Here is a 66,544-nt window from a genome sequence, read left to right on the forward strand (position 1 = left end):
GTGCTTGATTTTTTTAGCCAATTGTGGATGTTGCTAGGGCGTCGTATATGTAAAGGAATTTATTTTTTGTCAACAAATCAAAGATTATGTTAATAAAAGGGTACTAGGAGTACTCACAAAGATTATATTAATAAAAGGGTACTACCTCAATGGATTGTTTGATGTTGAACCAATGAATTTAAATCATTCATTGGTGAATCTTTACTATTACCTCACTATTTGCACACCAAATCCACCATTTAAACTCTTAAAGCATGTATGATTAAATGCAAGTCATAAGATGTACGTGTTTTTTTATTATCTTGTAAGCATAAAACCATACTTCAAACTAGACTCATACACATGTTAACGCAAATGAGCGAATTGAAATATGAATTTCAACATTAAAATATCCTCACCACCACCCACGTGTTTTCGTCTTGTAAATATTGTTGAACATGGTGTTGAAGGTCTTAAAACATGATGTTGTCAGGATCAAATATGTGAAAGTTATTATCAGTTTATCGCAACAATAAATATCTTATTATGACACTTTATGGGAGAAAAAGGCACAATGTTCATAACGAAGTTAAAGAAGACTTATATTAAATCCATGCCTTAAGGGTTCAATGTCGAAGTTGAGCTGCTCTTGTTCATTGTCATTATTTTGGTTCCTTTAACACACACACGCGCAAACGTATTCGTAATAACTCGGAGGACCAATAATAACGTGAAACTCGAGCCTAAGGTGGAATGGTTTCAAACTCTTTGGTCTTGGAAAGGAAGTTAAAACTTTCAATAGTCAATCTAGTCTTAATTAAGGACTAATATAATAACGTTATACAATTTTAAGGATCAAAATGCTAGTTCACCCATACTATACTATCTTATAAAAACTCGTGCCAATCTCATCCTTTGACTGTAAAAGCCTAAAAGGACACATGAACCAATTATGCTTATCACAAGAATATGATCAACATTATATGTTTGGAATATCGTCTAGCAACTCATGAATTATTTGATGTAAGATCATCTAAATCGTTTTAGTTTCTTTATTTAGTACTTATACATTAGTTCTTTTTTCTTTTCTGAAACCTTATGTAATGTATATGTTATTGAGATGAATTTTATTTTTCTAAAAATATTTTCACGTATAAATAATAATTAAATCCTAATCACGAGTTTAGAAAGAATTTAATCATTTACTAACTGTGTTGGAATTTACTTGAAAGAAGAAGCATAATTAAACCAAAATCAATGAAACATGACAATTAATAAATTACTTTTATCTATTAATAGTTTTAATTTTTATTATTGAATAATTAACATATTAATTAATGATGTGACATTTAAGTTGACAAACTTATTTATAATGCCATTAATTAAGTAGCTTGAGGGAACATATACACGAAATATTTTCTAATGAATTGTTTTTAACCTCTTATTAATTTATCCAGCATCATTAACTAATATGAATATATAAAATATTAAAAACATATGTTGACAGTGCCATGACATTCCTTTTAATAATCTCTGCCAACAATGTCTACTTTTAAGGACTAAAAACATTTTTTTTAAATTACAAGAATTAAAATTATTTTAAATTTTAGGAATTAAAAACATAACTAAATCAAATTCAAAACATACATAAGGACAGAGCTAATAATTATTTTTAAATTCTCTGAAAAATAGTTAAAAAAATACAGTAATGGTTATTAATGAGTATACAAAAGTCAATCAAACACTGTAAAAAAAATAAAATGAAGTGCAGTGGCAGGCACCTCTCGCTTTCCGACAGGGAGAGCACTCCATGTCTAATGTCTCATGCAATTGCAGCTGCAGCTTTCATCTTTCACACCACATTCACCTTCCTTTATCTTTACACGTGTCCCTGTGTCCCAACTTTTTTTAATATTAATATTGTAATTATAATTAAAACAGAAAATATGACAAAAAAATATTTCTTTAAATTATTCGACGATTATTTTAAGAGGAATTTATTAAAAACCAAATTGCATTTCAAAATGATATGAAAGGTGGCACATCATCCAGAGGTTCTTCTTGTTTGTTCTGATCAAACGATTCACAATAAAAAATAAAAAAGAAAAGATAATGAACCAGGCCACACCGTATCTCTGCTGCCAGCGAGAAATTCCTGGCACAAAAAGGACAGGGAAAGGACACGCCATATATTAGGATATTATTAATCATAAATATTCAAAGGCTTTAGCCTTGACTAAGGTACGGCTGTATATGCTCAAATAATATATTAAATTAACTAACATTATATTATTTTTTTTCTACTTCAAGTTATCTCGTAACTAAAACTCATAGAAATCATCAGAATAAATTTTATTTTTCTCAATAATTTTTTTTATATGTATGACTAATAAATTAAACTTCTATTCTATTAACATGCTTAAGAAATTAATTATATATCAACTGTGTTCAACTTTGTTGATTACTAACATTGTATTTAGTTGTGAGGAAAGAAAAAGAAGTATTAGGAAATAAAATAAATGAAAAGAGGTGAAATAGCATAGAAAGAAAAAGTTATTTGATTTAAGTGAAAGAGAGTAAAAAAATAAAAGATATTTGAATTAAAATGGTTTGATAGGTAAGATAAAAAAGAAGAATTAATATTAAATAAAATATATTATTATTTATGCAAATAAAATATGAGTGATTGGATTATAACTATACGTATATTTAATTAATGCTATTTTTGGATTCTATCTAAAATTGAATACTTTATTATATATATATATTATAGTGAAAATTCTTAATGAAATAAAATAATAATTTATATAGATATTTGGAGAATCCCTAGTGAGAATATGATGTCGGTGATTGTGGTCCCACGTCACTGTGTAAGTGCACACTATGAGTGATTGAGACCTGCGAGCTGATTCAGATACTGGTTGTTTGTTGCGTACCCAACTCCACGCGTTCTTAATTTCTATATACACCGTGTTATCACTTATGTTTCTTATCTCTATTCTCCTTACCATCCAAAAGGATTGGAAAAGGAGAATTGCTTTCTACCCTAAGTACAAATTACATTACCTTTCACGGTTCAAATATGATTATTTATAAATCTATAATAACAATTTCTATAAATATTATTGTGTTTTCAGAATATTTTAAAAGGTTTATGTTCCGTATTATTTTTGCTTTTACTTACCTAACTATTTATATATATATATATATATATATATATATATATATATATATATATATCAATGTGTTAGGAGTTTTCAAATAAGCAAGAAATATAAGCTCTCATTTATTTCAAGTAGGCCCTGTTTTTCTCTTCCTCTTTTCACTTTTTTTTAAAGATATATAACTATGACTCCTTCACTCGTGTTAATATGATATATATGTCCGTATAGATAGTTTTTTTCTTTTTTCTTTTAAAAAAAGAGTAAAATATTTGTAATGATAGTTTTTTTTAAAAGGTGAGATAATTTTTTTAAAAAAGGTAAAATATAATATACATCACACGTGCTAATATGATATATATGTCATTTCATTAATTTATAAAGTACGGGATTTTGTAATGATTTATATATAATATACAAAACATGCATGCCTTTTTAAGTAATTGAAAGAGAGTTTTCTTTGATTTATCATGTTAACATTAGTATGAAATATTCATCAATAAAATAAAATTGATGATTAATTTATATTAAAAAATTTGACTGATGATTTGATGATTTTTTTAATTATATATTTTTCATCTATTAACAAACCCAACAATTGAAGGAAATCAAGTCAAATTTTATTTAAACCAAAAACTTACTGATAACTGAGAGAGAGTGTGTGGTTGGCTTCTCTGTACACAACTTCTACACATATATAGTTGAGCGGAACAATCGAATCCCTTAGTTTTAAAAAAAAAATATAAAACATCATAAATGTCTAAAAGGATGGCACTTGGCTGTATTGTGCTAAGAAGAGTGATGAAGTGAAACATATATAATGTCAGTATCACACTCAAGATTACGAAGGCCCTCCATGCATGAATGATTAATTCCTAGCTACACACATGATTCACAACTCACAAGACATAAACAATGACAAGCCAATTTTGAATCGGTTAGTCAACCATGACAAATTGCAACCATATGTCCATATCATATATGCATAAAAATTACTCTTTTTTTCTTCTTTCTGAAGTAGAGTTATAAATATATATATGGGAAGCTACTGGATGATTTTACATTTTAAAATAAAAAGGTTCATATATCTATATACGTTGATGTGATGCAAGGACTGTCCATCCATGTAAGTTTAAGACTTGAAATTCTAAGGATTCATTTGATAGAGTACAAAAATGAAAAAAAAAATTAAGGTGAAAATTTTAAATTAAAGTAGAATGTAAAAATATGGCTTTACATTAATTTATTATTTATTTTTTCCCGTTTTCATCCTCTTTCTCTTCAAAAGGACGAGGCGTAGGAGAAACAGAAAAATAAGGTAAAATAGTGAATTAAAGTTAAAAAAACGTGAGAAAAAAAAACCCTGAATAAGGCGGAAAAAATCAGATACACAAAATCTAACGTAAAGGGGGCATAAGAATAGACAAAATATTTGATAAAAATGATCCGTGCTAGGCCAACCTGACATAATGTGATCCCATGACAGAATCATATATAAGGTTCTTTTATATATTCTAAAAACGTAGACTCATAATTTTATTAAATAATATTTTATTATACCAAGAAGATAACACACTTTTAATAAATTTTAAAAAGTTGTATCACATTTTTTTTATTTAATTTACATCAATATCATCCTCCATCGACAAAAAATTTATTCCAGTAATTTTTTTTATACTGAAAAAGTTTACTCGTGAAATTATCACTTATCACATGCAAAACAAAATATATAAATAATAAATGATTAAAAAATTAAATCAATTTGTTCAAATATGTTGAGATGAAAAATCACTAATTATAACATTAGTATTAGAAGATAAAAAATGCTATACTTTTTGTTAATAAGTGCATAAATTATCTTAATATAATTTCTTCCATTAAAATATAGAGTATGATAGGATGACTAATGAGTTCTTATAATAACAAATGAATAAAAACAAGAGTTTACAACATTCCCCCGATCAATCAATTAAGCTAGACTCCGGTAAAATAAAGAATTGAAAAACATCAAGTTTTGAAAACTTATACTTCAGATTATTTTCGTTGAAAAGTTAAGAAAATGAATATGTGGCCAAAGAAATAAAAAAAATTAAAATACGCCCTTAACCCCTTACACATTATTTTAACCTTTGGTTTTTTTAGTATCTACCATAATTAGAATCTTTAACTTCTCAATAAAACTTGATGGATAAGTTATGATTGTTAGGTCAATTATGAGATTAATTTTTAATTTGAGGCTTAATAATTATAATTCTTTATTTCTTTTTAAGAATGCATTTTACTAAAATAAAATTTATTTAATTTTCACAAAATCAAGTTTCTTGGCAGCTGAGTTACATTGGAATATCCTTTAGAGACTATGAAATATGAAGTGAAATTCTTATGATTGTAAAGATGATGGGTATGTATAGGTTAGGTGCATGGGAGATGAATTAAATAGAAAATGGTGGTGGTTGCATGTGGGTGGGCCTAGTGGGGTGTGACGCGAGCATTAAAGGGAACACGTCAGAGACAAACTTTGACCGTTGATTAGCTGGCTAGGAAGCCATTTTCGCCTATGACGTGGTCCCCAATGCCTTCGCTTCCATCTACCGACACAATGACGTGTCCCCGCATTCACTACGCTACACACTCTGGGGCCCACCACTCTTTTTTACTGGACTGTTTTACCCCTCTCTCTCATTTGCCAATGTCGTAGCATTATTGTTAAGACCATGTCATCTTAACTAATAATCACAATCGTTACTTTTTCGTTGAAAAAGTTAATTTTAATATATATATATATATATCAATTATGCATAATTATTTGCAAATAATTTTAAGAAAATTAATTCTACCTAATTTTAAAATAAACAAATTCATACGTGATGCAACATGTGTTATATGAATGTAATTGAGAACTTTTATCTTTTACATATGAAATTAGTGGACTTTTTTTTTTTACTTAGGAAGATAAGAGTGAGAAGATAATAAATAAAATGAATAATATAAATAACGAAAACATAAAAAATGTCTAAATTTGAGTGCCTTTTGGTACAAGATCATATGTATTTTCTATGAAAAATAATATAGAAAATAATCTTTCAGTGAGTTGAGTAGAAATACTATGAACCGGAAAAATTCTTTATGATTATTCAACATAATTAGAAAGTTAAAATAGTTTAATAACAATTGGTCTATGCATTTAAATAGTTGTAAAAACTTGAGTGTCACTGGAGTTCTATACATTGGGCCGTCTATTCATGGTACCGGATAAAACTAGTTTTGTCATGTTCTAGTTCTACCAACAAGCGTATCATCTCTCCAAATAAAAAATGAATTATATGCTAAAATGATGTAGATATTTTCACGAAGCTAAAATAGAAGTACTTCAGCCAGGCTTATACATGTGCATGGGTTAAAATGTTAATTGTTAAACGTACTTGTTTCATCTCTCGTTAAATCAATTTACCGGATTAGGGGCTGTGGGCGAAAATTGAAGATCACACAACCAAAAAATATAACTGGAAAATTTTAAGCTAGGAAATTAATTGAACGCTACAATATAGCCTCTAATTTGTATATGCTATAACAACTAGTCTCATGCTGTCATTATATTGGGCATTGATCACTTCCCCATAAGAGAAGTAGGTTGAAGTGTTGAACAATCCATATATATGCAGTAATATACCCACAACTCACACAATCTAAATTCTAAACCATGTAGTTGTAGTCTGTTAGTTAATCAGTCAACATTGGTATACTTAACTGAACGATTTAGCTTCCAATATATAAATAGGAAATGACCCTATATTTGTATATAATGTTATTCTCCTTGAGCTCCTTTCAACAGAATTAGATTTTGCAAGAACTTTAGAGTTCTGAGTAAAAAAATAAATAATTTCTTGAATCATATGAATTTATATGTTGTAAGCTTTTAGCTCTTTATATGCATAGTAGGTAACTATCAGCAATCCGTTTGTTAATTAGTCAACTTTAGAACAACTGATTCAATGGTTGGCCTTATCTTCAAATGCATGCAGTTGATCATATAATACGGGTCTCTCATTGCTACCTTTAACAGCATTAGCCTCCGGAAGCACTTGATCAAGACTCGAGTGAACAAAAAAAAAATGATGGGTACCCTTAAGGTGTCCAACAGTAGTTTATACATATTTTCGAAGTTCCTAGTAATTTGTATGGTGATGATGATATCTTTGGTTGATTCAAGTTATTCCTTGTGTGATTTTGAGGCAATCTTCAATTTTGGTGATTCGAATTCAGATACGGGTGGGTTTCATACAAGCTTTCCTGCACAGCCTGCTCCCTATGGAATGACTTACTTCAAAAAACCAGTGGGGCGTGCTTCTGATGGAAGGCTTATTGTTGATTTTCTCGGTAATTAATGGACCAATTGTTATAAACTTAAAACATTTTGAGTTGCATGTTTTTAATTTTTAACTTGTCTGTTGAGCTTGATATGTTATTAATCAGAGCTTAATAGGCATTGGTTCTTAATGTAAAAGTTTGAGTTTAATTCTGCTATGTTAATGTACAAAGTAGTATTACTCTCCAAACTATCATAAAAATGAATAAATTTATCATATGTGATCATTTATAATTGAATGATGATATAAAAACTTTTTACACTATTTGTGTATAAACTATTTAGTTGAAATTTATATTATCAATTAACTAAAAATCATTCTTGTTACCAATTTTAAGATGATTATTTTAAAAACCAATAAAGTTAATTACCCTACATAATAACAATTGAATAAAAATGTAAAGATCCTTTAAGCTGTCATAGCATATATTATTGATTCTATTAAATATTTGATATGGTATTTTGGTGTTGAACATGCAGCTCAGGGTCTTGGATTGCCATATTTGAGCCCATATCTGCAATCAATTGGATCAGACTATACTCATGGGGCTAACTTTGCGTCTTCAGCCTCCACTGTGATTCCGCCCACAACTTCCTTCTCTGTCAGTGGGCTAAGTCCATTTTCCCTCTCTGTTCAACTCAGGCAAATGGAGCAATTCAAAGCCAAAGTTGATGAATTTCATCAAACAGGTACACAGAAAATGTTACTAGAAACTTGCATTTGTTTATATAAATAATAATAATGTACTCATCACATACATGTTCTTTCCATGCATGACACAGGAACAAGGATATCATCTGGAACGAAAATCCCTTCTCCAGATATATTTGGAAAGGCCCTTTACACGTTCTATATTGGGCAAAATGACTTCACTTCCAAAATAGCAGCCACTGGTAGTATTGATGGAGTGAGGGGCAGCCTTCCTCACATCGTTTCACAAATCAATGCTGCTATCAAGGTTTGAGTATATCAAGCATATTATGCAATCATATTTTAGACGATTTTTGTATTATATATATATATATATATATATATATATATATATATATATATATATATATATATATATATATATATATATATATATATATATATATATATATATATATATATATATATATATATATTCATTCAACCAGGTTGGCACATTAGTAACATAGGAGAGGTCAAAATTATATATGACATGCCAGACTATTTTAATGATACATTTTTAATACTAGTACAAGAAAGTTTCACACCATTAGAATAGTAATTTACCAACAACGATTAACATAATTGGTATTGACTTGTGTTTCTTAACTAAGTGGTTCAGGATTCGAATCTTAACTTTGGATATAGAATAAACCATGATAGGAGGGAAATATCTATCTTTTATGCGCCCACGGTTCCCAATAAACATAGTCAGGACTTCCAATGAGAACTACTTGATACTAATATCATGTCAGAAAAAAAAAAGAATAGTAATTCAAAAAATTAAGCATTATTTATTTGTTTCCAATTTTTGTAGTGATGCAATTTCTCTTTTTAGGAGCTATATGCACAAGGGGGGCGTGCATTTATGGTATTCAATCTTGGTCCTGTGGGATGCTATCCTGGATACTTGGTGGAGCTTCCTCATGCTACTTCCGACTATGATGAGTTTGGATGCATTGTTTCTCACAACAATGCTGTAAATGATTATAACAAACTGTTGAGGGATACATTGACTCAAACCGGAGAAAGTTTAGTAGATGCTTCCCTTATTTATGCGGACACACACTCTGCTCTCTTGGAGCTCTTTCACCACCCCACATTCTATGGTACAAGCACCTTCTCTTGTCTTGTTTAGTTTAACAATGATCTTATGAATGCTCCTTATGAATTATGACACATACACATTAAACATACACCCTTTTTAGTCATTATTCACCAACAAATATTAGCACTCTTACAGGATTGTCTATAGTAATCTTAATCGCTGATGAGAAAATTAACAATTGATATTTCAATACAATTATGATTTGTCATACATGTACACGTGACGGTTGATGTTCTCATAAATGATTGAAATTACTTATACATGATTATGATTATGCATGAAATCAATTTTATTACCAAGTGCCACATACTGATTCCACATGGGTAGTGCTGATTTCTGGTTTCAATTTGTTTTGTTGGAGCAGGACTAAAGTATAATACCAGAACATGTTGTGGGTATGGAGGCGGTGTCTACAACTTTAACCCTAAAATTTTGTGCGGCCATATGCTAGCAAGTGCTTGTGATGAACCCCAGAACTATGTGAGCTGGGATGGCATCCATTTCACAGAAGCAGCAAACAAGATTGTTGCACATGCCATTCTAAATGGTTCTCTTTTTTATCCTCCTTTCCCTCTTCATAAACACTGTGATCTCCAACCTATTGGTTGATCCAGTGCTTGCAGCTAGGGGTCTTTCGTATTTACCGATTAAGCTATTTTGAAATGCTCAGCTATCATATTGTTAAATAATGTTTTGGTTTGTGGGTGTCCGGTGTCACTTTCATGCTTGTGTGTAATAGTTTGAACAAAAACATGTTACTTCTTGGTATCATTACTATTTGATGAAAAAGAAAAAAAAAATCAAATACAAGTTAAGCTTTGATAAATTTCTGACACTGCTGAACTAATTGGCATTCAGAGTTGTCCTATCTTCCTAGAAAGATTGCTAAAAGTATGTTGTAATGTTTTGTCCTATCCAATGATTGTCACATTTATCAATTTATGAACACTTAAGGGTGTGAAAGACAAACCAAGCTGCAACAACTTTGGCACTTCGTGCGAAAAGATGTGGCAATCTTGGTCGAAGAAATCTCTTTTAAAATTCATAATTCCTAGGAAATTCATGTCTAAGTAAACATTAAGCTTAATGGTTAGAAGCAGTACAGCGCAGCCAAGCAGGGACTTCTAATTACTAGTTTAATAAAAAATTAAACAAATGTAAATGCTCAGAAGAGCCAAGTTTGCCGTCCAACATATAATGCAACAACTAGTGCACATATATAGACAAGAGAGAAGAATACAAAGGGGGTGGTAGGGTGTGACCTGTGTAATTTTTTATTTTTTTTGTTTATCTGTGCATAAATTCCTAATAAAGAAATTTAAGTGAAAACAAAACGTGACATGAAAGAGCTATTGACACCTATTTATGATGATGACTATATAAGTTTATATATATATATATATATATGCTAAATTTGTTTTTAGCTGTACTGAACAATTGTTTTGTTGATAAGGACCAAATTCAAAACCAACAACATCTGTGTACTCATAATCATTTGCATGAAGTAAATCAAATACTACAAGAGAGAAAGGGGGAAAAATTGGATCACCAACGACTAATGAATGGAATTTTAATTCTCAAGGGTTGGTTGGGTTCTAAGCATTGAAGCTGATGGCAATTTAGATTCTCCTATCCAAAATGTATCAAAAAGCTCACCTCCTTCTGAATTCTTCTCCATTTTTCTTATTCTTCTCTTCTTGGCCTCCTTAACTAAAGCTAGCAAGATTAAAACCAATATGACCAACCCAGCAAAACCTATTACAAATCCCAACACCCACCATTTGGTAAATCTCTTGCTATGACTCCGGGTATTAGGTTCTTTTGGAGAAGGAAAAGATGGAACTACAAGAGTGTAGTGCCCTTGGCTATATACTTCACATACATATGGCTTAGTCATGTTTTTGAATTTCACCAACCCGCCAGCTCTAAACTTGGCACAAATTGGTGTGTCATTTTCCCCATGTTGATCAACATGAGGAAACCGAATTCTGATAGGGTCACCATGGGTGGTAAAGTTAATCTTCTCATCTACAAATGCTGTTTCTGAAGAACTATAAGCCATAACACCAAAAACTGAAGCCACCATTGTGTGGTTAGGCACATTGTAATAATTAGAAGACCAATTGCCCAAGTTTTCAAACAAAATAGCTATCCTCTTCGCATTAGGCTGCAGTACAATCCGCGGTGGAAGATTGAAGGAACTATAATTCATTCCTCTTGACCATAAAGAGAAACTGCGCAATCTAACAACTGAAACTTCCATTCCTGTGAAGTTAGAAGGAAGGTAAACATTGGATAGCACACCTTTTCTAAGCCTTTCTGTCTCTTTGTTCGCTTGCTTGCGAAGAAAGTCATCTAACGATTCACGGTCGTAAAAATAAGACTGTGAGCCACCTACCAAACATGACAAAAACAAAGACAATGTTACCAATTTAACTTGCCACCATCTATGGAGCCCCATGAATGTCACCCCAGAAGCCTTCTTCTGTCTCTATTAACGCTGAATCCTTCAATGGCGGCTTTCATGGAAATCCATGGATGAACCAAACCCATTGAAGCTTTTATCATGCACTAATCATCAGTGGAAGGACAAGTTTTCTCACCACAGGCACAAACTACGCTTTCTTTTCTTCTGATTTGATTAATGAAATGAAACTCAATCAGAATCCTTAATTCCCTAACCAAGTATTATGGCAGACTTTGTTTCTCTTCCCTCTTCCTACAAGAGAGTTTCTTATAACACAGATGAAGACTACTATGAAGATTCCTTAATAATTAATGATGTAATGAAGTGGTTGAGAAGTTAAAACCTGTACCACCTTATACAAAATGATTAGATTCCCAACAAAGGGAAGAGAACAAGGGTCTGAATTCTTCAACTCTTGTTATGTATGTGGACATTCTATTGGAGTTTCTTGTGCCTAGAAATCTGGTGAGTGTGTGTGTGGCTGTGGGGAAATTAATGAGGCGATGAAATATGAGTTGAGTTAAGATGTTGTATTGTAATGACATTGGTCAACAAATGAAAAGGGGCATGGAACCTTTCAGTTGGTGATGCCTAAGGGGATGGTGGTGTTAATTAATTTGTTATTGACTACTTTGTCATTATTAATTATTGGATTCTTCAACGACAAGGATATTTATTTAGGTGCATATTTTTGGTCCCTTTCTTGCATTCTATTTTAGAGTTTTTGGTCAAGGGAAAAAAAAAGGAGCTGGTCAAGTGGTCATCAACTGTGCCAACGAGGACTTAGGTGGAGCAATCACATACAATACAAAGGGCGGAAGCCATGCATCTCCAATGCCTATTTTAGGTAAATGATTCGTTGGGGCGGCAATTTAGTTGGTGAGTTTTTAAATGATCAGTTAATTTTAGTTAATTTTTGTTGTCATTTGTCAAGGAGTAATTAGTGTGGTGAAGTTATAGCTGTACTAAACTATTTTTTTAAAAATGTTTTTTCAAAAATTCTAATATTAAACTCTCTAATTTTATCTTAAAAAAATACAATTTCTAGAATGACATGTGAGGAATTAGTGTTAGAATTATGGTATAATGTTGCCACTTAAGTCAATTTTTTCATGTCAAATTATGTAATGTGTTTAATTTCACATTCAAGAATTGATTCTAAGTTTAAAATTGATTTTAGATAAAATTTCATATCATGTTAGAAAATAGTTTAAAATTGATTCTGATCTATAATTATTTTGAGTAGAAGAAACTTTAGGAAACTTTTATGATGGATTATAAATTTTATATTGAATTTTATTCTTAATTTAATTTTAGGATAAAAATATTCAAACATAAATTAGGTCACTTTAAGATGTCAAAATCCAAACATGCTACTATTTAGACAAGAGATTTTTTGACAAAAATAAAATTTTGGTCAAAGGGTTCAGTTTTAAATTTGAAATTTTAACAAAAGAAGCCCATTTGCAGATTATGCTCTTTAAAATAAAAGGCCACAACAACCAATCTTGTCAATCCAAAGAGGAAGTCTAAATTTTAATGATGACATAGGCCGTTCGAACTCCAAATCATATCTACCAGCTCACGCATAAAAAGCTTTGTTAATGTGATCTAAGAATGGTTTCAATTGTGTACAGCCACTAAATACTACTAGTAATTGATAAGTTATTTAATGGAGTAAGCTGCACTTTTTTCTCTTTATAAATACTTAAATTTTTTGTTAGAGGTATAAATACTTAAAGTATTACACAGCCTTCCTTTTATTTTAAGACATTGCACATTTACACTCACCTTTACTGGAGAGGAAGGTAAATAAGATAATTTTTCTACGTTACATTCAACATTATTGGTAAGTTATTGTTAAACCCCTGCCATCAAATTCGAGAAGTTTTTTTTTAAACAAAATTCGAGAAGTTAGAAGATGAAACTAAAATTTTGGATGAAATTTCAAAAGTAATGACGTGATTTTTTTTTTAGCAAAATAATAACGTGTTTAAGACTTAATATTTTTAAGTCCTAAAATTAATGATAGTGTACAAAATTTATTGTTGATGCCTTTCAAAGTTGTTATATTAAAATAGCCTAAAGTATAACATATTTCATCCGTAAGACGAAGCGAAAATTTTGAAGTTAAAGGGGAGGAACCTGTAATTTAGTCATCTATCAAGGAGAAAAGTATACTTTAGCTTAAATTTTATTAAAAACAATTTAATGATTGGTTTATATCAGAGAAAACAGGTCAGAACCACTCCGAATATTTTGATCTATTACCTTATTACAAATGATCTTTCAGTCTATCATGGTCAAGACACAGAAGAAATTGATCCCATATATGATATATTTCCGTGTTCTATACTCATATATGACTTAAATTTCTTACAGTGAGGAAGTGAAAGGATAATGGTTTCCATTCAGAGCCATATACGTAAAATTTGCTACATTATTTTTAACAATGAAATGGGTTCATTACAGGTTGAGAGGAATTCTATTCTACTTCAAGGGATACATATGACTCTTATACATGAGATAAACAGCACAACAAAAACAAATGATGCTCACAGAAGATAAACTTGACTTGGTACCTGCTAACACCACTCTATTCAGTTCCAGTAATTTTCTTCTTCAGTGACTCAATGTCTGTAGCTAGCTCCTTCCTGCTAGACTGTATACAAATACACATAAATTACTTGTAAGATGAACACCGGATAAGGCATGCGTTCCAGAAGTAGAAAACGGTAAGTGGATTCCATGGAAAAAAGAAGTGATCATTCAATACAAAAATATTGACACCAATGCAAGGCTTGATATACACAAAACCACCACTTATGTCCACACAACAAAACGTGTTAGATTCTAAAATCTAAAATAGTAAAGTATTTGTGCCTTCGTGGTGTATTTTACTTACCTTAAACAGAAGGTATCGGTAGACAAACCATCCAGTGTACCCTAGCCCCACCAACTCCATAATCTTTGGAAGCTGAAACATAAACAAAATAATTTCAGATTGGTTAGCCAAGCTTTATATAGCATAAAAACTCAAGCATATAATATAACATGGTAAAAGTGAAGAGTGATGGCTTACCAAGGGAACAGAGTTGATGGCGCTCACAAGAATCGACGATAGCCAAACAGCAACTAAAGCCCCACCACCATAAAAAAGTACTGTGGACTTGTTTTCAAGAGCATCCCACTGACAATGATAAATGGAGGATATTATTTACACTTAGTTAAAACTTAACATAATGTTTGGTTGGAGGGGAGGGAAATGGATAGAAAATAGGGGAAGAAAATCCCTACCCTCCTTTGAACCAAACAGTATGTAAAAGAAGGGTTGGCAAAGAAGAAATTAGAATCGCAAGATCGAGGATTTGCTAAGAGGAAGTTCAGGATAAAACCAAATTGTTGAAATCAGACTAGTAGTAAATTTCTTGCCTTTTCCTTCAAATCTGTGAACACCTCATTGGCATCTACTGAGGATGATTCCTCTGAAGAAGCTCTGGTCTGAAGCAGAGAAGATTTTCGGGACACTGAAAAAGGGGAAATAGAAGAAAACATCTTAGAATTATTAAAAGATGAATAAATAAATCAATATATAAATACATAAAAACAAAGATATAAAAAAGCAATATAGCCAAGCTCAATAAAGACAACATTGAAAATGCAACAAACGGCGAATATTACTACTCAGGGACACACTAAAACTACAGATACAGAAAGCTTGACCAAGTGTGCAAGACTCTTAGACAAGTATTAATTTGTGGTGAGCATTAATAGCTCCATTCATATAGCAGAAACTAGCTTAATTTTCTGGATCAAACTTTGGTCTTAGCCAAGTGCATCCACTCCATAAGATGTTTAGTACCCTCAATTTCAAAATGCAGAAGTGTTTCAGTTGCCCCACAAGACAATGAGCATCACCTTGGACATAAATCCTGATTGGATAAACTTCTCAATAAGCACTTATAGGAGAAGAAAATAAGAAAGTAAATTGAGATAAGTTACCACTCCTCGATTGATATCTCTGTAATTTGTTTTTGAGGGGGGCTCAAGCCCCTTTGTTTACAAAAATATACATTAAGTTTCTCACATAAGTTAAAAATTAGCCTATACATCAATTAAAATCAGCTTTAGAATAAGCTATATGAAAGAGCTTCTGTATATAGTTAATTTTAAATTTAGCTTATGGGAGAAAATAAGTTTTACTTTCTTATTTTCTTTTGTAAAAGCTTTATTGAGAAGTTTATCGAAACAAAGGCCACAGTCGAGATTATCAAAACATGGAATAAGTTCAAATTTCAAACAAGGTACATGACAATCCTACCTCTCACTTAATCCTCTCATCCACTTTAGAAATCTAAGAGTAAGAACTTTAAATAATAAGAATAAAGGAGAAAAATACATAAGAAGAAATGAGGGGGGAGAGACATACATTATTCCATGAGTGAAACAAGATATAAGAGTTGGACAGCAGCTTATTAATGCTGACATGCCTCAAATTTAAAATATAACAATGTTAATAATAACCATACTATCTATGTCAAAATAATAAAGCAATATACTTTATCAGTTTGGGCCCATGTGGATAAGCTTATCCAGAAGCACTTTTAGAAAAAGAAATTAAGAAAAAAAAAAGTTTCTCCATAAGTTAAAAATGATCTTATAGAGAAGTTATATGAGAGAGTTCCTATAAATTAGCTTATTCATAAGCTAATTTTAGCTTATACAGAAGCTTATTTCATTCTTTTCTTCTTATTTTTTCCTCTCCTCCTAAAAGTGCTTATGGGGAAGTTTATCCAAATAGGCCCTTTATATTTTATTTTTCTTTCTCATTTCCCTGAGTCATTTCTGCTGAAAGCAACTTTGACATCTCTCCCAACAAGAATTTGAACGACTAACCTCTAGACTCAACCCCGTTAGTAAATCAAAGCAAATCTAATCGAGAATTTTACACCCCATTGATTAGAGTCACCAAAACTTACACCTTTTAGTGTCTTAATTTAAGAGGAAAAAAAGTTAGAAGATTAAAACCACAAGGAAAATGAGATATAATAAAATAAAAATGTAAAAAAAGAACAAATGCATAAGAAAAAGAGAATACCTGAGAAGTGGTTGAGGGAAGATAAGAGCAAAGTGGTTTTAGTGTTGGTGCCGCGAGGAGGCAGAGAAGGCAAAGCAGAGCAGCGGGTAACGTTGGTGGCGGTCGGAATCCTAGGTGGGAGTAGCACCGTCACTGCCGCCGCCGCCGCCATTTATTTATTAATTAATAAATTACTTTGAGAAAATGTGATGTGTATCACTCTATCTATCCCCAAACCAAAAAATTGGAACTTTGGTTCTCTACTCCCTTCAATATTTATTTAATTAAAAAAAAGAAAAGAAGGACATGCTGTTATCCACTGCCATGAGACAATCTGGGACACGTGGTCCAACCTCGCTCCCTCATTGGCCACTTCCCTATCTTCAAAATCCACATCCCATTAGCGTATCTGCGTCGCAGGGTGTTCACGGGTTTGGACATTTTTTGAATCCGACCCGATTGAATCTAACATTTGATCTTCTTTAATTTTAGGTAATTTATGTCGAAGAATTTAATTGATATTTTTATTAATTTTTTTAATCATATTTTTTTGATAAAATTCAAACCTGAAACATTACTTAAAAAATCAAATTTAATATTACTTGAATTAACGTATTTTTTTATATTTAAGATCATAAATTTGATGACTTAACATGTTAAGTGCATTTTACTTTTTAAATGTTATTCATATATACACATAGAGAGAAATGATTATAGGATGATGACATAAAAATTTTTATTAAAAAATTAGCTTGACCACAATGTGAAATTGTTTTCCCAAAAATATTTTACAACGTAAAAATGAAAAAAATAAATAAATAAAAGAGAGGTGAGAAATTTACCTATAAACAATAATTTGTATTATAAATGTAAATAATAATTGAGTTATACCATTTGGATAAATATATATTTTATTTGTATTATTGGAGTAAAAGATTCTCCCTGTACACCCCAAAAGAACACGGTGAAATAGCTAAACATATTTAGTTAGATTATAACAATACACTCGTTTAATTTTATTTTCAAATATTACTTTTATTTTTTAAAATCCAACTAAATAGGATTTATCAGACAATTACTGGAGGGTAATACAAGACACAAAGCACAATGTAGAATTGAAAGAGAACTTGAACAAGAAGAAAATAAAAAAACTGCTTTTGTCTTTTTGGTTTTAAAGTATATTCTTTGTAAGGAATTTTCAAAACTTAATAAATTTTGGATGAAAATTTGATTGTTAAATAGTGCAAAAGTATCTTAGAAAACAATCATCCAAAAAGAAAAAAACGAGAAGGGAATCAAACCTTCTCTTAATCTACATCCATGACTTGATTTTTCGGTTTTTAAAGTATTGTTTTCAAAACAATTTTCAGAGTTTAATAAATTTTGGATGAGAAATTAGTATAATAATTATTTTAAAAAACAGCTTTACAAAAACAAAATTGAGAAGGGAATTATACATGCGCTCAATCCACCGCGATGACTTGAAAAAATGAGTGCTGTTTCCTGTATTTTTTCTGGAATGAATTTTTTTTTAATCTTTTACATTGATAATTTCAGAAGCCAAAAAAGAGAGCATATTCTGAAATTTAATTTTACGTCTTGGATTAATCATTAAAAAAAGACAAAAACGAATGCAGAAAGCAATAGTCACTTGAAATTTTCCAATCTTTCCTGGGCCAGCCCAGTGAGTTGTTCTTCTTTTGGACCGGCCCATATTCCACTATCAACACCCTCCTCTTCTCCTCTCTTGCCCTACCCTCCAAAACCCACACTAAAACCCTGACTCCAAAACCACCATCTCCCTCTCCCTACATCACAAATCCGCCATCGACCCATCACTGGAACCATGCTCCGCCTCCTAAAGCCGCAACCTTTCCCCTCCGGGCACCAACTCCGCACCGTGAGCGGCACCGCAAAGGGAAAAGCCAAAATCAAAGCAGGCCAAGCCCTAAAACGCTCCCGCATCACCACCAAGAAACCCGGCTCCGCCATCGCAGCAGGCTTACCCATGTCTCGCGAGCGCCAAGAGCGCGAGCGCCTCTACGAAAAGTGCCTCCAAGCCCCAACCCCTCTCCGCCACCTCACCCCAAAGCAGCGCGAACGAGAATCTGAGCGCGAGAAATTGGGTCTCGTAAGCAAGGACCGCCAGCGAGAAATCGACATGATGAGGCGAAAAGACGACAAATTTAGGGTTTCGGAGAAACCCACGATAATTGGGACACCTGGGTTGGATTATGTAACCTTAGGGCTTGTGGATGCGGAGAAGTTGCCGAAGTATGGTTTGACGGTGGAAGATGGGAGGAGGTTGGCGAAGGAGTATAGTAGGGTTTTGATGAGGAAGCATAGGGCGAGACAAGCTGCAGAATCGAATCTTTTGAGGATGAAAAAAGAGGCTATTGAGGCTTTGCCTGAAGGGTTGAGAGAGGCTGCTTTGGTTCCTGATTTGGCTCCTTTTCCGGTGAATCGGTTTATGGCGACGCTTACGCCGCCTATCGAGGGTTACATTGAGCAGGTTCGGGAGGCCGCAAATAGGATCAGTGGAAAGGAGAAGATTAGGTGATTTTGTGTTTTATGAATTCTGTCCACTGTTGAGTGGAATGGATTGGGATAGAATGGAATAACAAATGTCATTGTTGGACTGATTGGAATAGGATGTATAATGTGATGAAAATGAAATATATTTCAGTTTGATGCTTTTTGTTATTGGTGTTGTTAGTTTGAGATTTTTTGGAATGGAACTAACTTACTATTGTTTAGAGGCGCGATGAAATGGTGTAAGGTGCTTTACATTGTTTGAAGTTGGATCAGATATGATGTAAGCTGCTTTACATTGTTTGAGATTTTGGATGAAATAAATTGTGATGTGATGATGATTTTGTTTTTCCTTTCTCATTTTGAGGTGTTCAGTGGAAGAGTGATCCTATATAAAATGATCTAAAAACACCGTATTTTTTATTTTTATCAGCAAAAATACTATTATATTAGATATAACCAGCAGTACAAGAGGTACTGTTCAAAATACAAATCAGCGCCACGATATGCAGAAATATGGTATCCCAATACAAGCTAATAAACAAGAATAAGGCTATCATACATCTGACTGTAAGCTTGGTATATAACTACCCAGTATCTATAGAATACCCCCACCCCCCCCCCCCCCCCCTATTACAAAAACCATCCCTGACTTAAAACACCATATACTGGCAGGAAAAACTTCACAAAAGGCTTGGAGTTTGTGTTTGCTTTATACAGTTCTAGAATTTCATGTTGGCAAGCTTGACTCATTTTTGGTTTGATTCATACCATAATCACCTGTTCTTACTGTTCTATTCCTTTATCCAAAGATTCTCATGGACAAGAGGTATTGAATTGAAAAGGTGAGCAAAAATTACTTACTACTAGTCTTGGATCTATCTTTGAGAAAGGAATCACTCATTGTAAAGGAGTTTTCCTCATGTTCATTTGTTCTCTCGTAGTAACTGATACTCATTCTTTCCTCAATTCTGTATTCTTCTTAAAACTCTACTTCTATCACATTCTGCTGTTTACTTGAGTCTCTAAACTTTGGGAACAATAACAGAATGGATCAGCCGCCATGTGCTTATTCTCTCCAATTAATTTTATTCTTTTCTCTAGCATTCCCTTTGCTCCTATTATTCTTCATCGCCAACTTGGGATCATATACACTGTTTCCATTGTGAGTTTTGATGCTACTGCAACTTCGTATTTTTTAAAGAAAATTAAGTCATTGACAATTTCTTTTTTTGATAAGATGGAATAGTATTCTTCTTTTATCTCATCGTAGTAGCTATAATAGTCAGTTGGCTCTTTCAAAAGAAATCTTAACCTTAGCTTTACCCACAAATTATTTTGAACCGAAGATTCTTTGGAGTTTCAAATGGTAGAAGCACTCTTTATTGTGAGCATATATGGACTCTAAAATTTTTGCTGCAGAATCATAGTTTAGAGGAATAATTCCTGACGCCAAGTCTTTTTGTATTTTCCTTTTGATAATAATGATGTGATTCATGCGAATGACTAAATCACGCTTTTGCTTTTTATTATATAAACTCGAATATTGGGCCATTTATATAATTATGAAGTGCTTGATCAATTTTAGTACTTATATCTTAAGCCTTGATATCTTAACCTTGGCAGCACAAATCACTGATTCTTCAACTCTAACGTGCATTTTTATAATTTTGTTTTTGAATTAATGGAAGTGGCCTCAGTATTGTCTAATGTTTCAGAATGAGGCATAATCGTAATGTGCACGTGACATGTGTTCAGTGATCTGAGGCATTTTACTGTTGAGGTTATATGACAGTTTGGACCAGCGATCACCGAGGAAGAAACTTGCATACTCTCCTCTGACGTGGTTTCAAAACATACCGTAACATAGACACATTTTTCAAACACGTTCAAAGGAAGCCAAAACAACGTTTGAAATTATTTGGCCAAGTAAATTTAGAACCTGCCTCTTAACACTTAACCATGCTCTACATCTTCATCATCCTGTAGTTGCTAGTGATAAGCTGTAACAGTATGATGCATTCCTGCTTAAAATCCTTGCTTATTATGAATGGCGTTCCTATATAGTTAGTGCAGTCTGATCTGAATTAAGCATGATATAATTTATAATTCTATATCTATATTCACTTACATTTATGAATTTTTTTTTTGCTGAATACTTACATTTATGATTTATCATCATCGTATGTCCAAAACAACCAGGAGTAAGCTATAATTCAGATGGCATCTCCACCATTAACCACCATAGATATACGTTTCATAATTTACCCCCACACCATAACTACAAACCGAGCAGAAAATGCAGACACTGACAAAAATCAACTGAATAAACAATCAATTTCATCTTCAAGCTAATTGTCCTCTCTAGTCCATAAAATAATCAAACATTAGTCAATTTAGTCCATAAATTGATGTATTTTTAGTAAAGTTTTAAGAACTTATTTAAAAAGATTTTTAAATATTTAAGGAATTACTTAGTTGATTTCTAATACTTATAGGACTAGCTAAATAGTTTGTTTTACTTTAAGAACCATTTAAGAGAGAATAATACTTCAAAGATCTAGTGGTTTACTCAAAATCAACCACTCCAACAAACAACTAACTACCTAGGAAATAAAATTCCATCATATATCTAACAGGTGGAAATTAGCCTACTCCAATGATTTCCCATCACTAATTTCCCACACAAATGATTTCACAAATAAAGTTATAGCCATCAACACAAACATAACTACTCCAAAACCGTCACAAGAATTACATTCAAACCACACTTCCTGATGACCCTATATGCTTGGAAACAAAGACAATGTCCAGGACAGTTTCAAACACAGTTTCCAATTCAATAATAATAATAATGAAAAAAAAACAGAAGATGAGTAGATCAAAATCAGATATCTTCACCCTCATTTCAACACCCCAAAAGCAAAGACCAAGGTCTTAAAACATGAGATTTGGTTCCTCTAAATTAAATAAAGATACAATAGTTGATGAGAAAACCAATTATTGACATTCTAACACGTGCATGGCTTGTTATGTATGTAATATCAACCATTGATTTTCTCATCACCTATTGAGATTACTTTAGTGAATTGGTCACTTTAGAGGACCTGGATCCTAAAAAATTGTGGCCGCAACATCAAAGGTTTTCAAGTCTTTGCAATTGCTACTGTGACCACATCAGCTGCATTTGTTTGCAATTCTGTATGAAAGTCCAACCACGACTGCAATTTAAAACCTTGGCCAAAACTATTGCCAACTACTATGAGGCTTGTTCGGATAATCTTCTCCATAAACACTTCTAGGAGAAGAAAATATGAGAAGGAAAACTGAGAGTAGCTTCTCTGTAAGCTAAAATCAGCTTATGCATAAGTAAAAGTTCAAAACTACTTCTACTTCCAAAGCAACATACTCTTCCTTATTTATCTAGTACATTAGAATTTGCAATTGTACATTGAAATTCACAAAAGTAGTTTCTCTTAACTTTAATCACATAAACAACCAGAACAAAAGAATCATCAAACAAGCTCCAAACAGAACAGTGTAGTAACTATAACACCATATAACCGGCTCTTAATTCATTGAAATCCATTCACCATATCCATGTGCCACAGCACAGAGAGACAACAGCATCAAAAAGAACATACAGTTAATTCATCACCACATGATAACAATTTTTTATATAATCTCAAGCAAAAACAAAAAAGCAAAAAAAAAGGAAAGAGCAAGGTCAACAGCAACCAAAACCAAAACCCTAATTATTTGTATTTGTTTCAAATCTTATCAATATCCTCATCCTCGAACTCAATATAATCATTCCCGGAACCGTCCTCCTCCTCATCAAGGCCGGCATCGATGCCCTCGTTGAGCCTGGTGGTGTCGGGAAGCTCGCCGTAGGCCTTGAGGAGGCGGGCCTCATCGGGCATGTACTTGAGGATGACGTCAGCCTTGTCGTCCTGGTAGTCACGGAGGCCGACGAGGATGATGTCGCCGGCGGCGATCCAGACCTTCTTGTGCATCTTGCCGCGGATATGGCAGAGGCGCTTGGTGCCGTCGATGCACATCGCTTCGCAGCGACCGTTTCCGAGCATTCGGAGAACCTGCGCGTATTCCTGTCCGTCCTCCTTGAATACCAGCTCCCGCTTCTCGTCGTCCGCCTCGTTCTTACCGCGCTTCCGGTTCTTTCCTCCCTTTCCCTTGTTCTTCGGCATCCCAAACCCTAGCTTTCAGATTCTCTGCCTCTACTTTGGAAGAGTTTTTTTTTTTTTTTTGTTTCTCTGTTTCAAAAATGGACAACAATTTGCTTTGCGTTGCGACGTTACAGGGGAATACCAATTAGGGGTGGGTTTCAATGGACCTTATTGCCCCTCCTAAACGTTACTTTCGTCCCTCTGGGATACGGTGCCTGCCTTGTATAAAATAAAGTTTTTATAGGAGTTAAATGAAATAAACATGTAATTATATTTTAAGTTATATGTTTTATTACATTATAAACATGTAATTATGTATATCAACATTGTGTCTATATCTCTCATGTAAAAACCTTTGTCTTCCTTCTTTTTGCCAGCACGGTTTATGTTGCCTAATGCCTTCCTTTTACTAATGTTATGTTGGTGATGTATTTCCAACAGTTCTTACAGATTTGGAAAATTTGTTGGTGATCAAAAGTTTTGGATTTTTATTTTATATTTGCAACATGCCACTAATTGGTGATGGTATTTAGAGTTTTAGATTCATGTTATACAATTAATAGAGTTTTAACTTCATGTGTGGGTGAATGGAATAGAGTGAAAATGGAATAAAATAACATCACAATACCATTATTTTTTTTAGAAGATCACTATACCATTGTTGATGAAATGGTGTAATGTTTTCATTGTATTAGGGAGATTAATGGATAATAAGTTGATTTCATCCCATTCCATCCTATATCTCTCAAGTTTTATATTTTTTATGGTGTTGGGATGGAGTTTAGATGAAATGGAATGAAAGCATCATGTCACGTCACATCACTTTATTTCATTTCATTATTTTTCATTAATCCAATCATAATGTATCTTCCTATAATTATCATGACTTAAGCGGTAAAACCATATTAATCATTCCGTGAAATAATTTGCCAGTCTAATTTCCTTTGAGTACTTGATTTGCATAGTACATACTGACAACCAAATAATTCATTGCAAAAATATTATGTTGCACCATGCTGAATTTTCTTTCATTGATTTGAATTGAGGTCAGAAGGAATAACGCCACACACGCAGTAGTTTACAATGTTAGCATACTAAGAGCAAGTTTGTGTCACAACAGTGAATAGTTTTAGAATGTATGACCCACACATATTAGGAATACTATTTTGAATAAAGTCAAATGACTGTTAAAATTTGAAATTTAAGTTTGCTCTGTCAATTGTTTATTATCTCAAAATTATAATGCAAGTAAATGTTCTTAGGAGGAGAACCATCATAGAAGAATCATGAGAAGACTGTTTTTGTCTCATCTCTTTTCTATTTTATTTTAAGTGGCATTTTTTTACGATAAAATATATTTTTGGTCTTTATAGATATTGAAATATTTAAGATTTATTCCTGTAAAATTTTAAGTATGCTTTTCATTCTAAAAAAAATATGTGATATTTTAATTTGAAGATAGTATCGGATCTTCTGAATTTAATTCCGAGTCAAAATATTATATATTTATATTTTACAAAGACGAAAAATATATTCAAAATTTTGTAAGAATATATTTTGAACATTTTCATATTTAAAGGAAAAATAACATATTTTAATTTTTTTTTAATAAAAGTAATGGGTGACTTTAGAAGCGGCGTTAGAGGTTTGTACTTGATATTCTATTCTTCTCTCATTTCTTTTCTCATAACTTGTCTGTTTTATTTTAAGTGACGAGTAATGTTGAAGTTTGTACTTATAACAAATACTACTAGATGAATTACTTAATACATGTCTTTTTATAACAAACAATTGCTCATTGTTAAGTATTTCCTAAATGAGCAAAGGTTCCTTTTTAGTGCTTTGTTTTCAAGGCAAGACACGTGGTCTGCAACTTGTTTCTTAATCCCATTTTTTATGCGAAGTTTCGAAATCAAATTCTCGTATGAAAATAACCCAGTTTCCAAAATATATGCGGACATGAACATCAGACAATGGCTGAAAAGTGACAGGTGCGGTGCAAAATCAATCTTACTTCTACTCGTATCTTCCCAGGGAACTCTGATTTAGTGCCATATATGTACAAAACATTATCCTTCTAAGGAGATTACTATATTTCAATGAATTCCCGAACTTTCTAAATTTAGATCCTTCGTTAATCAAGAATTGGATTCCATATCTTAATTCTAAATTCTTATCCTTTGTTCTTTAATAGAATCAGAATAGGATTCCTGTCCTGCAACATGAAAGAACATCACATTACGCATTGCGCAATTAACAAAACATGCTTCTTCATGCTCTCACCATAAAAATATTCTCATGTTCAAAATTTGTGTTTATTTCTTATTAAGAGATGTAACAGCATGTTTAAGAAAGTAATTTGTGAAACATCAAATAGACATTTTTAAAAAATTTCAAATGTATTCTTAAAACCCGTAAATATAAAAATAAAAACAATTATATTCGATACCAAGTTTTTAACGTTAAAATAGTGAAACTGAAATTTAATACCAAAGAATCCATTCTGCTGAGCTTGTACGCACTCCTTTTATCATTGCCAAGACGAATGCTAGCCCAGTAAATAAACGATTTCAAGGAATAATCATCCGAATTCGACCATGAAAATTTGAAGGACGACTACCATTGGAAGAAATTTTTCTTAAGAATAAAACTGAAAATGTAGGAAGTATTTGATTTCTACTTGATTTTTTTTATAAAAAAAATTCTGAATTTACCTACACAAAGATTACACACACAGTTAGTGATGGTGCAATGTATATGTACTCCCTCGGCCTCCTGATACCTTACCCGGAATATTATAATAAACGATATAATAAAGATAATATTATCTTATCGAAATAACAATATATATATATATATATATATATATTAAAATTCTTGAGATAGAGTTTTTTTTTATCCATAAAAATTAAATTTATAAAATTCCCACATTTTATTTAATTAACTTATGTCAGTAGAGTTTAAATTTTTTCACAAGTATCGTCGCACTGGAGAAAAGTTCCAGACACAGACAAAGATATATACGGCTCAGCACCACAAAGGAAAATTACAACCGCACCCACCTCAGACAAGTAGAATATAAAATAGAGTGAGAAATAAGGGGAAAAATTGAACAAGATGAAAACAGAAAAAAGATGATAAAACTTCTCAGCTATTACTGTTTTGTTTTTTAAAATACTTAATTAAATAATTTTTTTTACAACTTAATGAATTTTAGAAAGAAAATAATTTTTAGTGCAAAATTATTTTATATAGCAACTTCTAAAACCAAAAATGAATAAAAAAAACAACCAAGCCCTTAATATTTATTTTTCTTTATACCCCATTTTGATTAAATCCTTTAGTGCCCCCTTAGCGAAAACGACTGATACTATGTCAGGTGTGATATCAAATCCGACACTTAGAAACCGATTATGAGAAAATCACGGAAAATGGAAGGCAGGTTCACTTAACCTAGAATCCTAGATAACATATAACGGTCCTAGTTATATCTTCTCAATCACAAGCAACACTAGCCACTTTAGTGCACATGCCTGTATATTTAAGCTTTTGATAGATTACTCATTTACTTGTGTCAACAGAAAATGAGAATTCGAGATCTAAAAAAAGGTCAAGGCTACCAACTGGAATAGAATGTGAGTTTACCACTAGAAATTGGGGTCAGTGTTTGATTGTGAGCTCAGCCCTAAGGTGGAGGACACCATTGATAAAGTAAAGACTATCCTCGGCCATGAACGAAGTCCATGGAATAGCAAACAAGTTTCTATAGCCGACGGCCTTTCCCCCTGTGAACACGTAGTTGCCTTTGTACTTGCTAACAAATTCCTCCGTCGGCCTAGACCTCGCAGCAAACTCATAGTCGACGGCGAAGCTCACTGAGCCCTTTTCCTGCATTCCCAAAAACAGCCCAAAGCAATGGAAAGAGCTTTGTTGGTCCATGTTGCAATGTGCTGATAGGAAAAAACCTTGTCCACCCAAATGGAATGCCTGAGAATAAACCCGGCCGGACGGGAACAGGTTGTTACACTCCTCCCGCTTTAGATCCAAGTACACCACACACTGCTGCCGGGGAAGTTCGAATTCTACCACCTTCACGGGGCGGTACTTGTATGCCCTCTCCACAAAACGACGGTTTGAAGAAGCGGAGTCTTCTGCTGCCAGCGACCGTTGGCGGTGCGGAGCCTCGGCCTTGAAAAATAGGCCCTCGAGTACAAGCTTGGATGCAATGTCATGGTCAAAGTCGGAACAGGTCAAGACCTTCTTAAGCTTTCGGCAGGTCATGTAAGGGAAGCGAATTAGTCGTGCAAGCCGGGCACCCAGGACTTCTCGCCTATCTTCCAGTTTAGGGTACTGCTGTCGAGACCACTTCAACACAAAATCATATACAGCATCTTCTGATGCGACCTGGAGATCATCACTAGACAATATTGCCTCTACTCCAGCTAGGGGCAAGGCCATAACTTCTTCCTGGAACCTGGTCATACACAAGATTTATTAGCATTAAAAACAACATCTGACACTAAGATGAACACAACGAAAAAATGGCAACAAAAGAAATAGGTGTTTTCCAAAGGAATGGACAGTTAAAACAAATTATTGCAAATAAGAGAGAGAAAAGTGTTTTCCAAAAGAATTTTTGTCATGAGATACCATAATAGAAAAAGCCTCTCTAAAATGTTTATAACCTATTTACTAATAGCATGTTTGGGGCACATCTCTGAAATGGGTAAAATAACAGGTTATTCAAATGCAGGACCAAACACACTACAACTGATTAACCAAAAGTAGCAGCCATCCACCAAAAGTATTATCTACAAGGGGACCACTTATTAGATGTAACACACACACACACTGGAATCATTTCTATGAATAGTATTTTGTTCCCCAACTCTGACCATTCTCCAACAACAAGAGCAATGGAAAGAAATTCAAACAAAATACAATAAATTACAACTGAAATCAAAATTTTAATACCAGCAGCTAACAAAAGATGCAGGATGCAGCAGGAGTATATAATAACTTAATACAAGTAAAAAAATCAGATCAAAACAAGGGTTTGTTTGTAATGCTTGAGTATCAGATAATGTAACAGAAATTAAAATAAAAGGGCAAACACTTACTTGGTTATATCCTTGTATCGACCAGCAAGATACTGTTTTGCAGCATCAGTCAATGGTTGGACTGCATCAGCCATTAAGACACTAGAAGGAAGCTCCAGATAAAGCAATGCAGAGTCAGGTGTCATAGGCATATTCCGCAATAATCGGCTACAATATCTCATGCATGAAGCAACTTCAAATTTATCAGCAGCCATCAACACATCCAGCAATGCAGGTGCCGTAGTAGTGGTCAAGGTATTACTGTACATAAAATTCAGTAGCTCCATGAGAGCAACCTCTTCTGCAACATGAAAATAAGTATGGTATTTGTATAAGATAGCCATTTGAGGAAAAACAAAAATGCTTGCAAATAATCTAAAAATTTTATTCCTATGTTTATACCAGAGGCATTAATTCTGAGGGTGACATGTCTTTGCTCAGACTCCTTCATCCCATTTGAGAAAAGCTGCAAGAAGTAAATAAACACAGCTAAGCAACCATATTTTTGGCAAAAATATTCAAATAACCCTATAATTTATAAAGAAGAAAGACCTTCATCTACCTTATAGAAGAAAGGACTCTTAGCAGCCAGGATAGGAGAACTGATATGCAGTGTTTTAACTCTAACAACTGCACCTGCAGAGCAATCCATGCTCCAGTCTGAATCATTACTGTTTGTAGCTTCATCACCTACATTAACCACAACAAACTCAATAGTATTCATAGAGCAGAACTGCTACCTTCATACTTAAGAAAAGAAGGAACCAATGGATATCCATATCCGTTACTCAGAAAGGGAGAATACCATACTCTCTGGTAACACCCAAATTTCTCTATTAAATCACACATTAAATCATTTATCAATTTACAGTTAGATTGGAACATTTCAATGAGAAAAATGTAGGGTTCTCAAAAAACTATGCAATTGGAAAACCATTTTCTTCTCATTTTTGGCTTTAAAAACCATTTTCTGAAACAATTTTACACTACTTAGCAGTCACTTTCTCATCCAAAATCTATTAAGTTTTGAAAATTGATTCCAAAAAATGTATTTAAAAAACCAAAAACAGCTAGGAGATATTTTTCCGGTTTCATCTAGTTCAAGCGCTCCCTCAATTCCAAACTCTACTCTTGGCTTACACCACCCTCGACCAACTGTCCGAGTGTCTGGAGCCTGGACAACCTTATTCAGTTACACTTTGAAAACTATAATTTGTGAAAATAAAAACCAAAACACACTCTTAGCATAACATTTTTAAGGCATTCAATTCAAATACCAGAATGAGGTTCTTCAACCATTGCATCAGGCTCTTCATCTTGATTCTCACACTCATCCACTTCAGATTGATGCCCGTTCAAAACTTGCTCATCTGGCACCGAAGCAAGATCCACACCTGCAACCAACCAAAAACAGCATACATATGCATATTAGTCATAGCATGAGAAAACACGCTCTTCTACGCAAACAACATCTAACATAGTAAACATACCCTTTTCAGTAAAAAAAAAATCAAATTCCCACAAAAAAACACAATTAAAATTTCCAATTTTAACACTTTCATGGTCCCATTTTTTTCTTCTAATTTTGTATGAAACACGTTGCACGTGTAAAATCACACCCATTTCCACTTCTACCAGTGAACAATTCCAGAAACCCTAAAAGTTTTTTCTTTTTTTTAAAAAAACAGGAACAGAGAGAGAGAGTGGGTGAGAGAGAGAGGACCGTTATCCTTTTTGATATCCTCGCGGCGGCGCTTGCGGTGGCGGGCCCAGTCGGCAATGGTGGCGCAGGCGTCGGAATCGGGGCGGGCGTCGACGGGGTCGTTCATAATCTCGATCCGGAGAACCCTGTCGGAGAAGTTGCTGTCGTTGAAGGCGAAGGCGAAATCGGCGTCGGAGGTGCCGCCGCCGCCGCGAGACCACTCGGACTCCATCGCCATGACCGGGTCAAACAGATCCGAATTCGAATTCGAATCCTTCATGTGTGTCTGTTCCTCCTCCCAACGTACGCAGAATCGAACCTAAGAATAAAGATAAGGTCCAAAAACAAAACGAGAAACGGTTTTCGCTTTTGAAAGGTTTATTACGGAAAAGTGAAGCGGAGAGAGAGAAAGAGCGTGACAGACAAAACACTCAGACTAATAAGAAGAGATCAAAGCCATGACTCCAAAGTAAAAATATATATATATGCTGAAGTATACTTCTTAACGTATAAAAATAAAATACTTCTTCCTCCATTTCATTATAATTATTCTTTTAAAATGTTTTATATCAACAAAAAAAAATATTAATTTTATCAAATTAATTCTGTTAGCATTGACTTAATTTTAATTTTTGTTGCTCTAATCATTAATATCATAAAAATATAAATGAAATTAAAAAAATTAAATTACAATTGTAGTATTTTAAAATATTTTTTTCTTACAAGACGATTAATTTAAGACAGAGGAATTATTAATTTTATTTTTTCTCTTTCTCAAATTTTATTCTAATTATTTATTATTAGTATTATTATTTATTGACAAAAAATTAATTTTTGATTTTTATATTTTCAGTTAATGCCGACATGGTCAATTTTTTTTATATATTTTTATATTAATAGGTTTGATTCTTAATTCTTAAAATATGTATAAATTTAGTTTTTTAATATAATAATTCATTATATTTTTTTAACTTAAAAAACTAAATATACGTATTCTTCAAAATTTAAAAACAAAATTTATGGATATAAAAAAAATACTCCTCTTACCGTATAAGAATGCTGGTCAGGTTGACCGAACATCTAAGAGCTAAAAAAACATATTTTTCCTTACTGGATTAATTAGATTTTGTAGTACTATCTTCTTTTTAAATTTTTAGATATTTTACTCACTTTTTTCTTTCATTTCAAGATAATTATTGTTTTACAATTTTAATGTGTAATTAATAATTAATTTCTTGTTCTTTACAATATGCCTTCATTTAAAATATTATAATAAGATAAGTAAAAATTTATAATTTATTATTACTAATAGGATGTAGGATATTAAATAAAAACTTTAATTTTTTTGACTGAAAATAAAGAATTTAATATAAATATATATTCATTAAATATTTCTTAATCTATGAACAGTACTCTTAACTATGCTATGGGAAGAAAATAACATTATTTTCATTCCTATTCATAAGACACCTTTTTTTAAATTTATTTTTTTATTAGATTTTTTAATTGTTTGTAGTATTAATTATTTTTAATAAAAAATATTCTTATTTAATATTTAATAAATACTATAAGTTAATGAGATAAATTCATTTTCTTTCATATAGAGATTGGAAAAGATGACTTTAATTAAGTAAAAATAATTAATATAAAAGAGTATTCCAATAAATTTGAGAATGATTTTAAAAAATAACACAAACTATTATATTAAATAACTTTTTTAATAAGTAAAAATCAGTTAAAAGTGTTTATATTTAATCACAGAGTTAGTATTAGAAAATAAATAAATACCTCAAATGCTAATTAACACTTAAAGAGAGTAAAAAAAACGTGATATAATAGAAAAAAAAATATTGATGAAGCTAGCATTCAAAATTATAAAATGATAAAATATCATTACCTTACTAATTAGTATTATTTACTATTTTTTTTCTTCAGCTAAAAAAATTACTATTGATTTTACATTCTTCACGTTTTTCAATTTGTTTTTCAATCAATTAAATAATGGGTATCCGAGTGCGCGCCAGAGAAGAATGGATCCTACTGAAAATTATTATGAACAGGTCAATCGGGGAGGCCATTAATGAGTCATCTTTGGACTGGAATTGACAATATGGAAATTCAAATACCATATTCATTCATAATATGTGCTTTTATTTTACGTTAATTTTATCCTATATTTTAGTTTTTATACTTTATCTTTTATTATTAATTATAAAATAATATTCCATATAAATATATTATTATTATTAAGCAAATTGTCATGTATCTTGCCTTTTCAATTTTTTTAATAATTTATCTGTTTTATTTTAATATTAATTAAAAATGATAAAATTTAATGATTAATATTTATCTTTCCACTTTCATATAAAAACGTTTTTGTTACTAAATATATGTCTTATATTATGCCAATAGGTCTCTTCACATTTGATGAAAATATTGAATAAAAATTAATATATTTAATATTTTTTTATAATTATAAAGATTTAAAATTATTTAATATTTAATGGTAATGATGATAACAATAATATGATAACGAGGAAAAACACGACAGAAAAATATACCATTAAAATGGCAAATAAAAAGGAATATTTTTATGTTTTAAGTATACTTGGAACTTGGAATAGAAAGTTATCCTATGATTTATTGAATAACAAGAAAAATTAACTTTTCTTCTATTCATCCTCATTTGTTTTTTTGCTGTTACGTTATTTGTTTTAAATTAAACACTGGGAACAAGTATTTTTAGATTGTTTATATTGATTATGAATGATTCGTCATAAGGAGGGAGAGGAGACTACATGTTGTAAATTAATTTGAAGACAAGTCAAGCATTTTTTAAATCAAAATAGTTAAGGGTTTGTTTGGGTAGTTTTTAGTTTTGAGTTTCAAAATTTTTAAAAATAATAATTAGTTTTTAGTTTTAAAAAAATTTAATTTAAATAAACTTGTTTTGAAAGTTTCATATACCGCATATTAAAATTAGTTTAATAATATTTTTATGGGGTGATGACAATAATGATAATATTGGTGATATTAGCAACAATGATGACGATAGAGATATTAGTGGTGGCTGTATTAATAATGGTGACAGTGACGATGTGGTGATGATAGTCAATGGTGGCAATGTTGGTAGTGATGGTGACGATCATAATGATAAAGGTTATATTAGTTGTGAGAATGATGATGATGATAAAAATTATAGTGACAATGACATTGATGGTGATTGAGTTGTAGTAATAATAATGGTGATGATAATGTTGATGACGAAGATGATGACAGTGGCAGTGATGATCACCAAGTGGTGGCAGGTGATGGTTGCGATGATATTGGTGGTTGTTCTGATGATGACGAAGGTGCTTGTGGTTATAATGATAATGACGATAACAGTGACACTAATAATAGTGTGATGATGGTTATGTCGATGACGATGACGATAACAATGATGATGATAATAACAATGGTGTGGTAGTTGCAATTATGAAGGTGATATTGGTGACAGACTAACGATAAATATATTTTTTAAACTAAACATCAAATTCAATAAACTTTTTTTCTTGATTTTGAAAATATGCGTAAAAGTATTTTGAAAATGATTTAAAAATCATTTTAATTTCATTTTTATCAAACACCTTTTGTTTTCAAAATTACATTTGAAATTCAAAAACTTACAACCACTCTAAACGTACCCTAAATATGCATAAAAATATAGATGTAGATATTTATTACAATAAGTCATTGAACACCAAAATTTTAAAAGTCTTATTTTGGTATTTGATATTTTCTAATGGTTTTCTTTTGGTCATTTTTCTCAATTTTTCATATACAACATTTATATTTTGTTAATTTTTAATTTTTGAAATAATTTAACATAGTAATGATTAAAAATCACTACTATTTTTATATTTTAAAAATTATTAACATTAGCATTATTGGAAGAACGCTTCATCTTCAAGTCTCAAACTTGCAAAATTAATTAGTAAGCAGTTTTTTCTTTCACTTTCCACAACTGTCCTTGGATCCAAACAACATAAACCTACGAAAGATCAAAACTTTACAAAGAGAAACTGAAAAAACTCAGAGCAAGGAAACAACTTTCGAGCTTCTTCCTCATGGCAGCAAATTAGGGTTTGAACGAATTGGGGGAATAAAAAGGAGCAGAGCAAGGAGACCCATAAAGCAAAATCGAGAGCTTTGAACAAAAATATTGACCCGATCATTAACACGATGAAATTGAAGAACCCATTTCAATTCCTAAGGCCTTGGGAGTGATGGATCTGTGTTTGTTGCATCCACTCATCAACATGTATCAAAATATAAAAGATCAAAAATCACATTTAACCTAATAAATAAGTGGATGAGTTTGAAATGCTTTTTTAAATGTTTCATCTAAAAATATATATCTTAGAGCAAACAAATTTACATGTGGAAGCTCTGTGCTTTTCAAATTTTATATATGCAAGTATTTTTAAGATATGCAATTTTATTATAAAGTAAAATATTTTTTTTTTGAATTTTATAACATAGCTTTTCCTATAATTTTAAATATAAAAACAAAAATAACCCATCATTGCGGGTGGAATTATAGTATTCTTACTATTTAATTATAATTATCATTTTAAATTATTTTATATAGACAAATAAAACCTAATAAATAGATGAAGAAAAATAATAATTTTATAAAATTAACCTTATTCATCGTTAATTCATTTTTAGTTTTCATTACTTATATCATTAATATTATAAGAGATATAATAAGTAGAAAAATATAATTAATTATATTAAAAAATAAAAATGACAAATTTTTTTACCTGATTATCATATGACCGAGGGAATATTAATAATTAATACAACTATTTGTCACTATTATATTAAATGTCAAAGATGCAGTATTTAAAACATTATCTGTTCAAACCAAATTTTTCAACTAACATTTAATTTTTAGATTATTAGTAGTAGTTTTAAAATCCACTTAAGAATAAGCTAAATAACCATCTTATTTGTTTCAAGAGGGAAAAATAATAAAAAGAGATGTGAGTAAATTTTTAATTTTATGAAAGAGTATTTAATGTAGTAAGAGGATTAGTATATGTTTTCAACGCTTGCAGACAAAAAAAATATTGATAAAAATATAAAATTATATAGATTTTATTAATATAGAGAGACCAACCAAGTAAAAAAAAAAAAGAGATCAACCAATCAAATGGTAAAGAGTTAACACAAGTATAACTAACATTAAATGATTTTTAATTTTTTTTGACAAAATTAAATGATTCTTCAATAATTAGCTACAAATTTGCAATTAATATAATTTCTACTATGTTGAACCAATCATTGGGCATCGAGATCCTGCTTTGAGATTTTCTTACGTATTTGGTTCATCAATCTTGATGATCCAGATTTCGTCAAACACATTTCCCAGTCTATATAAACGGGGTTTCACATGTCTGGATATATTGCAATCAACTTTTCTCTCTTATACGTCAAACCATATTATTAAAGCTATTGGGTATAATCCAAAGTTGGAGCCTTACAAACTAATTCTGAAAGGATATGATGGCAAACCTCTGCTGCTAGTTCATGGATACCTTATGGTTTCGTAACAACTTGTGGTCGAAGTCAACGATTTTGCACGAATTGGGATTTGGGAGATGAGTTTACCATCTCTTTTTGCATTCGTGTGAAGGGAGCTCCAGAGGGTCTTTTCAAGCCCTTAAGTACATGCTCAAACAACCCTCTCTCTATTTCAATATATATATATATATATATATATATATATATATATATATATATATATATATATATATATATATATATATCTGTGTGTGTGTGTGTGTGAGTGTGAATAATAAACTACCTGAGTGCAGATTGCGAGAGGTAAAACCAAACTTCACCTGGTAGAAGTAGGCCTAGTCCTAAACATCGATGATGCCAGCTTATCCGGAACACTTGGTTCACCAATACGACACCAAATCTAGACAAGACGACGGCATAGCGAGCCTCACGATGGCAGTGTGCGGGAACGGCCAGGCCATGGCGAAGCCGACAAGGAACGCAACACTGCAAGAGGAAGGGAGATTTAGAATTTGAAAAAACCCTAGCTAGGGGGAGTACGCTTGTAAAGTGCATTTTTTTTTAATATATAATAAAGACAACCTACATGTATATTCTTGAGGAGAAAATCCTGCTCAAGTAATTATCAGGACTCAAACTTAATTGAAACAATCCTATGTCATTTGACTAACACATAAGTGACATAACTTACTAAATACTTTTATTTAAATAAAAATTAAAAAATCTCATGTTTTCTATGTAATATTTTTTTTCCCAAAAATAATATTTTTTTTATTTATTTTTTTCACTTGAGCTACTTCCTTAAAGTACCAAAATCACATTTGCCAGCATAGTAGGGAATCGTTCATATTGATAGTGAATACTGATAACAAGTAATCTGAGAGAAAAAACAACGGCAATACTCTGAAATCCTAGCTAATTTCGATCAAGATCAACAAAAAAAAAAGAGAGAGAGAGAGAATTGAACAAGAATAAAAAGTGAAAAATTCTTCTCTGGGTTATATCGAGATTAAAATAGCATCAGCATTAAATGAGTTCCTCCAGATTACTAATTGATAGAATAAAAATCAACGACAACGGCAACAACTTTTTCAGACACAAATATACGTGAAGACAGGACATTAGTTATACATCATAAAAAAACCACAAATGTAGAAATGTAACTAAAGTATATAAAGTGAAAGAGAGACAGAGAGAGGTGTGAGCATGGTTATAACAAATATGGGCTTGAGAATACCCTCTGGAGCTCCCTTCACTCCAATACCAAAAGGTCAAGGTAAACTCATCTCCCAGGTCATGCAAACCCTTGACTTCGAACGCATGTTGTTACGAGGCCAGAGGTATCCATGAACTAGCAGCAGAGGTTTACCATCATATCCTTTCAGACTTGGAGTGCAGGGAACTCCAACTTGGGTTTGATACCCAATACCCTAACACACTGCTTTGATGTGTAATGAGGAATGAAGAGGGAAGGGTTAATTGCGATATTCGTGCCTTAGAAACCCACGATTTATATAGGATAGGAAATAGGTTCGGCGAAATATCTGGGCCATTAAAATTGATGGATTGAATATGTTAGAAAATCTCTGTGTTGGATCTCGATACCCTAGGATTGGTGAAAAAATATATACAGTATTAATTAATTGCAGAGTCTTAGCTGATTAAGAATCTCTTTTATGTTATTTTAACTTTTCATATATGGGTTAATATTGTGTATAATCATGTACAGCTTAGTGGGGATACCATATTATCCAGGATGCCATTGATTGCGTGGCCCTTTACCGTTTGATTGGTTGATATATAATTTTGTAGATTTATTAACAAATTATTAGTGGAATTAGTGTCATCTGATTAGAGTCAACTTTTACTAGATAGGAAATAAAAATCAAATTCATCTAATTAGGTCATGTAGAGAGAGAGAGATGTAGAGGGAGCTAGAATCAGCAGAAAATTAAACTTTTGATTATTGTGATAAATAAGAATAATAAAAATATATTATTAAATTATATTTGTATAATTAAAATTAAAAGATAAATTTATATAATTTTGTAAATAATCATATAATTACTAATTAATTTTGATATTAGTTATTTATTTGTATGAGAGAGATTTACATTTATCACATTTGTAAAATGAAAATTAATTGCTCTTTCTCTCTCTTTGAACTATCTTTTTTAATTTGGTACGGTGTACAATTATCGATGATGTCTGAATTTAAGACCATGTACAAACTAGCTATACCCTCATTACTAAATCAACCATGATCTCTTAAAGTAATAAAATAATATACACTAAATATAAAAATCCCTCCTCTCAAATTTTTAGGGACAAAATGTAATTTTAAATGCATAAAAAATGTATCGAAATCTATCAAATTTTAAAGATTATTGAAGGATTTGAATGATTAATTTCAATTAGAATATAATCACAGATGCTGCTTTTTAATCTTAATCATTACAATTAAATACCTCTCAGTCTACAAAACGCCTCCCTTCACCCTTACATTATCTGCTGGAATATTGCTTATAATTATTTCAATAATGTAATTGATTAGAATATAATTGCTTATAATTATTATATGCACGTTATGGACATATTGAAGTTAATTTTAATTGCAATTAAATATGGATCAGATTATAGTTAATTCATTTGCCAATTAAGATTATTCTTAAAACTTTTATATTTTATAAAACCTACATCATATTTAATTTATATATGTCCCCCTTTGAACATAATTTTTTATATACTTTCTTAATGTTTTATAATTATATGCATTGATTAGTGGGAGTGCAAAAAAGATTATTGATTTGCACAAGTGATAAAGCAGCTGTAACATTGAGGAATATCTTGATCAAAACAAGTGATAAACAAAATAGTAGTATTGTATGTGTAAAAATATATAAACGAAAGAAGATCAGCATTTCTTTTATTTTTTTCATTAGAAATATTTTTGTCATTTCCCATCATATTTGGATTCCGCTTGACCTTAGATCATATATATACTAAAATGCAACCTCACTGTCTTTGCCATTTTTATTTGTTAACCCAGCTTGAGAGGGACGTTATAGACAATTTTCCCGGGAAGTAGGATAATGGATATCCTGTAGTATTATTCTGGTTCTCATCTCGTGGTGTAAGAAGGAACCTGTCGTGTGTGTGTATATATATATATATATTTTTTTTCTTTTACTGGTGAGAATTAAGTATCTAAGGATTTTGTCTTCGATTAATGTTTTCTAGCTAGAAAGACTTCTAGTTGGATCTTTTTCCATAACTATATTTTATTCATTTACATGACTTAAATATTGTTTAAAAAATTTGTTTAATTTCACTCCAACCACCATAATACTGATAATAATAATAGTATATATATATATATATAATTTTTTATGAGACTATTTAATATATATATTATAACAAGCACCCACATAATATGCTTATTATGACCGTGTCGATTAATAACAGAAGACAGTGAGAAACATTCTATGATACGTATAAAGTTTATCTTACTTCAGCTAGTAATTAAGTTATTAAATATTGGTTTATCTGTTAATTTTATACAATATTAATTACAAAATAATATAAATTAACAACATGCTTTTATTTTTTAATATAACTGATTTAAGTTTTTTACTTGGAAGAAGAAAATGAGTGTAGCCTCCAAATTCAGAAAAGAAAACAGCAATTAATATAATGTTTCTCAAACCACCTTTTCTATGGCTCTCTAAATAAATTGATATTTGTCATAATATAACATCGGTGCCATATATTCCAAATGTTTAAAGCGTCTCATGTTTTAATAATATTAAAATATTAAATTCATCATATAAAATATTTAAATTATTTTAAAAATAATTATGAATAACTTATATATTTCATAAAATAAATATTTTTCTTGGAAAAATATCTTTAATATTGAATATGTTTAATAAGTTATTTCTACTGGTTTATGACTTATTTGACAAATTTATAAATTTGCTAGACTAAAATATGAATATTTAGTAAACAAATTTTATCTCGCTAACTTATAATATTCTTTCAAATACTATTTAAAATAGAATTTGAACTTATTATTTAAATCTTATTGTAATTTTCAATTTTTACCTTTATTAATTCAATAAATTTCTTAATATTTACTACTTCCTTTAATACTACACTAGTAATTTTATTTTTAATAAAATATTTAAATTGTAAACAAAAAATTATAAGCTCAAAACTGATAAAAAATATATTTTTGAATTTTATATATATATATATATATATATATATATATATATATATATATATATTATCTTAAAATATACCATTGGTGTAACTTATTATTACACTTATATTAAAAATAGGGGTGTGTCACATAATTTATTAACGCTCTTATATTAAAAATTAAGTGTGTGTATATATATACCAACCAATAGAATCACTGGTACCAACAATTTGGAATAAAATTCAAGAAAATTATAATTTTTTTAATTTTTGGTTTAATTTTTTTTAAAATAATATAATTTTATGTTAAGAAAAAATTACATTTTTTAATTACTATAAAAATCATATAATTCATTTTTTTCACTCTTTAATTTCATTCATCAAGTGGTGATAAATTCCTCCACTTTCTTCAATTTATATTTCTATCCATCCAAATAACTTTTATTTTTCTTTTATTTTTGTCATTTATATTTCTTTCAACTCTATTTCATTCCTTATCCCTACAAAGTATAAGTGTATATTAAAACTAAGGCCATCTCCTCTAAAGGTTCCTATATTCGCTTTTCTTATTATGCATTAGTGCTTAATAAGATTTTGTTGTTGGAACTAGTGCTTATTAATCATTCCTCAAGCACCCTCTAAAAAATCATTCCTCAAGCACCAACTATTATCTATTTTAATTTTGTCCCAATTATATTATAATAATAACAAAAAAGCAACTAACAAAAATTAATGTGATAAAATATAAGAAATTATTTGTAAGACTCCTTTATTAAATACTTCTAAAGTTAATGGGTTAGAGAAACAAGTAATATATTTAAGTTGTAAAAACTAAAAATTAGTAATATATAATGGTGAACTCTTTTAAAATGTATAAAAAAATGCTCAAATGGTGATGCTCTAGGCATCCATGGATTTTTTTTTATAACAATTAGTGCGTTCATGGTTGCCTCTCATCCATTTTATTTTAGGTGATTAAAAAACAGTTTTAAACTATAGATCGAGTAGTCTTGTCACATTCATTAAAACATTACGTCAAAAGCAAATTCTCTTTTTCTTTCAATAATAACAGTCACGACTCACTAATTCGAAACTCTATTAGCTTAGAATTACTTGTTCCAACTTCTTAAAGCTTCTCCGGTAGTGGAAGGTGGGACAAGTTTCACCTGATTAGAAATGCGGTTCAGGCTCCTCCTTCATATGGTGGTGGCGTCAATATATCATTTTTTTTATATTTTATCAAATCAGTGATTTAATTAATTAATCCAATTCTACTTTCAATTGTTTAAATCAAGTTCTCACACTTTTATAATTAATGATTCAGTCTAACACTTAATTTATCATCAAATTTTTAACGTCATTAAACATAGACCGATCTTGTTGACAGACTAAAGATAACGTGGTACTAGCTAGCATGCTGATGTGGTGCTCGAAAATGAAATTGCAAATTGCAAAATGATATTCAAGGTGAGATTTGAATCCACTATCTCATGCTTTAATACCAAGCACAAGATTACTAAGACAACAATTAGCTTAATACGAGTGAAAAATATATTCTATATAAGTAAATGTGTGAAGAACTAAAAATGCACATATATTTACTACTAGTAAATAATAATTCTAACATTGCAAGACCATAGCAATAATTTATAATTTGTAATACTATTATCTTATTATAGGTTGCTTTTACATAAGGAAATGTGTGAAGAGCTAAAAATGACACACTAGACTTGATTTTACACCTATTTTCTCAAAATTTTGAAATACTTTGATGATCTTATTATACGTTGTAATAACATGAGGTGCATTATTTTATTTCATTGCTTATACTTAGATGTTGTGATTTGATTCAATTGAGATGAATGATGTCGATGCTCAAATAATAGATGATGCACAAAAATTACTGGTGTTTTAATAAATTAATAAATTAATTAAAGAGTATTACAAATTTAAAACTAAACTATCCTCACGTTATAATTAATAATAATCACGAAATACACAATATTTCTTCATATTTAATCTGATGTGTCTTGACCTTAAAGGTAGTTGGCATTGGACCTACTAGAATTTGGTTGAATAAGCCTCGTCATATACTTGAGCATGATTCAATACCAATAGGGCATAATTGTTAAACTTAGTATCAACTCCCTCCTTGGAGCTCATAAAAACCATTGTTTTTCTTCGAATTTTGATATTGGTCTTAACTTCGACCCCTTGCCTAGATATAATGTACCTCATTTTGCTCTTTCTCATTCACTGCTTGAGGAGCTAATGTAAGGGAGTAAATTAAATCTCTACTTCTTGTAAATGTTGCTCCTAACTTAGATACCATGAAACTCAGACTCTGAATTCCTCCACGTACGCTGCTATGTATTTCCTAACACAAAGATAAAACAAAAAAAGTGACCATTTAATTAGCACTACCACAATATGGAGTTAGATATCATTAGAAAAATTCAGAACCAAAGTTGTCTTGTCCTTGTACATAGAACCTCCCTAGAAAACTTTTCAATGTCTCTTTAAGCTATGAGATGAACTTGGTCAATGTGTGAGAATCTCTATGTGAGTTATTCTTTTCTGTTATGAAACGTTAAACAAATTAAAGTCATAAAGTCATTTTAACTGTGTGTTGAGTTATAAGAAAGAGATCAAATTTAGCTAAGCAAAAATAGTCAATATTGTTGATGATACATTTGATTCTTAGACAATTTATACTCTATCTTTCTTTACATGTTACTCTAATCCATTGACAAGTGATTGAAGTGACTTCGAAAGTTATCACAACTAGACAATTTATTTTTAAAGTCGATTATAATCAACCATTATATATATGGTTTCAATCTCATACACAATTTTGCAAATTAGACATATAACAGGTGTCAAAGTCCGATATAGAGTAGAAACATTGAGATTGTGTGGTGAATGAACCTTCACCAAAAAAAAAACTCATTAGTGATAGCAAAAGTGGTCACAAATTTATAAAATTCGGTCGCTAAATAAGTTGTTACTTTGTTGCAAATTAGCCTGCATCAGAACTCAGTTGCAAACTGGTTTGCCACCGAAATATTTCTCCAATCACTAATATTAATATTTTTGCGACTGAATCACTCAGTCGCTAAATTAATCATTCCATATCCAATGTTATCATAAATGAATCCGGTCGCAAATTAGATGCCGATTAAGTAAGAATAGTTTTGGTTGCTAAATTAAAATTTCCATTTTTAATAAATTCGATTGAAAAATTATAATATGATTTTAATTTGGATTTTAATTATTGACGTTAATTCATTTGCATATTGTACCTATTCATGAATTTTAATAGTTTTGTCAAACTTTTTATTTACTTTATACCTTTTTTATATTAACTTATCCTTTTTTAGCATTAAAGAAAACTAAACACTGAAATTCATAATCAAATTGAGCTTCCATAATGGCCTCAACCTCAAGTAGTTTGGCGTTTGGTGTTGGCCATACTGAGATAGGAATTGAATTTACTAGTATATCACATACGACACCAATGATGTGTATGAGATGGAACTATTGAATTTGGTCGGCCTTTGGGTAATGTTGACTAAAGTGAACCCTACATACATGGACTGAGGTTTGAGATCTTCTAATGGTGCTATAACTCTCCAACACGACTAAGATGCCATCGACAAAGGGTGACTACGTACAAAAGGCATTTTGACACGTTAGTAATGATTTCACTAAAGTGGTGTTATGTATTAAATGCTTATAACTACCACAATGATATTGCTTATAGGGGTTTGAGATGGGCAAAATTCACTAACGTAACATGGAGCTCAAGGCCTCTAGAAGGTAATATTGTCCTATTTTAATGCAATAACAAAATGACCTTACTTAGAGTCAAGTATGATTCCATCTTAAGAATTCTATTTTTTGGTGCTGACTTTAGTCAACACTTACAACTTAAGCAGTGTTTTGAGTTAATTAAACTTTACTTCTTCGTAATTTTTATTACATTTTCTTCCCTATTATAATCTCTTTTCCATTATTCGGCAAAGCAAATAAAAAGTTAATAACTTAATATCGTATATAATATATAGTGTGGCGTAACTTTATTTGTATCCAACAAAGTTGTGACATGTAATAAGAAATTATAATCATAGCCCACATTATTAGTGATACCAGTTGTGTGCCTTAGAGTTATTACACGTAGGTGATAGACAATAACAACTATAGTATTAACAATGTAGTCTGCATCAGTGAATTCCGCCTATAAGGTATTTTATAGAGGATATTTGTGTAACTCTAACTTCAGGTCAAACCTCTCCGCTCACTGTACTTTTCAAAGGTTGATACTTGATAGCAACTTGATAATATTAAACTGATTTATTCCTTCTCGCATTCTGGCCACAAGAAAACAATAGTTTTCATGCATGTATGCTTAGATTAATTTGATTACAATAATAATTCTTAAACTAATTTCATTTACGTTTATAATTAATTATTAATTAGTGAGGGCCCATTTAGTAAGTATTTTTTAATGAAAATATTTAAATTGGGGATAAATTTTTTAAATCCTAAATTCAGAACAAATTATTAAACTGGGAAATAATTTAAAATGCAATGACATATATCAAATATGTCCTGCTGAACCATGGTTGCAAGAATTTATTTATAATTCAATTAGGTTTATCTTAACTATATAAGTGTTTAAGAGCAATAAGAATAACATATGATCTCATGTCCTATATTAAAATGTCACAATCCTATCGTACCAGTCTATTCAATTTAAATTGAGTATGACTAAGGATGTTTTGCTCTATCTATTCTGAGGGTGTGAAATACACACTCATATTTTGTTATGTACCAGAATAAAATTAATGGAAAAATTGCTAGTGTGGCATTTTGTATAAGAAAAGAATTCAACGAATATCTCACTTTTAGAAGTAAGGAATAAAAAATATATAATTAAGGTTGAGGAGGTACCAAGTTATTCCAACAACTCAAAAAGAGTTATTTTTCATGTTCATCGATCAATTTCTTGAAATATAATTATTAAAATTAGTTATTTTTTTTGCTCAGCATTACTGAAATTACTTAATCATTAAAATTATTATATTTAATAAAAATGAATGATAAAAATAGAAAATAACTCTTTTAGATCTAGTTGGCTTCCTCATAAGGTTTATAAAGACTTGTATATGAGATATATTTATAGTATTTTGATCATAATTTTTTATCTTGTAGGAAGCAGGAAGCATATGCTTGATTTATATCAATTTAAAATTTTACTTAAATTATATTTTTAAGTTTATATTAACTAATTTTTTTAACATATTGCATTAAAAACATACTTTATTATTATTATTATTATTATTATTATTATTATTATTATTATTATTATTATTATTATTTTGGTATGATTTAGTTATAAATAAAGTAATAAAATTGCGAGACAATCTCTTTGTAAATTCAATGATTGATCTATTTTTTAAAACATTAATCGAAACTACCAAATGAAAATATAATTTTTACTGTTGTTGGTGTAAAATAGAATTAGTCATTTTGTTGGCTAACACCAATTAACTTCCTTGTAATGATTGAATCAGGGAAAAAATTATGTTCCTTGATTGAATTTTTAATCCACTTCAAAGAGTATTCTAACCGTTGATAAATTAAAGTTTTTATGTTAGACTACTCCTAAAATGAATTGTGATAAAAGAAAGCCAAAAACAGCTAATTAATTAAGGAAATCGTAAAAGATTGAACAAGAAAAGATAATTTTGTTTGATTGAAGGTTTGGACTTGTTTTACATTTTGATAAATCCTATTTATAAGGATAAAAACACCTACAATCAGCTGTAATGTCAAATTTAATATCCCTAAAGTTTAGGAGATGATGCCTAATAGGTTTACAATCACTCACTTAGCTTGCTCGATCTGAATGCTCCTAGCCACATTTCTCAGACCATCCAACTTTCAGATAATACGATTATTCACGTGACTTTTACATTTCTGTCCTCTACCAACTCGGTGTCAGCTAACTTAGCCATTACCATGTCTGCTAGGCAATCATCATCGGCTAACTTTTTTGGTGCTAATTAACAAGTGCAAACGAATATCTCAAAAAACATATAGGAAGAATTCTTTTTAATTGGTTTTTGAGCAATAAAATAAGCTCTATCAATATCATTTCCCTTAACTTTATCAATCGGCAAAACAAAAACAAAAATGTAAGATGCAGGAATATTCGATTCTTTTAAAAGTTTGACTGGAAAGACAAGAAAGATTCAAATCACTTTCGCCAAATACTTTTGAATATCATCATATTAACAATTCAAAGAACTTCTGCAGATTTTTTTCCCTCTGTTGTTTCATTTCTCTTTTAAGTTGATTGCTCGTGCTTCCCATTCACTTTTGATTTAGCTAGGTTGAGACATGTTGCTGATATGATCACACAGATTCACTTCAAAAACAACTGGAAGCATTTGTTCAAGCCTCTATGATTTCCCATCCTTCATGCAACCTGTCACATATATGCAATCAACAACATATATATGTATATTAAAAAATAATCATTTCATACCAAGTGGATATAGGCCCATAAAAAGGAGAGAGATAAGAACTAGAAGATAAGCTAAAAAAGAACTACACAATTATATATATGTAATTTCTAAGAACTTGATAGGGTTGATCTAATCCTACTCTTATTCATCTAGTTGTGGTCAACCCTTATTTATGTTGCTTTAACATTAATAATGTTAACTATCATGGCTAAGGGGTTAGGATGGTTGGGATCTTCCAGTAGCTGCTTTGTATTCGGGTATTGCTTATACCTGTCATTCTATTGTCAACTCTTTTCCTATTTGATGATAAATAAATAAATAAAAATAACTTGAGAGGGGATTGTGATGCTTGAAAATTCTTCAACATTGGGTTTATATAGGCCAAGACCAAGGCTTGAAGTGTAATCTGGACCATTAAATTTGAGAATCAAATAATTTATTAGAAAAACTCAAACAAAGATTGTTGGGACAATTGTTTAATTTAATTTAATTTAACAATTGCATGAAATTTAATTTAAACATTATTGACAATTGTTTTCATGGTGATCGTTGGGACAATACTTCAAATACATAACAGAAGCTTTCTTCCAATTATAATTTGTGTCATGCTTATTGTGGGAGGTGTTGCTTCATTTTTGGCTTTTGTTATACAAATATATAATGATTGAAAGAAAGCTTCTATATATGAAATATTGTCCTAATGATCACCATGAAGGAGTATACAACAATGATCAATACCCGAAGAATCATCAGCGTGTGCTGTTTCATGATGATCCGTATCACAATCATAGTACGAAAGTAAAAATATTGATGTTACAGTCAAAATTGTGATTGCAAACCATTTTTCAAAAATAATCGTGTATATAATATATAGTGATTGATCAGTATTAAGTTAAGAAGGCCTAATTCGGAGCTCCCTTCACTCCAATACTAAAAGATCAAGGTAGCCCCGTCTTCAAATTCATGCAGACCCATGACTTTCACATGCTTCCTTATCTGAATCCAAAGGTAACCATGAATTAGCAGCAAGGGTCTACCGTCACTTCCTTCAGACTTGGAGTGTAGAGAGCTCCAACTTGGGTTTATTCATACCCAAAATCCTAGATCGTTTAAACTAAAAAAGAACTACTCAAATACATATATGCAATTTGCTAAGAACTTGAGAGGGGATTGCGATGCTTGGAAATTCTTCAACATTGGGTTTATATAGGCCAAGACCTAGGCTTGATGTGTAATCTAGACCATAGAATTTGAGCATCAAATATTTTATTAGAAAATCTCATAACAAGATCTTGATGTTCGATGATTGGTGAAGCGCATGGCATTAAATTTAGTTTAAAGATTATTCCAGCTGATTGGGGATCTTTACATTTCAATCGTCTGATTAGGATCTATAGTTGATAGTGTGTATTGATGATGCATCATTTTGGTCCTTGTGTTGGAATACAACATATGATTGACAGATTTTACATTAATTATATTTTTACATATTTAAAAGAGTAAGTTGCTTAATCTTGCCTAATTTAAATTAGTAGTTATTTTTAATAATTCTTTCAAATTAATCATTTTCTCATTTAGATTAATAAATTCACTTTCAATTAAAATAATAAATATTTTTTTCTCTCATTTATCAAAATATAACAAAATGACCTTACTTAGAGTCTAAGTATGATTCCCTATTTTCAAGTGCATCTTAAGAATTCTATATTGATATATTGACTTTTTCAATCAACACTTATAACTTAAGCCGTGTTTTGAGTTAAGGTCCACTAAATAATTGAACTAAGTACCCATTGACTTAAACTTTAGTTCTTCGTAATACATATATATATATATATATATATATATATATATATATATATATATATATATATATATATATATATATTACATTTTATTTCCTATTATAATTTTTTTCCATTATTCGATAAAGCAAATAAAAAGTTAATATCGTATATAATATATAGTGTGACGTAAGTTTATATGTATCCAAAACAAAGTTGTGAGTTGTGACATGTAATAAGAAATTATAAATACCCTAATCATAGCCCACATTATTAGTGATACCAGTTGTGTGCCTTAAGTTATTACACGTAGGTGATAGACAATAACAACTATAGTATTAACAATGTAGTCTGCATCAGTGAATTCCGCCTATAAGGTATTTTATAGAGGATATTTGTGTAACTCTAACTTCAAGTCAAACCTGTCCGCTCATTGTACTTTTCAATGGTTGATACTTGATAGCAACTTGATAATATTAAACTGATTTATTCCTTCTCGCATTCTGGACAAGAAAACAATAGTTTTCATGCGTGTATGCTTAGATTAATTTGATTAAAATAATTATTCTTAAAGTACTAATTTCATTTACATTTATAATTAATTGTTAATTAGTGAAGGCCCATTTAGTTAGCATTTTTTTAATGAAAATATTTAAATTGGGGATAAATTTTTTAAATCCTAAATTTAGAACAAATTATTAAACTGGGAAATAATTTAAAATCCAACGACATATATAGTTTTTATTCAAATCGGATCGAATAAGTCATGCTGAACCACATGGTTGCAAGAATTTATCTATAATTCAATTAGGTTAATATTACTTTATAAGTGTTTAAGAACAATAAGAATACCATATGATGTCATGTCCTAGCTATGAAAATGTCACAGTCCTATCCTACCACTAGTATATGCAATATTTTTAAATTGACTATGACTAAGGATGTTTTGCTCTATTAATTCTGGGAGTGTGAATTACACACTCATATTTTGTTATGTACAGCAGAGTAATTGATGGAAAAATTGCCAGTGTGGCATTTTGTATAAGAAATGAATTCACTGGGTATCTCACTTCTAGAAGTAAGGAATAAAAAATATATCATTAGGGTTGGAGAATCAAGTTATTCCAACAACAACTAAAAAGAATTACTTTTATTCTCATTAATTATTTTTTAAAATTTAATTATTAAAATTAATTAATCATTAAAACTATTATATTTAAAAGAAATGAAGATAAGGATAAAAAACAACTCTTTTAAATCTAGGTTCCTCAAAGATTTTATAAAGACTTATATATGAGATATATTGATAGATTATTATTAATTATATATATTTTTATCATAATTTTTTTCATCATGTGGGAAAATTTAAACATCAGTCATTATGAGATAAATTAAAGGAGTATCAATTTAAAATTTTACTTAATTTTTTGAATTTATTTAATTATTATTTTAATATATTATATTAATTAAAAATATATTTCATTATTATTCTTATTTTGGAATATTTAATTATAAATAAAGTAATAAAATCGCGAGACAATGTCTTTATCAATTCAATGATCAGTCTATTTTTAAAAAACACTAATCTAAACTACCAAATGAAAAATATAACTTTTAGCTAGAGCAAATGAATATCTCAAAATAACATATAGGAAGAATCTTATTAATGAATTAATTTTATCAATCCGCAAGAATATAAAAAATAAAGTATGGTGCAGGAATATTCGACTCTTTTAAAAGTTTGACTGTAAAGACAAGAAACATTCCAATCTCTTCCGCCAAATACTTTCAATATCATATTAACTTCTAAAGAACTTCTGCACAGATTTTTGTCCCTCTGTTGTTTCATTTTTCTCTTTTCAGTTGATGGCTCGTGCTTTCCATTTCTTCACTCACTTTTGATTTAGCTAGGTTGAAACATGTTGATGTTCCTGACAAGATCAGTCTCATTCAATTCAAAAACAACTCTTCTCGCCTATTCGGTTTCCAATCCTTCGAAAAACCCCGCAACATGCGATTAGCAACATATGTATGTAGGAAAATAATTATTTCTCATACCAAGTGGATATACACCCATAAAAGGGAGAGAGATAAGAACTAGAAAATAAGCTAAACAAAATTTACAAAATGATGTCATGGAAATTAAAAAGATAAAAAAAATAATAAAAAAGAGAAACACATGAAAAGAGGGGTGTGAAACATAACACCTGCAACCATGAAAGCATGACATGCATATATATAATCTAAGGTTTATATTAGATTGTGGTTGAAGTTGATATTTTGTTGCCATCATTAAAATTTCGAGAAATTACGTATACACAAATATAACTGATGTAACCGTACTTACAATCACAATAAGAAAATAAAAATATTTATGTTGCAGTTTAAATTGTAATGATAAACCGTTTTTCAGAAACCATGCATATAATATATAAAGTGAGTATTTAGTTAAGAAGGCCTAATTCGGAGCTCCCTTCACTCCAATACCAAAAGATCAAGGCAACCCCGTCTCCATATTCATGTAAACCCATGACTTTCACATGCTTCCTTATGGGAAGCCAAAGGTAACCATGAATTAGCAGCTAGGGTTTACCATCACCTCCTTCAACACTGGAGTGCAGAGAGCTCCAACTTGAGTTTATTCATACCCAAAATCCTTGATTGTTTAAACTAAAAAAGGACTACTCAAATATATATGCAATTGTTAAGAGGGAATTGTGATGCTTGGAAATTCTTCAACATTGGGTTTATATAGGCCAAGACCTAGGCTTGATGTGTAATCTGGACCATTGAATTTGAGCATAAAATATTTTATTAGATAATCTCAAAACAAGATATTGATGTTCGAGGATTGGTGAAGCATTATATTAAATTTAATTTAAAGATGATTCCAGCTGATTGGGATCTTTTCCCTTCAATCGTCTGATTAGGATCTACCGTGTTGATAGTGTAATGATGATTCATCATTTTGGTAATGCTAGCTTGTGTGGGAATACAAACTTATGATCGACAGATTTCGCATTTAATTATTTTTTCAATATTTATATAAGAATTCTGTCATATAAAATTATGTAGATCTGACCTTAATTTTCAGTTTTTTTACTTTTAAATCTCATACAGTATTATCTTGTCCATTTTTATTTATTTTTTCCCCTCGGTTTTTTATATTGAAATATTACATATATTGATTTTTTTGCATGATTTTTGCCTTGGTCCGTATTAAAAATCTGCGGATATACTTCTTCAAATAAAAACTGTGCAATTCACTAAAAAAATAAAAATAAAAATAAAAACTGTACATTAATAATTTCGGATTCTAAAATATTTAGCGCAGTTAGGATCACCCTATCAAAGTCAACATGGAAATAAAGTTACTTGCATACTCAATTTTTTGTTTTTACCAAACTTGCATACTCAATTATATCAACCGTTTCCTGCTTTTTTTTTTTTTCAGGATATCTCATAAAAAAAACACTAAAGACTAATCCCAAATTAACTAATGGCACAAGTGATTGTTTGTTGTCAAGGATAGCAATTTAAGGCATAATTCACGTCTTCGTAGATTTATATAAATAGTAATTTTACTGTGAAAACTGTGAACCTTTTCTGATGCTATAAATAATATGTGACTTCAGTTAAGTGCCAAGTGAACAAGCTTGTTAACAAATTGAGTAATATGCTCAATATTGTTTCCTGCTCGTGGTGCTTGTGTCCATAATATGCTCAACGTGTACGAATTTGACTTATTTTTTGTCTCAATTTTTTGCACAGTTCTTGGTTGTGTATCCAACCAAGGTTATAAGGACAACTTTTATGCTGGGTGATTGTTCTATTTGAATAATAGAATTTGTAAGAAATTGCTACATTGGAGGACTAATCTAGTAATTTTTGTGCTCTGAAGTCTGGACATTGTCTTAATTTGACTGATAAGTGAATACTGAACTGTTTATATCATTCCATCAAAACTTGAAAAGTGCTTGAAACTGAATTATCTCAGTTCTCAAATTGGAACAATCGAGAAAAAAATATATATAATAAAATAATGAGATATTACATGCCATCAGAAAATCCATTCTTGCGGTCGCACATTTTCATGAAACAAGCTCTCCCATCCCTGCTGAATTTCTAGTGTTAGAAAGTGCAAAATTTGTTGACACACAAGTTGCCCTTCTGATTTTTATGGTATCCAAACTTCAAAGTTGGGATATGTATGTAAATTTTATGGAGGAAATTGAGAGGCCTAAGATATTCAAACTTTTAATTCATCTAAAATTGTTTTTTCCAATACCTGTTCCTTAAAAAAAAGTGCCCAGAAATGTTTCTATCACGTCACTCATGACAATAAGAACAAAGGAGGAATACACAAAATGTGGAACTACTGAATTATCAGATAGTAAGGCTAATTACTTGGAATCATAAGACCAACAATGTGCAAGCTCAGTGAAATGATTCGATGAGAAGAGCTAATGCAAAACATTGTAATGAAGGAAAAAAGTGGTAAACAATACAACAAAGAAGAAAAGAAAGCATAATGGATGAGAGCTAAGGGAGAGAGTTAAAGAAGAGTGAAATAGAGGAAATGCAGGAAGCATTTGGGTGGTGGATTTCAGTCTTTTTTGTGTTAATCACTTAACAGCAATCGGCACCCTTCACAAATAATAACAGTTTCTCTTTGAATATGGATTCCAACATTTCACAAATAATAACAGTTTCTCTTTGAATATAGATTCCAACATTATAGGGCATATATCACTATTAAAAAATGCAAATTCAATGACGATTGTTTTTGACATTCCACGACGATTTTTCATTGTCAATTCGTCATTGTAGCCAACGTCGTCGAATGTCACACCACATTCGACAATGGTTTGTTAATCGTCTTAAAAACGTTTTCTTCTGAGACGATTATGACATCAAAATCGTCTTAGAATAATTCTCATTCTAAGATGATTGTGATGTCTAAATCATTTTAGGATAATTCCTATTCTAAGAAGGTTATGACATTGAATCCGTCTTAGAATAAGAACTATTGTAAGACAATTATAATGTTATAATCGTCTCAAATTAGAAGTTATTCTAAAATGATTTAGGCATCACAACCATCCTAAAATGAGAACTATTCTAAGACAATTTGACGACATAACCGTCTTAAAATGTGACCTTTTCGACGACGTCTTATATATAAGACTATAAGAGACGTAAGAAAAACATCCAAAATAGAGATTGTGCAAAGGAGACGTAAGGAAAACAACTTATTTTAAGTTTTTTTAATGAGTATGTTGACAAGATTACATAGTTAAATTTATTGGATGGTAATACAAAGAGGTTTTACACTATTAAGACATATCTATAAACTCTAAAATAGTAATAAGTAAACAAAAATTTATGATCTCAGATTTTCTACACATGGGATTGTGATTCAATGTCATGATTCCGGGCTATATAGCTAGTGGATTTTTGGAAAATAAGGTCAATTCTACATACCCCAGATCACTAGTGACTTCAAACATCTTTTACATAATGGATACAACTCTGATTTCCATCCAACCATGTAAATAGCTAAAAGATTCATGTGTACAAAATGGTTACTAGAATTTGATGAAAGATCCTACAGTACTATTCCATATTCTCATTATAAGCTTCTCTAGTTGATCCATAAGTGCTTTTGCTGGCTCTAGAGCGAGATTTCTGTGCCTCTAATCTCGCTTCAAGGAGTTTTGCCATCAGTGTGTTTTCCTTTACTCCCTTGGGCAATTTGGTAGAAGACTCAGATTTGTCAAAATCCGAAGCAGACAACTTTGATTTCCACAGTCTTGCAGGACTACCATTAGCTGTAACTGCAGACTTAACACAAGAATCTTCCTTGCAAATACTCTCGGGATAAACTTTATCACCTTCTGATGACATCGAACTGTTTGCAACCAGGATATCTGGCCTGTGACTTGAGCTCATTCTTAGGATCCAGGGTATATCACTCTCTTGTGGATCATGTCTGGTCTCTTCATTTAGTAGAGCTGTGTTGTCTTCTCCCATTTCGCTCGATTTCCTATCAGCAAAAAACCTCTCATTATCATCATATGATATGTTCCTGCTCATGTTTGCTTGCAGTCTGGAGCTGATATTTTGGAGTCCTTCACCATTAGCCATTTTTGGCTCAAAAAAGTTGGTGTCAATGGAATCTTCCTGAGCCATATTTTGAGGTGCACTTCCAGCCTCTTTTAGTGGGAAGGAATCCAATGACTGCTGACAAGGGTGAATTTCCTTGAGCTCCTTTGGGGAGGAGTATCCATATTTTTTCAAATCAACTGATCGTTTGGCATGAAGAAATGTTTCAATATCAAAACCTAACTTGTCAACAATTGAATTTCTCTCTATGAGACCACCGTCAGATTGAGCTAGCTTCATCTGCATGCGCTCATCAAGCCAAGCTTCTGAAATGTGAAGTATTAGCCTATCAAGGCTATCATTCCCTTTAACCTGACCCTGACCCTTCTCAGAACTCCGCCTAAGAGAATGTACCTCTTGTTCATAGTCTCTTATTCCTTTGGCAAACTCATCACACAAATTCTCCAAGAGGATTCGTGCTTTTCTCTCTCTTTCAAGATTTCTCAAACAACCAGAGAAGGAAGACTTCACTTCAGAAAGCTCCCTAGCCAGCTTCCGATGGAGGCTTTCTGAATGCTGATGTAGCCTCCTCTCATCTTCTAGCTCTTCCCTGATTGATTGAACTGCAGCTTTAATTCTACCATGTTCTTTGTTCTTCCTAATAAGTTTGTCAACTGTAATTTCCTTTATCAAGTTCTCTACTTCATGCCTATTCATTTGCTTCTCTCGTAGTAACTCCTTTATCTGTGCCCGAGAGCGATCTAGTTCCATTTTTAAGGTTTTCACTACTGATATATTTGATGCCTGCTGTTCTTCAAGGTTCCAAATACGGTTGAGTACCTTAAGTAATTCTTTGGACGTTTTAAGATTGTAACTTGACTCTCCAATTCTACCTTTGAAGTCTACGGAACTTGTGGGGGTTACTGTACATTTATATGAAGTCACCTGTTTTTTATGCAAATAGCATTCACATCATTTTATACCATCTCCAAAAGATGAAAAAACATTTTAAACATTGCCAGGTCTACAGAATGTTTCTGAGAGATGCAAAAAATATACACATCAAGACTCATAAATTAGGTATGAAGTTCAGGCTAATCAACTTCAAGGCATCAAATCAAAAACTCAGAAATCATCAACAAAGTGATCATCTTACAAATTAATTAGAGATTGTTGTTGAAGATTATCTTGGTATAAATCCATCATTTAATCCCATAAAATTTCAAGTTAAACAACTTAAACAAATGCTGTAAGAATACTCAAAAATCAAGATAGAAAATTGAGGAATACATGTTCAATGACTTAATAAACTAAAGAGCAAAAACAAACTGATCTAATCATTGACTTTTTTCCTTTAATAATGGATTATGAGAATCATTTCAATCATGCAGAATTAGCTTCAATATGTCCACAATACAGTAATGACATATACGTACAACCAGAATATGTTTCCCATCATATGAAGAATCATTGTTCTGTCTCCTGCTTTGATACTACTAGATTTTACAAAATTTGTTCTTGGGCAAAATGTTTCACATGAATGTCATAAGAAATAATGCTCCTAAAACTGAGCTGACACCCCCCAGAGTTAAGAAATAATGTTCCCTACAAAGAAAAAGCTGATGACAAGAACAGATGAGAAGCAAAATTGAAGAATCCGAAAGGGTAAAGTCAGTATCCTTATCATTTAAAAATTCATATATATAGCAATATGTTAAAAGCTATAAAACTTCAAAACTCATCACAACTTGCCAAGTAATTAAATATTTATTAGGAACAATGAAAATCTGACATTGAACTGCTCAAGATTCAAATGGATAAAAATATGCTTACTTCCTCTGAGCTACTGTAGCAGGCAGGGGATACAGGCTGTAGAGCACAGCCATTTCTTTCCACTGATCCATGGTGCTGAACAGGTGATGCTGCAACATGCCTCCTCGAGCTACTAGCAGATGATGCCAGCTGCAATAAGGCATAGGGAAACTGTCAGTCCTTCAATAAAAAATAAAACATTAAACAATAGATCTCTATCCAAAAATGCTGACCACAATTTTAACTTCAAGAATGAAACTGAATATTTAAAAATCTCTATTTTCTCACTTATTCAGTAGCATGATGCTAGCTACTTTGCAACTAAAAGCAGTACAGGTACTCCTTTGACTAATTGCGATATATGTAGAGTTTTATTAACAACCAATGGGAACAATGTCAACTAAAGGTGAGGTAGGAATCTCAGGGAAAGAAATTAAATAGATCATATTCTAGCCAAATTGAAGCACAGAGGAATGCAATTATATGGACAGAATCACCCCTCTTCATAAGAAGCTCCTAGCTGATTTATAACCTATTCTAGCTTCAGTTAGAAATTACACAATACAAAGAATCTCAACACATCTAAACAGCAGTACACTTGCGATAGTTTTAGGCAATGAATATAAAGTGAAGTAATGAATACAACCAACAAGGATGAAAATTGTAAACCATCTAAGGAGAAATTAAAGCAGTTTTTCAGCAAGCAAGGAAGGAAACCAGTGGATAATAAAGCAATGTAAAATGAGTAAAAACCATCTAATCTAAGTAAGGTACAAAGAGAAGGTCAACAGCATAATTCTACAATAAGACAAGTTAAATCACAATTTCTTTTACATCCAAACCACTTGCTTGAAGACACACATAAAGTAACAAACCAAGCCCATTACCAAATTTTAACTGAAATTTCCCTTTCTAAGGCACAAGAAAGGAACTCAACAAAATGATGGGGAGAAACTTATTCAAAAAAATACTTTAAAGAAAAAGTTAGGCACGTATATGTGTGTGATGGAACTAAGTGAAGCAGATGGGACACCCTACCCACCAAATCAGATCCCAAGGGAGCAAAATCTTGTTCAACAACAAGAAGTGGTGAAGTTAAAGCCAGCAAGAAACAACAAAAGTCAAGGGTAGAAATTCCTCCAATCACTTCTTCTGAACTAGCACAAAACCAAATCATACATGGGAAAGAAAAAAAAATCTTTCCAAAAACAAAAAACAAGAAGTTAATCGGAAAGAAAGGGCATTTTTTTTTTCACTTCTGCAAGGGGAAAACATGAACTGAGACAAAACCTGATCAGAATCAGAAGGGGTGCCTGGAGGCTCAGCTAATTGGCTGTTGTTGTTCACTTCAGAGCCAGTGTCCATAGGGTGTTGGCTCCGGCGGCGGCGGTTACGGTGGCTCCGGCGGCGGCGGAGGGTGGTGCCAAGCTTGTTCATTTTGACAAGTGGGGTGTGTTGTTGTTGCTGTTGGTGGTGGGGCAGAACTTCCCAGAGGTTGGCACAGAGCTTTCTAGCAGAAAGAGTTGAAGTGGAAAAGTTAAGAAACTCTTGAACCTTATCACCACCATTTTGCTCAAGTCTCCATGTGGGTGGTGGAGTACTAGGCCCTCCCTTTTTCCCCACCGAAACCCCTTCCCTCAACTTTTCCACCATTAATCCACAACCCCTTTTGTCCCCTCCCTCTAAACTTTTTTCTCTCCTATCCATTTCACACACACTCTCTCTCTCTTGAACCCATTTTGTTCAAATTTCAAAAAAATCCATATTTTATTTCTTTTTTTCAGATCTCTCTTTCTCTCTCTGCCTCCCCTTAACAATTTGATTCAAGTGCTGAAGCCTGAAGTGCTTCCTTTTTTTCTTCTTTTTTCAGAGTTGACAATGTTTCCGTTTCTGTGTCTTCTTCTATGCCCGTTTCCTGAACGAAGTTACCTCAGTTTAAGTGTTCCCAAAATTTTAGCCACCTCAGCAGTTCCTTCTTAATTGGGTCCACTGTCGTTGAGTTCTTATCCCCAGCATCCTTGTCTTGGCTACCTTTGTCCCCCTCTCTGTTAAATTGTTTGTGTTATGTTTTTGTTTTGTTTTCTCTTTTTTATGTTTTTTGAACAAGGACCAAAAACAAATGGATTAAGAGGAAATTTATAAAATTAACTTAGTCATATAAGATTTTGTTATATTTATATATATATAATGATTTATTTAACGAATAAATTTATGTTTAACTTTTATTGTAAAAAAATTTTAAACCTGCCAAATGACATATTGCCAATGAAATTAATTTTTGAACCTATAGTTGACATAAATCATGTTCTCTTATCATGAAAAGAATGGACTAATAGTATTAAATACAGTGGTTTGGTAAAAATTTATTTTAATTGAGAAGAATTATTAATTGAATATATGTAAATAGGTACGAGAAAATTTATAAACGTGGTTGATCTGTGGAGTTATTCCTAAATCCCCTGCTTCCTCATGCCTCAGCATCTTAACATCTTCGATTTTAGCATCCGTCATAAATCTCTTTTTTTTTTAAGATTCATATTTTAAATTATAAATAACATAATCTTATCCCTTAAAATTATATATGAATTTAATAGGGTATGTATTATAACAATATATAAAATACATTTATATTATCAATGTATATATTATTTATTTATAAGATATAATGAATATTTACACATTTGTTTTATATTCATAATTAAATGAGCAAATTCTCACAAAAAAATTACATTGTTTTAAAGAAATATGTTAAGAATTTAAAATTAAAATATTTAAAATAAAATCTATTAATTATTTTTAAATGTGACTAGATGCTTGTAAAATCATCATTTAAAAAACTGAGTTTTTATCAAATCTTTTAGTTGGAATTTATTTTTTATAGAACAACATTCGTACAATATACCGTTTTTTTAAAAGCAAAATATACTGTTTTTTTAAGAAAATAATATGTTGAAAATATTATATTAATTTATTATAAATTTTTAAAATAATGAGGTATACATATATATCAGTTTTTATTAAAGGTAATTTTAATAACCGAATTAATAAACATATAAGTACGTGAGTACTAAGTACTTACTCAAATTTGATTTTAATTAATTATGTCATAGGATGCTAAAATAAAATTGAAGTGGACTGACATTCCAGTCTCATTATAATGATGGATAGATTCCTCGTTTTTTTCTGATTTTATATGACTTTTTTTAAGGTGTGTGTCCTTCCTAACTCCTAACCTGTAGGTACTAGACGAGCATAAGATGTCATGAGGCAAAACAAGGAGTGGAAAAGAGGAAGGAAGTAGGGGAAAAAAAGCCAAAAGTTATGGTATGTGATCCAATTTTGAATTTGTCATTTTGCTTTCTTTCATGCTAATCTAATCTAAGCATAAGCTAAAGCTATACTATGGAATCTAGAAGATCAATTGGGTCTTGGATTTGTTCATCAAGAACTATGTTTATGCATGCAATTATGACTAAAATGTCTGACTTAGGGAAGATTGAAAACTTTTTAGCATGCGGCTTCTGGAGATATTGGAATGTATAGGTCTTTGGATTCATGTTGTGTTGTCCTGGTCAGTGCACCGATTTTGGGCTTAAGCTAGGCAAACATGGTCCACTAATTTGGGTCCACAATGTTGCACATGGTCCTTGTGATCCTCATAATCATGAAGCCATGAACTAGATGGAGATTGTGGTCCATCTTCCCTATAATTTATACCTTTAGCAATTGCTTCAACTTCTGAAATTAATTTCTTTTTTTTTTCATTTTTTTATCATGAAAAGCCCATGCAAAATGGTACTACTATTCATAGAGGGGGTTTGTGCCCTTGTGGGTAGACCTTTTGCAAACTTATCACCCCCTTTTTTCTGTCTTGCAATCAACATCAATGACAATATATGCTTACCACCCAAGACGGTTAATTGAACAGTGGCATTGCCATCACACCTATGTTCATGGTAACTAATCGGATAATTGCATTTATTACGAACTCCCAACCCGCGCTCCCAAGTTAATTTCATTAGGGGACCACAATAATAATTATTTAACTGCTTTTGAAGTAGCATCCTTTTCCTTCTTGAATAGATTGTTGTGGTCTAAAACTTTGCTCCCAACTGACATTAACAACATAGCTTTTTACATATCCAACATGCATGGGTAATGTTGTGTAGTGCTAGTGCATGTAATACATTACCATTTTTTTTTCTCTGTGCTGCAACGTTCACCTTCCCTCAGATTGTCAAGCTTTATGAGGAACTCATAAATTATGGTTACTTAATGTTCTATTTTTTTTCATTGGAGTATATTTCGTTATAATGAAAGTACAACTTATTAAATAATAAATAATTAGCAAAAACCAAGTTAACCTGAACAAGTAAAGGTAAAAGGGTTTTGTATCCTCTAAAATGAGAGGTACAATATCAAGGATAAAGTAAAAATTATAGTAATTGACTAGGAAACATCAATTAAAATTATATTAAAAATACAAATATAACAAATTATAATGGTTTGTTATTTATAATTTTGTACAAGGGAACTACAAGTCATCGCATATGTCTAGAGATAAAATTCAACAAGCTCAATAGTCAATACATAACCTGGTGAAAGTTTGGGGATTCTAACTAAGTGACCTAATGTGTCACATGCATGCATAAACCCTAAAAAAGAAAATATTCTTAACCTTCTGGTTTGGGTTGGGCCTCTAGACAAGTCCAACTCAATGGAACTTATTTGAGATACCCTAATGGTTGATGCACAAAACCTCAGTGAGATCTTCCAAGTCCACGAAGAACTATAAACATTGTTAATAATCAGTTGAGGTCTACATCTTATGTCAAGCCATTTAGTAACTTCAACCTAACAAGCGTTACGAGGAAATGTATTGTATTTATGATGTCCTTTTAGGAAGGCCCACACACCCTTCCCATTATGTGAATCATGTTTTGTCACACCAAATCATGTTTTGTGAATCATGTTCTGTCACACCAGAATAGTAGACATCTAATGGTCTCTCAAACTTTGCATCGACATGTAACCCGCCAAGTTGTCAGAATTGGTAACTGGCACATACTCTAGGATCAACCACCCTCACTTATAAATATGAGACTCTACCCCCCACACGTGAGATCTAAGACTCCTCTCGAAGATCATTTGCTAAAATCATTTTATAACCTAGTCATCATCAAAATTCTTGCTAGTAACACCACCAAACCTACTGTACTCTCTGCCTTGCCTCACTTACCTTGGACCAGCAACCACCTAAAAAACACTTAATCTGAGTGTGGATCTAATCCTCATGGTCAGCTCTGATGAAAGAGAAATCTTAACCATTAATTTTTCCCTCATTTTTTTCTTGTGACCCTTTAATCTAATGGCTGGCATTTAACCTGAAAGAAGAAAAAGTCTTCCTCGTTAAATATCTACTAGTACAAGAGATGGACAGAATTGAATGCTACACGCGTACGGAAAGCATTGGAGAACCTTTCCATAGGACCTTGGTACAAACCCATTAGAGAGGACCCCGGTACATCTTGGCACAGATGACATTATTGCTCCATGAAATAAATCAACCAATGTCAAACAAATTGAAGAGTGCTTTCACACATAAATTTAACACATCACCAAATGCTATTATATTTTTAAGGTCCTTTAGGATATATATATATATATATATATACACACACACACATATATATCTTCAATTTCCACTTTGCAGGACGCTGATTTCTAATATCATTTGGTCAAAGTTCTTTTGTACCCCAAGATTGAAAAGTCAAATGCCAGGTGAATAATGTACATGTTCAATAATAATATTCAAGGAGACCAGATTATTGCATAATTATCATTGCAGTACCTGCATAGGGACTAGACTAGCACAACATTTACCTGAAAAGAGAAGCATAAGTCTGCAAATTGCACTCATTATTATTATATGTTCTTTAGCTTTTAAACAGTAGTCGCTTCAGTCTAGCTTATAAATTGTGCATATATAAGATACATCCATGATCCATCCCTTTCACAACACAAGGTCTAAAAAGTTATATATTTCTCTCCTTCGCAAACCGAAGGATAAGATAACAATGGGATGCAAGTTGAGAAGGGACGAATTGAATAATAAGTTTATAACAATATTTCATCAAACACAAGGATGCATAACAAGACAAACATCTGGATCCATCGGGAAAGGCAATAGTATAACTTACATTTATTTAGAGGACAAAGTATACAATAATGTATAGCATAAACATTTTTGTAGTCTTCACTGATTTACTGTAAGCAGAGACGGATCCAGAAATATTTAATGTCAGCCAAAGACTGAACCAGAGTGATGATAGTATAAAAGAAGTATTACCTAAAAGTATTTTATTTTTGAGATTTGGATATGGAATGAATGCCAAACTTTCTTTTCAGTTATTGTTTTCAATTTATGGATTATATAGTTCCATTTCGTATGGATTTGAGCATCAAGACAACTAGACAAACATTTCAAATATAAGATGAAAATGAACCATATAGTATTTGTGCACCATAAAAGTAGATACTACTAATGCACCTGGTTGGATTATCTTAGACAAGGTTGTATTAGTTTCTCAAGTTTTTACTACAATTAAAAGTTTAAAACCATAAGACTTGAAATTAAAATAGATTTCTCTGATTCTACTCTCATATAACTTTAACAAAACCAATAGAACTGGACCATCTTCTATCAACTAAGGTCTAAGAAGTTACGAATAACAATCACGCCTGTTAGAAGAAACTACGATTACCAATCACCAGAATTCAAGAACTAATATAATTAAATAACTTTTAAAGGGGGGTTCTTCACATGGGCAATGAATTATGTCTTGCTTATGTGTGAATATCTAATATAATGACAGAAAATTGCACAATATTTGGACTAAGTAAAAGAAAGCTGCAAAGTCACTAAAAGCTCAAAAACAGTAGAGTATACTAGGCACAGTTTTAAAAGACCAGGGACAATAATTTAATCTATTATTCAAGCAAGCCAAATCACTAGTCACAGAAAGCACTATTACAAGACTGAGAATGTCCATAGCAATATGCAAAAGAAACATTTTCAGCTAGAGATGAAATATGATGAGGAGTTATAAATCTCAAGACTGCTTCATGTGCAAAGTTAGGGGTTACAAACTCACTTATGAACCACCATTTCATTTCTTATAGGCACATGATTTTATAAAAAAAAAAACTAGGCACATGATTTGATTGTTCTGTTTACCCTAAATCATATAATGAAAAGACATAGGTTAGCTTCTGCTTTTCACACGTATCATGATGATCGAAGATCAAAACATACTGCAAGGTCATAAGAAAATGACAATGGCTCACAAGGCCAAAAAGTTGAAATGAACACATACTGTAACATTAATTGACCATAGCTTGACCTATCTTTCAAAGTGTTTGAGACCACCCAAAGTGCATGAAAGGAGCAGATCACATGTTCAAACGCACTTCATCCTAAAAGCCACAGTATATCTACAAAAGAAACATCTAGCTAGAAAACAAGACATGTCCCATTGGTTCCAAGTTTAAAACCTATTCAGTCACTACCAATGTTTTTCACCATTTAGCCTTCCACTTCACAATCCAAACATTATAACACAATCAAACTTTCAAAAGGGGAAGGTTTATTCAAACCACAGGAAACATGTGCAGCTAGCATAATTGAAGAGGCCCGACAAGGACAGCAAAGCTACTCAACAAAAGCCTATTGTTCTCTTTAGCTCTTATAAATGTCACATATGGCAATAGGTTTGGCCTACAAGTAACATGTGTAGTGTCCTGAAGAACAAAACCAACTAAAATTTAAAGGCAAAACAGTTAAGAGAATCATGCAACAGAGAATGAAAGCAACCTCTTTAACTTTTCAAAATTTTAACAAGGCCATTTTTACACTGGTTTCAATAAGGAGAGACCTATTGAACTTTGAACCTAAGAAAATTCACGAGATTCTCTTATTGCCATATAATCAAAAAAGAGAAAATGCACAAATCACTCCAAAATAATGCCATAAGGGCCCCATTGTATACAGTAAGACTGTAACCATAGAAACCAAAGATCCGTCTTAAGCTTCCTCAGAATCCACTTTCAAGCATATCACATATCCACATTATCCACATATAGACCAAAATGGTCTAACTCGATTGGTTAAACAAACTGTGTGAGTGTTATAAGCTCCAGAATATTGTCTTCTGTTCTTACTTCGAAAAAAAAAATATCCACATATGGGAAGACGTTACATAATAAGTTAGGACTTACTATAACTTTCTCCCAATGAGGCATACATTATTATTTGGTGAAGGTATCCCCAACCATGTTTGATGGAAGGGACATTTTTTCTATTATAATGAACCTCTATTTTATATACAAATGTAGTCTTATTTAATAACTATATATATATATATATATATATATATATATATATATATATATATATATATATATATATATATATATATATATTACGGCTTTTGTGAGAATATAAAAATAACTAATAACAATCATTGGATTAAGATAACGGTGATAACAGTGGTAATTATGATGATGGTGATAGTAACAACAGTGATGATAATCATGTCGACGAAGATGGTGACAGTCATGATGATGACGATGGATTAATAATAATTAAGATATTTTTAATACGTGATTTGTTTGATGAATCTTTTAATTATTTAATAGTTATATTAAAATTTAATTTTAATTTTTAAATATTTTTATCTCAATCGTCTATTATTTATAATTATAATCTAATGATTATTATTAATTATTCTTATATTCTCACGTAATAAAGTGTTCTCATCTTTTATATATATATATATATATATATATATATATATATATATATATATATATAAATAAAAGATTGTACCTATATTTTTAATATATGAGTCTTGAATTATTTAGGAAATTCAATTAATTTTGTAAATTAAAAAAAATGTGTTTGGGCTGTTGATTTTTCAATGATTTCTGCAATTGGGTCTCAAAAATTAATAGAACTGCAAAAAAAAAAAATTTACACCTTCAAGCTGGCATAAATAAACTACAAGGATCGAATTAAAAAAATATATTACAAGATCAAGGACATAATTATAATTTTTTAGGAGATTAATTATAATTTTTTCTTACTTTAGAGACCTAATTAAAAATTTCCAAAAAAATGAAACAGTTATTAATATATTAAACCTATTTTTTTTAATATTACAATACACCTTACATTAACTCAATGACAGATATATCCTTAATTATTTACTTTGATATAAACTTAATTTACATTGTTTTCTATCGGAAATAAACAGTAAAGAAGGGATATTTCTTATTATTTTATCTTATTTAATTTTAAAATTTGAAGCAAAAGAAAGGAGCAATAAAACGACTAAAATTGTTATCCTTTTGATTTTTATTTTCCCTCCAATGTTTGATGATTTATAAGAAAGAAAATGTAGTATATTATAATTTGTAGATTGTACCGACTAAATTTACCTCTTCCCCCTCTCATTAATATTTATAATAAAAATATAAGAGTATATTATTTTATTTTTTTCTCTCTCTTTATGAACTAAATAAGGAGACATTCTTTTTATTTTTCTTAAACCAAACCAAGTAAAAAAGATACTCGGCTTTCGTAAAAGCGACTTTTACTATTTATATATCATGAGTTGTTTTTGTCACCAGAATAACAGAAAACGTTCCCTTAAAAGGAGTTTTGTAAAAAAGTCCATAAAAAGCAAACAAGAACAGACAACATAAAACATACAAATACGATACCACGGAAAAATGGATCGCAGGCGGAGGCCAGTATAATAACCAACTTACGAACAAACCTGAAAGAGAAATAAATTTTTCTAAAAAAAGTGTAACTACATTAAAAAAAATAATTGTCAACAAGCCCAATTTTCTTAAAACATAAATATAACATAAGCAGAGAAGTGGAATCTTCACCAAAAGAAGAAGAAGGAGAGAAGTAGAATTAAATGAGGAAGACCAATATTTACCTGGGCCAAGCACAATGGATAACGAATGTGTCAAGGAGATTGCTATTGGTCTCAACCCCTTTGATATTGACACCTACTAAGGGGCTGATACCTTCTTTTTTTTTTCAAAATTACCCTTTTCATGAAAACACGATTTCATTATACAGTTGTGTTGTAT

General features: G+C 31.2%; 7 protein-coding genes, 1 long non-coding RNA gene and 3 other non-coding genes across 11 annotated transcripts; 2 read left to right on the top strand and 9 right to left on the bottom strand.

The window, feature by feature from the left end:
• Positions 1 to 7,182: 7,182 nt before the first annotated feature.
• Positions 7,183 to 10,131, top strand: LOC100814956 (GDSL esterase/lipase At4g01130). The gene is made up of 5 exons (XM_014768849.3): positions 7,183 to 7,517; positions 7,987 to 8,196; positions 8,290 to 8,465; positions 9,036 to 9,306; positions 9,670 to 10,131. The coding sequence occupies exons 1-5, from the start codon at positions 7,253 to 7,255 to the stop codon at positions 9,912 to 9,914; spliced, it is 1,167 nt and encodes a 388-aa protein (XP_014624335.1). The 5' UTR covers positions 7,183 to 7,252; the 3' UTR covers positions 9,915 to 10,131.
• A 133-nt stretch (positions 10,132 to 10,264) lies between these two features.
• Positions 10,265 to 14,012, bottom strand: LOC102669881 (uncharacterized). The gene has a single exon (XM_014768850.3). The coding sequence runs from the start codon at positions 11,764 to 11,766 to the stop codon at positions 10,876 to 10,878; it is 891 nt and encodes a 296-aa protein (XP_014624336.1). The 5' UTR covers positions 11,767 to 14,012; the 3' UTR covers positions 10,265 to 10,875.
• A 182-nt stretch (positions 14,013 to 14,194) lies between these two features.
• LOC100775367 (protein CURVATURE THYLAKOID 1A, chloroplastic) lies at positions 14,195 to 17,260 on the bottom strand. The gene is made up of 5 exons (XM_003548549.4): positions 16,871 to 17,260; positions 15,205 to 15,299; positions 14,855 to 14,962; positions 14,678 to 14,749; positions 14,195 to 14,434 (listed from the first exon to the last, which is right to left on the bottom strand). Exons 1-5 carry the CDS (start codon positions 17,019 to 17,021, stop codon positions 14,369 to 14,371), a joined length of 492 nt encoding a protein of 163 aa, XP_003548597.1. The 5' UTR covers positions 17,022 to 17,260; the 3' UTR covers positions 14,195 to 14,368.
• A 1,329-nt stretch (positions 17,261 to 18,589) lies between these two features.
• Positions 18,590 to 19,552, top strand: LOC100778582 (uncharacterized). The gene has a single exon (XM_003548553.5). It carries the CDS (start codon positions 18,696 to 18,698, stop codon positions 19,407 to 19,409), a length of 714 nt encoding a protein of 237 aa, XP_003548601.1. The 5' UTR covers positions 18,590 to 18,695; the 3' UTR covers positions 19,410 to 19,552.
• Positions 19,553 to 22,925: 3,373 nt separating this feature from the next.
• Positions 22,926 to 23,776, bottom strand: LOC100780715 (eukaryotic translation initiation factor 1A). The gene has a single exon (XM_003548555.5). It carries the CDS (start codon positions 23,587 to 23,589, stop codon positions 23,152 to 23,154), a length of 438 nt encoding a protein of 145 aa, XP_003548603.1. The 5' UTR covers positions 23,590 to 23,776; the 3' UTR covers positions 22,926 to 23,151.
• A 3,282-nt stretch (positions 23,777 to 27,058) lies between these two features.
• LOC100817612 (BTB/POZ domain-containing protein POB1) lies at positions 27,059 to 30,824 on the bottom strand. Its single transcript, XM_003548544.5, has 6 exons — positions 30,391 to 30,824; positions 29,945 to 30,061; positions 29,230 to 29,357; positions 29,070 to 29,133; positions 28,689 to 28,968; positions 27,059 to 28,042 (listed from the first exon to the last, which is right to left on the bottom strand). The coding sequence occupies exons 1-6, from the start codon at positions 30,647 to 30,649 to the stop codon at positions 27,229 to 27,231; spliced, it is 1,662 nt and encodes a 553-aa protein (XP_003548592.1). The 5' UTR covers positions 30,650 to 30,824; the 3' UTR covers positions 27,059 to 27,228.
• A 6,351-nt stretch (positions 30,825 to 37,175) lies between these two features.
• MIR159F (microRNA MIR159f) lies at positions 37,176 to 37,355 on the bottom strand. Its single transcript, NR_048874.1, has one exon. It is a non-coding gene; the product is annotated as a microRNA MIR159f (primary transcript).
• Positions 37,356 to 47,573: 10,218 nt separating this feature from the next.
• Positions 47,574 to 47,758, bottom strand: MIR159C (microRNA MIR159c). Its single transcript, NR_048603.1, has one exon. It is a non-coding gene; the product is annotated as a microRNA MIR159c (primary transcript).
• A 2,337-nt stretch (positions 47,759 to 50,095) lies between these two features.
• On the bottom strand, positions 50,096 to 51,182 carry LOC100781804 (uncharacterized). The gene is given in 1 exon segment (NR_151597.1): positions 50,096 to 51,182. It is a non-coding gene; the product is annotated as an uncharacterized lncRNA (long non-coding RNA).
• On the bottom strand, positions 50,915 to 51,101 carry MIR156AA (microRNA MIR156aa). The gene has a single exon (NR_126711.1). It is a non-coding gene; the product is annotated as a microRNA MIR156aa (primary transcript).
• A 2,643-nt stretch (positions 51,183 to 53,825) lies between the features above and the next one.
• On the bottom strand, positions 53,826 to 58,409 carry LOC100805864 (uncharacterized protein At5g41620). Its single transcript, XM_003548385.5, has 3 exons — positions 57,668 to 58,409; positions 56,399 to 56,527; positions 53,826 to 55,510 (listed from the first exon to the last, which is right to left on the bottom strand). The coding sequence occupies exons 1-3, from the start codon at positions 58,082 to 58,084 to the stop codon at positions 54,077 to 54,079; spliced, it is 1,980 nt and encodes a 659-aa protein (XP_003548433.2). The 5' UTR covers positions 58,085 to 58,409; the 3' UTR covers positions 53,826 to 54,076.
• Between the last annotated feature and the right edge of the window lie 8,135 nt (positions 58,410 to 66,544).

This window comes from Glycine max, chromosome 16 (assembly GCF_000004515.6).
Source record: "Glycine max cultivar Williams 82 chromosome 16, Glycine_max_v4.0, whole genome shotgun sequence".
Classification (NCBI taxonomy): Eukaryota; Viridiplantae; Streptophyta; class Magnoliopsida; order Fabales; family Fabaceae; genus Glycine; species Glycine max.

Bases quoted from the DNA above. Each gene is read 5' to 3' on its own strand.
- LOC100805864 (XM_003548385.5), bottom strand. From the start codon at position 58,084: ATGGATAGGAGAGAAAAAAGTTTAGAGGGAGGGGACAAAAGGGGTTGT. The intron at 56,528-57,667 runs GTTTTGTCTCAG...GCCTTATTGCAG, and splicing joins CCCCTTCTGATTCTGATCAG to CTGGCATCATCTGCTAGTAG. The intron at 55,511-56,398 runs GTAAGCATATTT...CATAAAAAACAG, and splicing joins GCTACAGTAGCTCAGAGGAA to GTGACTTCATATAAATGTAC.
- LOC100814956 (XM_014768849.3), top strand. From the start codon at position 7,253: ATGATGGGTACCCTTAAGGTGTCCAACAGTAGTTTATACATATTTTCG. The intron at 8,197-8,289 runs GTACACAGAAAA...TGCATGACACAG, and splicing joins TGATGAATTTCATCAAACAG to GAACAAGGATATCATCTGGA. The intron at 9,307-9,669 runs GTACAAGCACCT...TTGTTGGAGCAG, and splicing joins TCACCACCCCACATTCTATG to GACTAAAGTATAATACCAGA.
- LOC100780715 (XM_003548555.5), bottom strand. From the start codon at position 23,589: ATGCCGAAGAACAAGGGAAAGGGAGGAAAGAACCGGAAGCGCGGTAAG.
- LOC102669881 (XM_014768850.3), bottom strand. From the start codon at position 11,766: ATGGGGCTCCATAGATGGTGGCAAGTTAAATTGGTAACATTGTCTTTG.
- LOC100778582 (XM_003548553.5), top strand. From the start codon at position 18,696: ATGCTCCGCCTCCTAAAGCCGCAACCTTTCCCCTCCGGGCACCAACTC.
- LOC100775367 (XM_003548549.4), bottom strand. From the start codon at position 17,021: ATGGCGGCGGCGGCGGCAGTGACGGTGCTACTCCCACCTAGGATTCCG. The intron at 14,963-15,204 runs GCAAGAAATTTA...TATCATTGTCAG, and splicing joins TCACAGATTTGAAGGAAAAG to TGGGATGCTCTTGAAAACAA. The intron at 14,435-14,677 runs GTAAGTAAAATA...ATTTGTATACAG, and splicing joins ACCGATACCTTCTGTTTAAG to TCTAGCAGGAAGGAGCTAGC.
- LOC100817612 (XM_003548544.5), bottom strand. From the start codon at position 30,649: ATGAAGGATTCGAATTCGAATTCGGATCTGTTTGACCCGGTCATGGCG. The intron at 30,062-30,390 runs GTCCTCTCTCTC...GGTTGGTTGCAG, and splicing joins GGATATCAAAAAGGATAACG to GTGTGGATCTTGCTTCGGTG. The intron at 28,043-28,688 runs GTAAGTGTTTGC...GTGTATGACCAG, and splicing joins CGATACAAGGATATAACCAA to GTTCCAGGAAGAAGTTATGG.